General features: G+C 35.3%; 3 protein-coding genes and 1 long non-coding RNA gene across 8 annotated transcripts; 2 read left to right on the plus strand and 2 right to left on the minus strand.

The window, feature by feature from the left end:
• The first annotated feature begins 13,943 nt into the window (after window positions 1-13,943).
• On the plus strand, window positions 13,944-19,675 carry LOC122313374. Its single transcript, XM_043128348.1, has 4 exons — window positions 13,944-14,842; window positions 14,951-15,414; window positions 15,568-16,415; window positions 19,544-19,675. The coding sequence occupies exons 1-4, from the start codon at window positions 13,944-13,946 to the stop codon at window positions 19,673-19,675; spliced, it is 2,343 nt and encodes a 780-aa protein (XP_042984282.1).
• Window positions 19,676-37,580: 17,905 nt separating this feature from the next.
• On the minus strand, window positions 37,581-38,596 carry LOC122313434 (protein ACCELERATED CELL DEATH 6-like). Its single transcript, XM_043128470.1, has 3 exons — window positions 38,591-38,596; window positions 37,821-38,337; window positions 37,581-37,606 (listed from the first exon to the last, which is right to left on the minus strand). Exons 1-3 carry the CDS (start codon window positions 38,594-38,596, stop codon window positions 37,581-37,583), a joined length of 549 nt encoding a protein of 182 aa, XP_042984404.1.
• A 726-nt stretch (window positions 38,597-39,322) lies between these two features.
• On the plus strand, window positions 39,323-43,221 carry LOC122312414. The gene is made up of 6 exons (XR_006243182.1): window positions 39,323-39,647; window positions 39,832-39,889; window positions 40,822-40,979; window positions 42,242-42,375; window positions 42,465-42,674; window positions 42,801-43,221. It is a non-coding gene; the product is annotated as an uncharacterized LOC122312414 (long non-coding RNA).
• A 6,498-nt stretch (window positions 43,222-49,719) lies between these two features.
• On the minus strand, window positions 49,720-53,298 carry LOC122312386 (serine/threonine-protein phosphatase 6 regulatory ankyrin repeat subunit A-like). 5 transcript variants are annotated; one of them, XM_043126980.1, is made up of 4 exons: window positions 52,521-53,298; window positions 52,267-52,347; window positions 50,900-51,746; window positions 49,720-50,325 (listed from the first exon to the last, which is right to left on the minus strand). In XM_043126980.1, exons 3-4 carry the CDS (start codon window positions 51,696-51,698, stop codon window positions 49,787-49,789), a joined length of 1,338 nt encoding a protein of 445 aa, XP_042982914.1. In that variant the 5' UTR covers window positions 51,699-51,746; window positions 52,267-52,347; window positions 52,521-53,298; the 3' UTR covers window positions 49,720-49,786. The 5 variants fall into 5 exon arrangements, with proteins under 5 accessions (XP_042982914.1, XP_042982906.1, XP_042982921.1 ...); XM_043126972.1 differs by having other exon boundaries at window positions 50,900-51,768; window positions 51,803-52,347; XM_043126987.1 differs by having other exon boundaries at window positions 50,900-51,679; window positions 52,272-52,347; window positions 52,521-53,296.
• Window positions 53,299-72,089: the final 18,791 nt, after the last annotated feature.

A 72,089-nucleotide genomic window follows, 5' to 3' on the forward strand; every position in this document is an offset into this window, starting at 1 on the left:
GAATACTCATATTAACAATTGTGTAAGACATGACAAAAGGATAAAAAGTTGACAAAAAATAGAATGAACGAGTTTTCCCATTTATGTTTTATTTTTAAGTAAATAGCATTTTGCGAATAGAGAGATATTGTGTTCATATTAATATATGAAAAAAATCAAAAAGTTATAAAAATATTACAAATTTAATGGTAGAACATATTTAAAATGAATAAAGAAAAAATCAAGAATATTTAAATGATATATAGAAAGAATAGATAAACTGATGTATATATGGTGTACTGTAAAAGTCGTTAGCTAAAATGGAAAAAATGAGTTTTAATTAATTATTTCATATAAAAATTTAGATAAGCCATTGGGAATGCCCAAAGGGGGATAGAGCATTGTTTTTAAAATCGTACCGTACCGGCCGTATCTATTCCGTACCGGCCACCGGACCGGTATAGAAATTCTACATATTTCGTACCGGTTCAAATACCGGCCGTACTGGTCGTACCGGCCGGTATTTCGGTCCCAATTTTTTTTTTTTCATTTTTTCAAACTACAAATTCATTTTTTTATCCTAAATTTAAACTAAACTATTTATAATTTATATAGATATACGTATTTTTGTATAATTTATTTATATATAAATTATTATTTTGAAATATAATTAATATATATAATTTATTTATATATCGACTATCCCGAAACGGTACCGGTACCGAAATATTTCGTTCCAGTGCCTTAACCGGTATGGCATCCGGTACGGTATTCAAAACATTGGGATAGAGTACTACTTCATGCCATGTGGCAAAAATGTCTGTTAAGGAAGATCAATTAAGCTGCGAGTTACAAAAGTTTGAAATTGCAGGTTTAAAAGTTACGAGTTGAGTAACAGAAGTGGCAATTTGGAAACCGGCAAAAACCAAGTTACTAAATTTGCAATTAAACCCTATATATATACAATGATATTTATCTTTAAAAAAAGAGATCCATATTCAGAATATTTATCTTTGTTCAGCTTCCCAAATTGGGAATCCCAACCATCTCCATAGTTGTAATTATCATTGTATTCTGAAAGAAGATAACTTGTAATTATCATTCATTCTGAATCCCAACCATCTCCATAGTAGCTTCAACAACTCCACTTTCCAGATAATAGGATCCATTGTAGTGATGGCGCGTCCGTATACTGCAAGGTCTTGATTACTAGCTGTGGAAGCCTCAACGCAAAGCAACAGAGTGCTACAGAAAATCCTAAGTTAGACACAGGCATTATAATTGATGTTACATTCAAACATTTTTCAATTAACGCGCAAATCCTATCCATATTATGACAAAATGCCTTTTTGATCTGAAATTCTTGATAACGCTGCTGAGTTTTAATTTTCGTAAGGACTATACTGAAATAGATGCACCTGAGAGCTTGAGGACAAAGTTCAAGCATAAAACAGAGTAGTAGTCCAAATCATCCTATGTTTATGTTTCTAGTCTGATCTATGCAACGAATACTTTTATTTCTTCTCCCAATCACAGATTTGATCGAGATTGAAGTCATAAGCGAAAACAATCACACAACGAGTAAAAGTAAACTCTTCAAATTGGAATACTAAACTTGCAAGAGAGTTCCCAATATCACAATATATGAACACTTCTCTAATAATGTGGGCATAAGATCTTTTTAAGTTCTTATTCCGATTTGAGAGTTGTTTTTTTGTTTTTTTGATACAGCAATTTGGGAGTCTTATATGTGAGAGAGTAGAGAGATAGAAGTAAGAAGCAGGTGCTATAATATTTGCACAACTCAGGCTGCATTGTGCCACAGGATATGCTTCTTCAAGATTGTTATAAATAATGGATATCTAGGACATAACTCTCCAAGCATGCAAGTGCCAGTGCAATTGCATTACAAGGCAGATTCATCATTGTTAGAGATAAGATTAAAAAAAAAAAGAAAAAAAGAAAAAAAAAATAGATTTATATCAACATGAGGCTTCGTGGCCTTTTTTCTTAAAACTTATGTTTGGTTGGGAGACTCATAACCCATTCTTGGTTATGCTTTGTTGCTTCCTACTTCCATTCATAATTATGAGCATGTTGCATGACTAAGGGAAATCATTGAGCGGTTGTATAATCAATATTTAAGTAGGGGCCAATCAAGTGCTAGTGAGACCCAAAGCAACACCTTTTATGTTGATGAGGATGATCTCTTTAGTAGGTATCACCAATATTAAGCATCAAAAGGTATTGTAGAGTCTAAATCAGAATTTGATAATTATTTCATGTGAGGCCTTGAAGGGCTGACACCTGCCTTTAATATTTTAATGTGGTGGAAGGTAAATTCAAGCAAATATCCGATCTTTGCGAATGTAGCACAGGATGTGTTGGCTTTTCCCATCTCTATTGTTGCTTCTGTGTCGGCATTTAGTGTTGGGGGTCGTGTGTTAGACTCATTTAGAAGCTTCTTGGGCCCAAAACCAGTTGAAGCTCTTGTTTGCACTCAAACTTGGTTGAAAACTCCTTCCATTAATTATGACTCCCAAGACTTGATGGAAGATGCCAAAAGCTATAAGCTAGAAAACGGTAAGACCTATTTTGAAATATCATATATTTTCATATATTTTTTTTATTAATTATATTTTTAACATAATTTTTTTTCTTCATGTAGAGATGATTTTGAATAATGTTTTGAATATAGACAGTTGAAGAATATGAGGTATTTCCACATCCTTTGTTATATGTGTTATCTAGAAATATAACTTTAAGTACAAGTCCATTGCTAATATAGTATTTCCACCAAAAAACTGATCATGGTATGTAAAGTTTAACTTAGTTTCTAGGTTTTATACTTGTTGAAGTATATGGCTCATACAATGAAAGTAGGTAGATGTCGGAGCGAGTGGAGCGGAGTGACATGGCATAAATACGTCCAATATGTCTAGGGTTAGTATAAATACACATTATGTAACCCTACTTTACATATAGTGAATTTCGCGCCACTCGCTCCTGTAGATGTAGATATATAGCCGAACTACGTTAAATCTCTGTGTCGATTTCTATTGTTTTTCTCTTTTGATTATTCTGTATAATTCATCAGTAATTGCCGCATGTTTCACAACAATACTTATAAGAAAGCAAAAGTTAACATTTACTCCAAAAGCTTTAGATGGCCAAGTAGATTTGTATTGAATTAGATGCATGACTTCGTTGTATTGCTTCAGAATAATCGTTTTTTTTTTCCTTTTTTCTGATCTCCAGGGCTAGTGTTATAATAGTCTCTTTTTCCAATAGAAATAGTCTCTTATAATAGTCTGTTATAATTTTTTCACATTCTTGTGTTTTCCTTATGGTCTCAAAACATGTGGTAGTTCTATTGCATGGTGCTTTGTTCTTTAAATTGTTAATGATGCTTGCTTTATCTGATTGGCTATAGTTTGGTGGAGGTGGAGGGTGGAGTTCTAGAAGTAATGTAGAGAAATATTGGGGATGTTAGTGATTGGCATTTGCACATGTAACTATAGTTTGGTGGAGGTGTTAATGGTAATTTTAGCGAAGATAAGGAACTGCTAGTGCTCGAAGAGGCAGTGTTAATATTTTGCTATTAATACACTAACTCATAATGCTCTTTAGGTGTTGCAGTATGTGCTCTACTACGTGGGGTGGATGTTCTTCTATTATTTATGGATGTGGGGCGTTGTATTAATTGGTGGGATGAAACAATGATCATTGATTCATTATGGTTAATTAATGTCTTTTCTTTTTCGAGTAAAGTAATTTGGAAAATATTAGTGATATTCTACTAGCTGTCTCTTATAAAAGATCAAGGCATTTAGATGGTTTTTCATGGATAACGTTTGGGTCAAGGCATTTTTTTTTTTTTTTGTGTGAACAGGCAATTCTTTGTTTACAAGTGTCAACCCCTTCAGACCCATTATGGGGTGGTGGAGAAGATAGAGAAAAGGTTGGCTAGTTGGAAACGGGTTTATTTATCGAAAGGGGGTTGTCTTACTCTTATTAAGAGCACCCTCTCAAATCTTCTCACGTATTTTTTATCATTGTTTACATTGCCGGCAGGGGTGGGGAACAGGATTGAGAAAATATTTAGGGAATTCTTATGTTTTGCCCCCCCGGGGGGGCGTACGGGAGGAGAAGAAATTCTATCTAGTTAGATGGAAGATAGTTTGTGCTCCAATTATACAGGGGGGGTTGGGAGTGCGCGACTTGAGGACTTAATAAAGTTTTATTGGGGAAATGGTTATGAAGAATTCATTTGAAGGGGGGGTTATTGTGGAAAGAAATTATTGACGCAAGATATGGAGCTGCTTGGGGTGGTTGGTGCTCTAACAAAGTGAGAGGGGGGTATGGTTTGGGTTTATGGAAATTTATAAGGAGTGGGTGGTCTTGTTTTGAGAGACAAGTTCGTTTTGTAGTTGGAGATGGCAGTCATATCAGCTTCTGACTGTATGTGTGGTGAGGAGATCATGCATTGGAAAGAGTTTTTCCGACTCTTTATCGTATTGCTGCTAATAGGGAGGCTTTAGTGGCGGATGTGCGGTTATTCTTTCATAGTGTTCATAAGTAGAATGTTCTTTTTATCATGGACTTTCATGATTGAGAATTATCTATTGTATCAGATTTTCTGAGCCTATTATACTCCATGGGGATTCCTATGGCACAATGTGATCGCTTGAAGTAGAGGTCTAATAATCATAAGAAATTAACTATAAAGATGTACTATAAACTCTTATCATAACAAGAGCATTCTCTATTTCCTTGGACGAACATTTGGAAGTCTTATGTGCCTTCTAAAGTAGCATTTTTTTATATGGAACGCCACTCTTGCGAAGATCTTGACCACGGATAACCTGAAGAAGAGGGGGTGTATAGTGATGGATTGGAGTTGTATGTGTAAACAGAATGGAGAATCTGTAGATCACCTCCTACTACACCGTGAGGTTACAAGGGAGCTGTGGGATGAGATTTTTCAAAGGGTTGATGTTGCGTGGGTTATGCCCTTGAGGGTGGTGGATTTGTTAGGTTGTTGGAGGAAGATGAAAGGATGTCATCAAGTGGTAACAGTGTGGAAGATGATCTAGCTATGTATCATGCGGTGTATTTGGTTGGAAAGAAATGCGCGTTGCTTTGAAGACAATGAACGCTCTATGGCAGAGTTGAAGAACTTTTTCCTACAAACTTTACTGCTTTGGTTTTTCGCCATTATACTAAATGAGGACAATGTTTATGATTTTTTGTCTTTAATTCATCGCTCATAGAACGTACCTAGGTGTCTTATGTATACTTTCTGTGTACATGGACTATGCCTATTTTATTTTCTGACCAATAATATTTCTCTTATATATATATATATATATATAAAAAAAAGAAACATGGTTCTCATTCTCAGAATGCATTATTGTATAATTTGTATTATTTATGAGTACCAGTTTATTAAGCAAACCACATGTTGCTATAATGATCACTTATTCACTTGTAAAGGCATAGCAAAATGTCTATATATATATATATATATAATGGGTCGGAATACATGATTACACCCGAAATAGTTTCAGGTTTGATTAATCGGGGTAAGAGTGAAAATTCAAGAATTTTCATCCAGAATTGGTTGATTTCGGGTCGGGTCGGGTCGAGTGTACAATTCTACCTGCTTGGAACTTAGACAACTAATTCTAACATGCAAATATCAAACTCTTAAATTATTAAATTCATTTCAACTAAAATTCCTTTATATGCAGGACTTATAATTTTTTTTAACTTTTCATAAATGCGTCTAAACTCATCTTAGGTGAGCTTTACAAAACTTATTCTATAATCTCAACTCATCTCAACATCTAAATGAAGCCAAACTCTTTCCTAAAGTTAGGTTTCATGCGAGCGAGTAGCGATTTGTTTAGATTAATTTCAAAGTCAGTATTTTTAATTTTATCAACTTATTAAAATTCTTTAGGTTTTGAAATCTGAAGATTAGTTCTTTCAGTTAAGACTAACACGTGAACCATCTTATTAAAATAAATACTATAAATAATTTTAATTTTATATTTGTTACAAAATAGATAAACCTTTTTTTTTAAATTAGAAGAAAATAATGAAGCAAAAATATATATTTATATTCATAAAAAAACCTTAAAAAATCCGTGATATGGTGGAATGGGAGTGGAGATTTCCCCTTCACCAAATGCGCTTCTTTTAAAAAAAAATAAAAAAATTATTTATTCATATTTTTAAGATTTGGAACATTGATTTTTAAAAAATCTTCTAATTTGTTGGAATTTATTAATAAATAATTTTTATTTAAAAAATGTTTATGGTTTTAAAACTCTTAACTTTCTAAATACTTAATTAATGAATATTTTTTTTAAATAATTATATCTAATGATTAAAAAAATGACTATTATAAAAATTGTATATTTTTTTAATGTTTTTAATGACTGAAGATGATAAGAAAAAAAAATCTGCATACCTGACGTCTCTAACAAACTCCTGTGAAATGACTTACAAACCCTCAGGTATTAATACCAATAGGAAATTAACTACGTATGGACTAATAAAGTAAATAGAAATATATCTTCTAGATGCATGCTTCAGATCGTTTGCTTTTCTTCTTAATGCGTTGGCACCATCTACACCCTTCATGAGATCAACGGCATCTTTATTTCCACGTAAGTTTCTTCTGCGAATAACCCAACTCCAGACTTATCATTTTGACCTCTCAGCCTCCTCTACTACCCGACGTGTAACAGTTTATTTGTTTTTATATTTTTCTTTGTTTTCATATTTTTTCTTTTAAAAAGAATTCTGGATCCTTATTATAAATAGAGGCAGTTAATTACAAAGAATTATAATTACGCAATATTTCTTTCTGTTGAAATAAAAACAAAGGATTATAATTCTCAATATGTCCTCTCGTATAGTTAATAATATATTTAGAATTAATATATTCTTTTCCCAGATCCAATTGGGTTGGTTCTAAGCCATTCAAGAGATATAAATATAAATATGGCTTTGAAGTCTAGAGTCTCAATTTGATCGAATCAGGATTCGAATTAGAAGGCGCCGAGTCGGTTGATCTAGGTCGGGTTTGTGAAATCAGAACCCATTTTTCTAGCTTCTTAACAAAGCTTCACACCTTTAAACCTGAAGGCAACTTCTAGCTTTTTAACATGGGCTTTGCTAGATACAGTCGGTAAATGTAGTCGGCGTGCAGTCAGCTGTACGGAATGAATAAAAAAAAATTATAAAATTTTTTTTTATATTCAGGAGGACCTACATGAATAAAAAAAAGTTAAGAATAAAAAAAAGTTAAATTTTTAACTTTTTCTTATTCATGTAGGTCCAGTATTAATTCACTTTTTTACAGCCGATTGCACGCCGACTGCATCTACCGACTGCAAAAAGTATTTCTCTTTTAACACCGCTTCAAACAGAGGTCTACGATGCATGGAATATAACTTACGAGTTGCTGTCAGAATGCAATCTCAGTAACAATGGGACTAACATGCACAGATCCAACAAAATTAAAAAAACCATAAAATTAGAGTCTACAGTGTTTTGACAGGCTTGCGTATGAAGCACGAAAGACCCACATCCCATACAGATTCATATCTCCCCCATTAATCTAAATCAAAAATATACACACGCTACAGAAAACCCACACGGAGAAGAAGCACGAAGGGATTACCAAGTTTCTGTTTATAAACGACAATGCCGAAGGAAAAGAGATGGTGATCAATCCTTGCTCTTGAATTTTCGAGGTGGTACCAAACCCCCGTATCTGGCCTTTGGGTTCAATCCCTTGTGGTGCATGTTTCTTTCAACATTTTAATCCAGATGAAACCCAAAAAAGATTTAGGTCACTTTTGTACAAAACAAAAACCTACTCAGAATCAGCTGCATGAAGCAAAAGGTTCGGAATCAGCTGGATGAAGGAGACCCGAATCAGCAGCATGAAGGAGATGCCCCGAATCAACTGCATGAAGAAGACGCCCCGAATCAGCTGCAAATCCAAGCCGAAACCTGCTCAGACTTCCATTTTCGCTTGCCGAAGCTTGAAGCTTGTAGAACACGCCAACCAAAAATTTTGGTGATCAAAGTTTCCTGCATTTGAACTTTTCTGCGATTTTTTTTTTTTTAATATAACGTGCCACGTCAGCCGACTGCAAGCCGTTTGCAGCCCCCCGACTGGCTGTAGCAGAATTGCGAATGAGGATTCGAATTAGAAGGCGCCGAGTCGTATGATCTAGGTCGGGTTTGTGAAATCAGAACCCATTTTTCCTTTGTACAACGGGGAAAATGGCTTTGAAGTCTAGAGTCTCAATTTGAGAAGCTTCAAGAGGGTGTGGACAACAGATTAACTTCAGAGCTTCCTTAATGCGATTTTCAATCTGACTGCACCCCATAACGCAAATGGCAGCATCAACCATCAAGGAGAGATTTTAACTTTTTTATTCAATTATGAAAATTATTCCTGGCATTGATTGCAATCATCTCATGCATGACGAAAACCACCCATGACCCAACACTGCCGAGTCTCTCATGCACGACGGAAACCGCCAAGCCTGATCAGCCACCGTGCAACGACAACATACTCCACAAAGCTGCCCATGCCACCGTGCCAGCCACCGCAAAACTTTGGAAGGGTTGCTCTGTTTTACACCACCGAAAACAGAGGAGTTTTCTCCCCCCCGTGAGCCACATTGCCAGCCCCACTTCAACGTCGCCACTTGCATAAACAGTGCCACCGAGCAACCCATGCCACCCCCAAGCCGCTGTTTCTCTCTCTCTCTCTCTCTCTCTCTCTCTCTCTCTCTCTCTCCGCCATGAATGACAGTTTGCTCTCCCTCCTTTTCTCCCCATGCTGTGCCACCACTCCCAGCCATGCTGCCGTCGATAGTCACCCAGGCTGTCGCCGCACGTAACGATCTCTCGGTAAGGAACTCTCCTCTCTATGGCACGGGTTTAGGTCTGGAAGTGTGCTTGGGAGTGGTTTCTCTGCATGGGAGTGCTTGGTCACTTGTTTTTAACTATCTCGATGAACTTTGCAAATAAACTATATAGCACGATGACAATTTCACCGCTTGACCCTTTGTAAATATGATGAATCATTGCACCTCTCGACTCTTTGCAAATAAACGAAATTATGCCGAACTATAGTCCTAAAAATCAGATTCGTCTAAGCGGTGCTCTTATTTTTTTTACACCGATTGACGTTTGATTCTTCAATGTCTGGCGCCGTGGGGTGGCTTGGTTGTGGGGGAAAGGTTACTCTGTTTCGGTGATGCAAAACAGATTGCTTGGCCATTTGTTTTTAACTACCTCGATGAACTTTGCAAATAAACTATAGAGCACGTTGACAATTGCACCGCTTGACCTTTGTAAATATGCTGAATCATTGCACCTCTTGATTCTTTGCAAATAAACGGTTTGCAACTTTGCTAGTTCATTGCACTGCTTGAGCCTTTACAAATAAACGATTTGCTAGTTTGTAAGATGTGCCGATAATTTATGGATTGTTAAGCCGATTTTTGCGGGCTGAATGCCAATTCAGCAAGTTAAAACTTGGCTTTTATATAATTAAATAGTTAAAGAGATAACTGCAAAAAGTACCTTCAAACCCGAGGATTTAAATATTAAAATCAAACCTCGACAACTTTTTGCAGACGCGAGTACTCACAGACTGATTTTGTCTTTACCCGTAAAATAAACACAAACCTACTAGCCATGAGTTCATGACACGATTTTTTTTCCCCAACTGACTTGATTCTTATTTTCTGGCCATTTAAGATCGTGAAGGAATCAAATTCCTTTGGAAATAAACAAATGTGCAGCGCCCGAATCGAAAAACCTTGTCTACCTCGGTCCTCTATGTTTGCCTCCCTTGACGTGAGTGGATCAAACTGGGATTGGGAAAACTGCCTTCGTCCTTGTTGTGGCCCTATCTATTTTTATTGTCTTTTCCGCTACAATTCCAGTAGATGCTATTGTACAGTCATTTATGAATTGGCTTGCCTTATCACATTAAAAAATGCTACTGCTCTTGACTGGCTCTCTTCAGTATCCAACTTACTGCGTTTAGCGCACTCCACCTTCGTCTAGTAAGGAATCAACTTTGCCAAGTGTCTCTGCCACAATATAGACTCCCAACTCAGCAATGGTGGCGACATTCATTAAGTTAAAATAGTTTCTACCTTTTACTTCCTCTTCCATCTTCATGTTACCCTGCATTAATTCATATAGATTCTTGAGTACTTATTTTGTTAATCCTTGGTAAAGAAGCACACTATGCAGTATGAGGCTTGCAGATGTAGGGCACTCTACCTTGGTATTGGATTTTCAATTATGTCTTTTCTTTCCTTGGAGCTCCTCATCGGAAGCAATCATCCTAGCGAAGAGTAATGCTTGCGGCACTATCCACTTTCCTTATTCCATCAATGTTCTCACTACACTGCAAAGTTCGACCTTGACAATCCACTATGTCAATAAATTCACTAATTTGCATAAATGCCACCTGCTCTATATATAATCCATTAATGCAACCCATATTGAAACTTGCAACTTTCACTTGCTCTTCTGGAACTCAGAAAATCCTGATAATTGAATGAATTTTGCTGCACACTGCTACGTACACTAGCATATTGCCATGCAGCAAGTTCACAGATTCTCGGGTCCTTTTCCATTGTTGACCTTAAACCGTCTCTTGCTCTAGAACTTATAAGTGACTATTCCCAAAATGTTTCCAGCGTATAGAACCTTCTATTCTTCGAGGAGGTCAGAAACTGTTGAAGATAATATCATCCTGAGTTGATTTTCATAATTATCAAATCACTTTGATTTGATATTCTTAATTTTATTTTCATAATATTTAAGATATTTACCTTATTTTATCTCAAAGTAATTTTTCTATAAATAAGAATGTATGTCTTGTATTCAGAAACAATTCAGAAAGAGTCTTCTCTCTCTCGCTTTCTCTCTCGAGCAGGCGATTTTGGTGAAGTAGGTCAGTCACTTCCTATTCTTGGTTTCTTGAAGAGTAGAGAGGTGGTACGTCTGCCGCTACGGTGGTAAGGATGATGGAGGAATTAGAGGAAATTTGTGATCGATTGAACTTAAATGAGGATGAGATAAAACCGATTGAGACAAACTTATGCGATCTGGAAGAATTAAGGAGGAAGGGGGATAGAAGTTTGGTTGGGAAGATTTACTCGGATAGAACAATTGGAAAGGATATTGTACGTTCTATGATGGAAAGAATCTGGTGAGTTAGTAGGATGATGGAGTTTCAGGAGATCGGAGCAAACTGTTTTGTAATTACCTTTGCTAATCAAGGAGATCGGAAAAGAATTTTAGATGGATGCCCTTGGTTGTTCGATAACTATCTTTTTGCATTTAAGGTGTTCGATGGAAGTTCACAACCAAATATGCTTGACTTTTCAACGGAGAAATTTTGGATTCAGATGTATAACCTGCCACTGGGAGGGATGACCAGATGTATGGGAGAGTTGATTGGAAATTCAATTGGAAAAGTATGGGATGTGGATGTTCAGGAGGATAATATGGCTTGGGGACGTTGTCTTCGAGTGAAAGTCGAATGTGATCTAATGAAGAAAGTAGCAAGAGGGAGAACAATTATGTATGAGGGAAAGAGCATGTGGATCCCCTTCAAGTACGAGAAGCTTCCGAAGATTTGCTTTAAATGTGGATGTATGACACATGGAAAGCTTGGATGCCAAGGGGGAGACAATCAGGGAGAATCACAACAATTTGGCTCTTGGTTAAGAGCCCCTGCTGATAACCTCAAGAAGATTGGGAGGAAGAGCATGCATTATCAACAAGATAATGCTTCGGAACAAGCTTATGCATCAAAGGAGGGATCTGATGTGCAAGGGGCAGTGATTGTGGCTTCAAATGGACGTGGGGAGGAAATAGAGAATGTTACGAAGGCAGGGAGGGATGTGGAGGCTATGGAAAGAAGTAAGGAGTAGGGCAGTATGGGGGTGAGTAAAAATGATGGTGCTGAGCAAGTAAGTTCTCTGAAAAAATGGAACAATGATATTGTGGTTTCTTCACCAAGGAGTGGTGAGAGTCAGAAACTGGAGAATGACAGTGAAGATACATCAGGCAGTGCATAGAAGGTGGTGAATTCGAAGGTGAGTGGATGGAAGAGAAGGGCCCGTGGAAAAACAATACAAGGTGTGTCTCTTAACTTTACTTCTTCTGTTAAAAGAGGTATAGAAAGTGTTTTGGACATGGAGGGGTCGAGGAATGGGAAGGAAAAAAGGACTAGGAGGGAGGATGTTGGGGAAGGGGATAGTGTGAATGATATGGTGGCGGTGGCTGTAAAGCAGCCCCGCCAGTCGCAATGAAAATATTAAGTTGGAACTGCCGAGGGCTTGGGAACCCTCGGACAGTTCAGGACCTTAGCATTTTGGTTAAGGATAAGTCACCCAAAATTGTTTTCCTCATAGAAACAATGATAAAAAGTACAAGAATGGAGAGTCTGAAAAATAAAATAAGGATGGAGGGTTGTTTTGTAGTTGATTCTATAGGGAAGAGAGGTGGATTGGGGTTATTCTGGAAAGGGAAAGATGAGGTAGAAATAATCAACTACTCGCAATGGCATGTTAGTGCAAGAGTCTATGAAGACAATGAAGGAAGTTGGGTTTTCACGGGTTTTTATGGGCATCCAGATGCAACTAAAAGAAGGAATTCATGGGACCTGTTGGCAAGGCTAAAACCACATAATAATGAAGCCTGGTGTGTAGCTGGGGATTTTAATGAGATACTGTCTCAAGAAGAAAAAAGGGGAGGTAGCTTAAGAGCTGAGTCACAAATGGTCCAATTTAGGGAAGCTTTGGAGGTAAATGGATTATATGATGTGGGATATGTTGGAAATCCTTTCACGTGGAGTAATGGTCATTCAGATCTTACTTTCACTAAGGAGAGACTTGATAGATTTGTAGTTAATAATGGTTGGAAGTATAGATTTAAGGAGGTGAAGGTGGAAGGGTTGGTGGCAAGATGTTCAGACCATAAACCGATGCTATTAACTGTAGTAGAGGCTGGTGGTATGAGGAGAAGAAGAAGATACGTGTTTAGATTTGAGGCCAGCTGGATTAAAGAGGATGAATGTGGGAGGTTAGTTAAAGAGGCTTGGTCTCGGGGAAAATATGTTGCTGAGCCTATGAAAAAAGTGCAAAGACTGTTAGGGGTTTGTGAGGGGGTATTGGTGAGAGGTTTTAAAAAAAAAAAGAAAAAGAGAGAAACAAAAATATTGAATTGATTACTGGAAGGTTAAAAAAGATGCAAGAGGATGAAGGCCTAGATAATGTTGTAGAAATTCGAAGCTTGCAGCAAGAGGTGGGAAAGTTGTTGGAGCAGGAAGATGTGAAGTGGAGACAAAGGGCAAAGAGGAATTGGTACAGCCAAGGAGATAAGAATACTAAGTTCTTCCATGCTTGTGCCAGTCAAAGGAAGAGGAAGAACAAAATTTTTTCTGTGCTAGATTCCCAGTCAGTATTGAGAGAAGGAGTTGAAGAGGTAGCTGAAGCTTTTAGAAATCATTTTTCTGAAGTTTATAAATCTGAAGTACCTTTGAGAAATGTTATGGAGAAGTGTGTGGAGTCAATAGAGGAAAGAGTTACGGGCACAATGAGGGAAGAACTGGAAAAGTGTTTTACCAGGGAGGAATTGGATCTTGCTTTAAAACAAATGGGGCCATACAAATCCCCTGGACCAGATGGTTACAGTGCTTGTTTTTACCAATCCTTTTGGAGCATAGTAGGTGAGATGTTTGTGATGCAACTCTCAGTTTCTTAAATGGGGGAAAGCTGGAGAGAACTTTGAATTTTACCTATGTGGCTTTAATTCCAAAGATTTCAGAACCAAAGAAGGTGGGAGATTTTCGGCCAATAAGCTTATGCAATGTTTTGTACAAATTGATTGCAAAAGCAATGGCAAATAGATTGAAAAGAGTAATGCAGAATATTATTTCAAAAAATCAGAGTGCCTTTATTCCGGGTAGGCTGATTTCAGACAATACTATTGCAGCCTATGAAACTTTGCATTCAATGAAGACAAGGCTGAAAGGGAGAATAGGCAGTATGGCATTAAAATTGGATATCTCTAAAGCTTATGACAAAGTTGAATGGCCTTTCCTGAAGTGTATAATGGAGAAGCTTGGTTTTGGAGCTAGATGGGCTAATTTGATAATGGAGTGTGTATCATCAGTGTCATATGCTGTGTTAGTAAATGGAGAGCCAGGGCAAGTGATCCATCCTACGAGAGGCCTTAGACAAGGGGATCCACTATCCCCTTATTTGTTTCTACTATGTGCTGAGGGATTGAGTTCTTTAATAAATGGGGCTGAGGCAAGAGGGGAAATAAAGGGAGTAGCAGTGGCAAGGGGAGGAATGAAACTCACACACCTTCTTTTTGCAGATAATTGTATAATATTTGGAAGGGCATGTTGGGAAGAATGGCAGAAAATTAATGACATCTTGAAGTTGTATGAGGAGGCATCGGGTCAAAGCTTAAACAAGCAGAAAACTTCCATTATGTTTAGTTCAAATGGATGTAGAAAGGAGTGGGATAGAATTGTGAGAGATTTGGGAGCTAGGGTGCAGAATAATTGTGAAAAATACTTAGGTTTACCTATAATGGTAGGTAGATCAAAGTACAATACCTTTCGAGGTATAAAAGATAGAGTCTGGCTCAAGCTCAGTAATTGGAAGAACCAATTTCTTTCACCAGCAGGGAAGGAAATTCTGTTAAAAGCGGTAGTTCAAGCAATCCCAACCTATCATATGAGTGTGTTTCTGCTTCCTAAAAGATTGTGTAAGGAAATTGCTGGGTTAATGTCTAAGTTTTGGTGGGGACATAAAGAAGATGACAAGAAGATTAAGTGGATGAGTTGGGGGAAGATGGGGATGTCTAAATGTAGTGGTGGTTTGGGGTTCAGAGAGCTAGAGAGTTTTAACAAAGCTCTTCTAGCAAAACAAGTGTGGAGAGTCTTAACAAACCCAAGTTCAGTTGCTGCAAGGATTCTCAAAGACAAGTATTTCAAGAATACTAGTGTGCTGAATGCAAAATTAGGAGCCTATCCTTCTATGATATGGAGGAGCCTTAGGAGTTCTATTGAGCTCTTGAAGGGGGGGTTAGTTTGGCGAGTGGGAAATGGGAAATCAATAAAAATTTGGGGGGATAAGTGGATTCCTAGATTTTCTTCTTTCAAAGTTCAGTCTCCTTTGAAAATACTGGAACCAGAAGCAAAGGTGGAGAAGCTTATAGAAGAGGGGTGTGGGAGATGGAAGGCTGACTTGATTAAGGAAATTTTTACAGAGGAAGAGGCAGATTTAATTCTAAATACTCCCATCAGTCAAACTAATTTGGATGATAAACAAATCTGGGCTCCTTCAAAGAAAGGTTAGTACACGGTAAAATCGGCTTATCATTTTGAACTGTGCAGGAAAAGACTATTTGGTGGGGAATCCTCATACTATAATGTTGAAAATAAGGGGTGGAAGAGTATTTGGCAAATGAATACCCCGGGAGTTATTAAAATGTTTGTATGGAAAGCCATTAATAACTGTTTACCAACAAAGTGGAACCTGTATAAGAGAAGGGTTACAAAAGACCCTCTTTGCCCCATCTGTGTTAATAAAGAAGAAACAGTTTGCCATGTCTTATGGAACTGTCCAGCCGCGGTGGATGTATGGGCTGAGGTTAATAGTCCTGTTCAGAAATGGCCTACGGGTGAGACTGACTTGGGGCAGTTATGGAATAAAGTGGTAGAAAGATGTGGTGAGGATGAAGTGGTATTAATAGCTACTGTCATGCGAAATATATGGCTGAGGAGGAATTCTTTGGTTTTTGAAGATGATTTTTCCAGTCCAGGTGCTTTGTTCAATAAAGCAAAGAGCAGTATAGCAGCATACCAAGAAGCACAAGAAAAGCAAGGTATGGGAGCAGGCCATGTTCGAGTACATAGAGAGAGGGTGAGATGGAGGGCTCCTAGGGAGGGGGTGGTGAAGGTTAATTGGGATGCTGCCTATGAATTAAAAAATAAAAAGATGGGGTTAGGTGTGGTCATTCGTGATGGAGAAGGGGAAGTACTGGTCTCTCTATGTAAACCAAGCTCTTATTCAGTGTCTGCTGCTGTAGCTGAAGCTGAAGCTTTGTGGCGAGCTATGCTGCTCTGTATAGAATTGAATTTTGGGGAGGTTGTCTTTGAAGGAGATGCTTTGGGCATCATTCAAGTTGCATGCAGTACAGAGGAGATATGGGAATGGTATGGTCAGAGACTAGAGGACATCAGAGGATTATTAAAACGGAGACCCTTGTGGACAGTGATACATACATATAGAGAAGGTAACATTGTAGCTGATTTTTTAGCAAAATTTGCTCTTACTATAGATGAGGAGAAAGTATGGATAGAAGATGGTCCATGTGGATATGAAAGTTGTATTCTACAGGATAAGTCTTGTATGAAAAACATTTGATGAATATAATGGATACATGTTTTGTTTTCAAAAAAAAAAAAAAAAAAAAAGAAACAATTCAGAAAGTAATTTCCCTATAAATAGGGATGTAGCTCTCAAAGTCTCTTTTCCTCTTTCTCTTTTCTCCATCTTCTTTTATATCATATTTTATTTTTCTATCAAAAACTACTACGCCTTGGCCAAGATCGTTGTAAGTGTCAACGTCTAAACGGGTCGGTACTAAAGATTTAATAAAATATTCATTTTAGTAACAGAGTTTAAACTTTTATACATAAGAAAATAAAAAAAAAAATCAATAATCAACTAAGTCAATCTAATACCCTTAGAGAATAGGGTTGACAACAAATCAAATGGAAACTAAATATTTTATTAAAGTAAAGATAGATTAGTTATAATACTTGACTTTTCATCTTTTACATACGGAGGGTGTTTTACCCTGGAGTTTTTATTAAATGCTCAAGGGTTTCCTTCCATTTCTTGAATAATGCATATCTTTGAAGACTTGGGCCCACACATAACAAAAGTAATTAAGGACATTATGATGTTTGCGGCCAATTTCCGCGCGCGCGCAGAACACACCCATCTAAGATTATTTGTGTTAAGATGTCTTTCGTAACCACCAACTTTGAACAACACCCTAAAACTGTAAAAGGAATAAAATGGGGTGGAGGAATAAAATGGGGTGGGGGTGTGTCGGATAGCTCCAATGTCAAAGTCAGAAGACGATTTATGCGAGAGAACCGGAGAGAGAAAAGCAGCAAGTATAAACTTTTAAAACGCTAACACGAGAGACCACTGGCTCCAGAACAAAGTAACTACCCCCACCTTGTTTCCAGCATATATCACCTTTTGTTCTTGGATGTAGTTAAAAACTGTAATGCCTTGACAAAGATTGTTAGAGACAATATTATTAGAGATAGAATCTTTGATCTAATTTTATCTCAGAAGCAAACGCCAATTGTGTTGATCAATAGGTGAATTTTTTAGACTGTAGAAAATGTTGTGAAATCCCGAAAGATTTCACAAGTCGATCTAGTCTGTCAGAATAGTTGGATCCCGATCTACAATGTTAACAAAGTTGACTTCTTATTTAACTAAGTCAAAATGAATTATACCATTAGACTCAGATGAATAATTAGGGTTTTACGGTACAATAATACATTTTTCATTTTCTGGATGGCCATAGTAGTCGATAGTGCCGTTTTATTTAACTAAGACACTTAGGAGTATACTTTTGCGAAAACAAATTGCATCACTAAACAGCTCATATGATTATTTAAAATTTTATGGTGCAATAAAAAATTTCACAATTTTTTAGGTGAATTGTAACACCCAAGATAGTGCCATGTGGCAACTAGTTCAAAAAATTCTCAAATCACCATGTATAATGTCCAAATCTACTTAGAATTACTAGGATTACTTTTTGGTTGGACATATAGCACAATCCTAGACACTCATTGGAGTAGCAATAAGACGCATGTCATGAAGAGGATGAAGTGTGATGAAATGAAGGGTAAATCAAGTCATGTGATTATGTCACCTATGCAAAATACTATTTCGACCAACAAAAGCACTATTTGAAACCCTAAAGCATTGTGATCCAACACCATGCTATTAACCACTAAATTATATACTCATACACCCTTAACCACTCTTTTACATATTGGTAATGACTTTGGATCAAACAAAGTTTGATTTGGGCATGATCTAACTAAAACCCTAAATGAAAACCCATCTATACTTCAAATTGAAACCCACTTGATTAGGCCCATCTTCAGCCCATTGAAAACCACCACCTAACCAAGGCTTCTTGAGGAAATTTCTTCCTCCTCTCAAGGCCAAGGCTATGGCTGACATGCCATGCAAAGGTCACGGTGGTGACAATTTTAATGTTGGTGTGAAACTTTGAAAGTTTTGTGAATTGTTGATGCATTCTTAGGTAGATCTTGCTTTGGTGAAGTGTTAACATATTTAGACGCAAGTTAGGTAAGTTAGACTTGGATTCATAGCATGTTAATATTTTTATAAAAGTGTTTTGCATGATTTTGAAGTGTTAGAACTTGGATGACTTAAAATAGTTTCTGTTTTGGTAAAGTTGTGATTTCGGGGACATCACTCAGTTTTATGTGCTCCTAAGTGACTAGAAGAGCTCTACTGAGATAATGTTACATCTAAACTTGGGGTCACGATACACACCCATCCATAAAATCGTTTAACACAAAAACCCAAGAGTTTTACAAATCTCAATTTACATACAAAACTCGAGTCCAAGTACAAGAATATCAATGATAGCTATTAAATATAACGCAGCCAAAGAATGCAGCAGTCAATATGTGAGGAGTGAATATACAAGTTTCTTTCCTTATTCTCCTATGCACTTACGGCTTTGGGGTGGTGGTGGAAGAGGATCTTGATAAACTTTACGAGCGGCTGTCACTTACTGAGCAAGAGCAAGAAGAGATTCACATGGAAGCTAGTTTGTTGGAAGATGCAATTTCTAAATGTAGTAAGTTTTTTTATCATGAAGTTGTTTACGGATAAATACTATCATAAAGAGGTGTTTAAACAGACTATAAAGAAAGTATGGAGACCAATAAAAGGAGTGAGGTTTAGAGATTTGGATCCAATCCTCATTCTGGTGGGGTTTGAAGACACGAGGGATAAGCATCGTGTGTTGCTAGAGGCCCGTGGTCTTTTGATAAACAACTCGTGTTGATGCAAGAATTTGATGGCATGCAACAAGCTCATTGTATTCATTTCACACAAGCCGTGTTTTGGGTTAGGATCTAGGACCTTCCTCTTATGGCAAGGAACCAATATGTGGGCAATCTGGTTGGGAAGTCTTTGGGTGAGGTGGTGGAAGTTGATCTTGAGAAAGGTGAATTGGCATGGGCTAAGTTCATGCGAATATGAGTCACTATAGATGTGTCTAAACCTTTGTTACAAAGGTAGAAAATTATGATAGGCTCAGATCATTCATGTTTGGTTTGTTTTACTTATGAAAGGTTGCTTGACTTCTGTTACTGTTGCGGTTGTTTGGGACATGGACATAGGGAGTGCGGGAAGTGACTGGCTCCAAGGATGAATATACAGTTACAGGTTTCCCTTATGGTCAATGGCTACATTCTAGTTTTGCAAGAGGTTATGATATTGCTAATCGTGCTTCAAAGCAGACGTCGGAATAAACATCTTCAGCATCCCTTCATAGCCGATGAATCAAAAAAGGAAAGAATTGAATGAGACGGAATGGAAGGAAGTAACGGAAATTATGGTCAAAACTATTTTGGCAATTGATGTTAGTTTTAGAGAGAATCGCAAAGATCAATTCGAAATTTCCGCTAAAAATAATGGTGCAATGTCTATGTGAAGCGTCAATATTAGGATGGCAAATGTGGACGTCATTACTGAAGATGGGGCACCACAAAAGGAAATATGAATTGATGCTTTGATTGGTGAAGGATCTCATATACTGAGTGTGGGCCAGGAACAATTTGTTGTAAAGCAAGGTATGGGTCCAATGAATGAAAGTCCATTAGCTCAAACAAGTCCAATTGTAGATAGATGTTAGAGACATACTAAAAGGGAGTTGGAACAAAATGTGATTGGAGGAAACAATTTGGAAGGTAAACATAATAGTAGGAAAATAGCAATGCTAGAGGAGGATGAAGAGCACAACAGAAGACAAAAGAGGTGCAATAAACAATCTTGGGATAATTCAAAGAAGGAACAAGATGAGATATTGGTGGTGGCTAGTTCCTAGCTCCGCCAGACACCATGAAAACACTAAGTTGGAATTCTTGTGGGCATGGGAACCCAAGTGGAATTCATGCTCTTTGGAATCTAATTTCAAAAGAAGGTCCCGATGTTTTGTTTCTTCAAGAGACAAAACTTATGGCTAAAGCTATGGAAGCAAGAAAATATCGACTGGGTTTCTCTAATTGTCTAGTAGTAGACTATGAGGGTAGAAGTGGTGGTATTGCTTTAATGTGGAAGGATGACATCAAATTATCTGTTATTAGCTATTCAACGCACCATATTGATGCATTAATTGTTTCTAGTGACCCTAGTCCTACTAAGTGGCACATCACGGGTGTTGATGGCCATCCTGATGCTGTTTAAAGGATGGCAACTTGGAATTTGATAAGAACTTTGAGGAGAAGGTATGGTTTAGCATGGTTAGTGTTTGGAGACTTTAATGAGATTCTGGATATTACGAAAAAATGTGGGGGAAGGGATAGAAATGAAAGACAAATGAGGGAGTTCAGGAATGTGTTAAATAATTGTGATCTAAGGGACTTGGGGTACAATGGGATCCCTTATACTTGGTGCAATAAAAGAGAATTGTGAGAACCAAGAGTTGTTAGTTAGAGTAGTGCAAAATGAGCCTCATCATCAAGGTTTTCAACTTGGTGAGTAATATTCCTCTACATATTTTCTTAATAGATGTTAGATGGTTGTGTTATTATTCTAATAAAAGTATTTTCTAGAAGAAAGAAGTCAATTTGTGGTGTTTATGATTGCTCTAAGTTTCGGTTGGCATTAATGTGTTAAGCAATATTTTGAATACCGTTTAGGTGGCCGTTTCAGTTAAGACACTGAAATGAAATATTTTGGTACCTGTACCGTTTCAGGATAGTCTATATATAATAAATTAATTATATATGTATAAATTATATTTCAAAATAATATCAATGCAAATCTTAAAAAATTAAAACACATATTTATAAAACAAAATAATACTTCTAAGTTAAGAAAATAGTCTTCAAATGTGAGAATTGGAGTGAAAATTATGAAAAAATCAGAATTTTTACATTAATTATAAAAATTCTCTATTTTTGGCTAGTATTGGTACAGTTGGTACACTGAAAATCGACCGGAATTGACCAAAATGCACTGGTACTGTTGGTATTTGACCCGGTACAAAACAAATGTATTTTCTGTTCCGGTCGCTATTCTGGTATGAGAAATACAGGCCATACCAGCCGATACAACACGAAATTCAAAACATTGGTGTTAATTGTTGTTAGTTTGAGCTTAAGCTTGACAAAAGTTAGATGTTCATGACTTCAATAGTATATTCAAATCTTTGTATAAGCTTGGAAATTGAGTTGTTGTTTGGATGAAAGGTTCTTGCATTAGATTGAAGGTACTAGGGTTTATAATGCCACCTAGAGTCAATACATGTCACAATTAGTATCTTGGTGATTGAATATTATTGATTTGAGGTTGATCTCATAAATTTTGAATTTTTATGGATAATATGATGCTTAAAAAATCAGACTAGGCTTGTAAATTATTTGCTTGGTCCAGACCTATGAGGAATTAAAATATAGACATGTTATATGTTCAAAAGCATCAAGTGCATGTCTCGGGTTAGCCTTAGAGTGTATGGTTTTCTCTCTAAAGGTAATTCGGCTTATTTGTACTTGATACCCTTATGAAGTGATCTTGATAAAACAATCTAATTTTTCTAAACATAATCATCATCAAAGTACAAAGGAAGCAAGGCATATTAGATCAAGTCCCGATTTCAAGGTTTGAGGTTCAAACATGTGTTGAATGATGTTCTCTCTTAAATTTGGTCATAAGTTGCGTGAATCAAAAGGACGAACACATTTTTGAAGTTTTCTTCAAGATTTAGAGTTCAAGTACTTAATTTCGGATAAGGTGATTTCAAGTGTGACATTAGGCCCAAGTACTTTTAGTGAATGATTGAGATCAAAGGTTTTTGATGTGGCATTTTCTTTGGTTTAATGTGTGAGGAAACATATTTTGAGGTTGGGCATGGGTCTAGAATGGAGACTACACAAAGTCTATTAAGCTTGGAGAAATTTAGGGTCAGATTGCAATATTGAGAGTTTAGGACTTATGGTACAATTTCCGACATTTAAGGGGTTAAAGTGTAACTTGCTCTAGATTTTAGAAGCTTAAAACTTTGTAATCCCTTTTGTTTCGATTGAGGACTTCTCTAAGATCAGTATACTCTTATTTTAGCCCATAAAGATTATAATTTTTGTTAGCAAAGAAAAGCCTCTAACTTATTCTTGGATAATATATTTCTGTTTTTGTGTAAACTTTGCATCTATATTGTTGATATTTTTTGATGAATTGGTTACTCTAAAAATGTCACATGATATGATTGGTTTCCACCATGGTATAATTAATTCTTCATGATATGTGTGAACGACGCTTGCTAGAATTTTTGTTTAAATGACATGCTCGGAGCTTGTAAGTATTGTTATATGCCATATTAAATCATCATATGTTATGTCCATGTATATGTATTTGGATGTTCTAATTATTTCATGCCATTCACATGTTGCATTAATTGCATACTAAGTAGAAGTACATGCCATGATTGCATGAAAAGTTTACATGATTTCATAAAAAGGTTACATGTCACATGCTTTTGGGTTGTTCATTACAAGAAAAGGTTTTGTCACAATTCCAATGCTAGGATGGGGGAATATCCTAGTGGAATACAACTATCTACTTTGGAGTGATTAAATTATAGTGGTAACCCATAGGTTGATGAAACACAGTCAACAAACTTTGAATGGGTCTTTTTAAATGATTCTACAGCAGTGCCTAGCACCAGTGAGTGCTACACATTGTAAATATGGTGAAGGTGTTACGATCTGTCATATTATATTGTATGCTTTTTGTGACGGCAACTCGATCTGCCAAAAGTTATATAAAAAAAAAAACTCATGGTGAAGGTATTACGATTTGTCCTGCTTATTGTAAGCTCGTGGTGAATGCATTTTGATCTGCTTGAGCATCTCTATATATGATGTACTCACGCCTAGTCAAAGGGCAGGTAATGTGATGAGGTAACTAGCAACGAGCCCATGATTCATAGGGGTATTCGTGATGTGTCCATTTATTGTTATGCGGAATAAGTGTATAAGTGATTGAAAAAGAAAAGGTACATTGTTACCTTGTTCCAAGTTTAGTGTTTTTGGAAAGAGTATTGTTACATCCATAAAAGAATCACACAAAAATAATTTTACAAACTGATGTGGCTGCATCATCTATTAGATTTGTTTTACAATAAAAGTAACTTTACAATCTAATGAATCACATTAAGCTACGTCAGTTTATGGGATTACTTTTGTGTAATCTCGTTGTGATTAGAGATTTCCCTTTTGGAAAAGGAGTTTGGATGGAAGAAAAAATGTGTTTTGACAAAATTGCATATTCATCCTCATGCATTCATGTTCATGTTTACCTTATATATTCTTATGTTATTTCTGTGTATGTTTGTGGCATAACTTACTGATATTTCAAGGAATCTCAATGCGGTAGTGCCTACTACAACTCCCCTCTCCCCCCTCCCTGTAATGGTGGAACTTTCAACGGGGCTGGAAGTACCTAGTGAGGATAATGATCAAGGCTAAGGATGACCCCAACCTAGAGAAGAGAATAAAGCTAGTCATGATTTACTTGGAGATTATAAATATTCAGTATCAGAATTTTGAAAGAAGCTTAAATGATTTCCATTTTAGTTCAAGGCTTTTGAAGACAACAATTGTTATGTTGAGGTGTATCAAGGTGTTCAATACTCCATTATTATGATCTACAATTCAGTTTATGCCTTACTTGATAAATTTTGAATAAGGTGTAATTTAAAGTTATGAATGAAGTTGAGTTATTAATTTATTCTTGTACAACATTATATGAAATGATTTATTCTGTTGCGATTATCTCATATTACTAGAATGCATGTTAGTTGCATTGCGTATTAATCACCATGTACGGGGTATGTAACCCAGTGTTGCATGTCTCGATACTTCAATCACCACTAAATCCCAAGTGGGAGGACTGGGGATCTCACAGGTGGTTGGGCAATGGAGTGAAGCCCTAAGAGAGAGAAACACAGAGCAAGACAAAGAAGAGAGAAAGAGAGTGCGTGAGAAGGAGAAATCAGAGGGAGGGACCATAAGATTGCTCGTAATGTCATGTTCATGAGCACTAGAGAGGCACCAATAGAAGTTGCAATGAGTGAGATGCTAGATATTTTTATAACAACTCAAGAAGCTATAAGGATTTTACGTTTTTTTAACTATTATTCTTTCATTGTAAGGGAAGTTGTGAATTGGTTCATTTTGACGAGCAGTGGGAAAAGTATGTAGTGATTTCACTTCTAGTTTGTTAGTGCATTTTTCGATGAATGCATGATAGTACCAATTTACTAGCAGTATATAGATGCATACATGATAATAAAATGAAACGAATGCATCGTGACATGAATATGAATGTGCGTGACATGACTTGACAAATAGTATGACATGAATTGAACATGAACTTAGTATTTTGTTCAACATATATGTGGTCAATTCAACTGACATGAATTGAACACTAACAGGAACTGAACATGAATTTGGAATCTTGTTCAATATATATGTGGTTAATTCAACATGAACATTTGGATGCAACATAGGTCCCCTTGAGTCGTGTGCTCCTACCAGTATTGCATCACATCACAGGCATCTACGCAAACTGTAAGTACGTCATGATAACTGAACTGATTAAAAATTAATAAATATGAGGTTTTCACCACTGTCATTGGTTTCACTCTAACAACCAATTACTTAGGTCCCATTTGGAGTCTACTGATGCTACTTTGTCAACCTAAAGAATTTCACACTAATTTAAACACTCTAGCGTAGACAATGGAGTTCTAATAGGATGATATATCAAGATAAAAATAAGACTCGACTTACATGGTAATGTTTTTTGTGACATACTCTATGCATGAGACATGTCATGATGTGTAACAATGGACGTGTAACAGATGACATGGCATAACATGCTCTATACTTCAAATAATTGACATTGTATGACATAATAGAACATTTATAATAGTCATAAGTGACAAGAATGACATTTATGGACTTACCACTGTACATACAAAACTACATTAGGAGTAAGTTAGAGACTAACATATAACGATTGTTGCATAACATATGTAAACAGACGTGAACTAAAATGAGATATTCTTCTAAAACTATAATATCTCACTAAAGGTCATAAAAAAATAAAGACAAACTAACTTGGGGCTAAATTGTAAGGTTACTCCACTATATATGAGAAATTATAATTTTGCCTCTGAAATAAGGATTTTGCATTCTAACTTCTAGTCCTACCAAAATTTATATTCTTCATGTAAATTTTATCTTGAATCCAAATATGCAATCAAAATAATTTGAATGAAAAAACAACTATACAGACCATGCCTGGACCAAACCATATATAAGGCAAAAGCAAGGTTTTTGTTGCATCCAGACCTAATCAATCTCCATCTAACATGCTTAGACCAATTTTTGTAACATACAAAAATCACATCCTAGTTTTTAAAAGCATGCTAGGACATCAACATATACAAACTATAACAATCCATCTCATTATAGAAACACAATACCAAAAAATCAAGTTCCAAGTCAAATAGAACTATCTCTTGAGGTTCTAGGTCTAACATCTTCCAAACAATTCAAAAACTCCAAAAGTCCATAAATAAATCTCCTAACAAGTTTAACATTAAAAACTTAATCATAAAACATTACATAGCACAATCAATTTATACTAAAACATCAAAATCGAGTATCACAAGCTTTTGATTTTGGAATAAAATATTAGATCCTTGATTTTTATGCAGTAAAACTACAAGAAATATGATCATATACTTAACATTTAAGTTATAGCTTGTTTATAGCTTCAAACCTAGCATCACATGGCAAGAATCTTATCAAAACACAATCATCAACTCAAAAGCTTCGAGCTTGAGTTCCAATCAAACGTTTGCATGTAAAACATGTTTCCAACAAAGATTTCAACCAAGTTTCTTCAAAAACAAACTCTTAACACATAAATGAAAGCCTTAAGAAAAGCATATATGAATTTCATAGACATTGGACTAGGTTTCTAGAACCAAAAAATAGCACAACCACAAAGCAGAAACTGTTTTGTGTGTTGTAGTTTCAACTTCGAAGAAACATGTATAACTCTTTAATAAAAATGCTAACATGCTTTGTATCAACGCATAACATGTATAAAAATGTGTTACATTTTATCATATCATTATCTACCCCTAACTTTAATAAAAATTTGATCTAAACACTAGGGGTGAAAAAACAACCGGTAAGCTAGGCTGGATCGGTGGAATTGATACAGGATCGAGTTTGGTTCGGTTCGATATCGGATTCATTTTTCTCAAAACCAGTCAAAATCGGTCCCGTTCCGATTTTTCCTTTTTTAACACCGTACCGAATCGGTTCATATATATATTTTAATTTTTTATATTGTATAAAATATTTTTATATGATTTGTTATATTATATATAATTGTTATATATAATATATAATTATATATAAAATAATAATTTTGTATTATATGATAAATTACTAATTGATATAACATTAAATTTTAAGATCTTATATCACTATAGTCTATAATACAATTATAATATATATTATAATATGCTACAAGATATTATCACTATATTATTATATACTATAATATACTATATTATATATACTATATAAAATACCAAAAAAATCAGATTGAAACCAATAAAACTGGATGTATTAGTTTAGAGGTGTAAATAATGCAATTCGGTTATTCGAAACTCAAAACCGGTATATACCAGTTCGGTTTTAAAATATATCCAAAACTAGACCAAACCAAGTAAACACTATAATTTCACACCATCATCCAAATTGTTACCCAACATGACCTTTGAATGTTCAAACTCAATTTTCACAAATCAATACTCCACAAATAATTACTCAAAATATAGCAGTGAAGACTAGACTTAAATAGGAAAATCATATGAAGGAAATTTCATGAGAATATACTTAAAAAGAGTTGGAAAATGCAATGAAAAAACTACCAAGAAAATTGTCACCCGAGTTCTCTCCAAAAAAGTGAATGAAAAATGACCAAAGGGTGAAGGAAATGCATGAGGCATCCTTTATAGAGAGAAAGGGCTGACATGAGGGGCTAAATGACATCTTGATGGGGGGTTTTATAGCCTAAAGCAGTGAGCAAAACCAAGGGCTACTCAGCCCATGGTATTGGACTGCTATAGCCGAGAGGGGTGGGCAGATTTGGGTAGATTTGGGCTAACAAGTTAGCAATAGGATTTTCGAATGGGCCTCAACTTAGGGCATATATGGAGTTTGGTTTAGGGTTTCAGTTGGATTAGGCCTAAATCCGATTTTTCTAGGCCCTATGAAATTACCAAGGTATAAAGGAATTAAATTAATCACTTAAACAAAACTCTGTCATTTAGGATTTGGGACACTATTTAGAATTTTGGTTTCCTCCATGGATTTTGGGGTTTCACTAGGGTTGAAACCTTCTTTTGGTTAGCCACAAAGTGTTTGGTTGGATAGAATAGTGTTTGGCTTAGGTGGCATGATCACATGGCTTGATTTGCCTTCTATTCCCTCACATTTACATCTTATGGTTTCTCCTTGTGCCAATTGCCCTACACTAATCTCCAACTGTGGCTAGGATCTTGCCAAGTATCCAACAAATACTTGTCAAGGCTGTTTTAGACAATCCATATAGCGATTTGACAATCATCTGAATCGGGTGCCACAATGCACTATCCTGGGTGTTACTATTCACCCAAAAATTCATTTAATTAATATTGCACCATAAGATTCTAAATAATCATACAAGATTAGTGGTGCATGTAGTTTTATAAAATTTGAGTCCTAAGTGTCTTGATTAAATCAAAAGACGTTCCTGAGTATTATTCACTAGGGAAACGTGAAATGTAACGTTGCACCTTAAAATCCTAAATAATCATTTGAGACTAATGGTGCCACTTGTTTATCAAACTCATACTTCGAAGGCCTCAAATAAATAAGAAAGCACCTTTGTTACCATAGTGGGTAGGAACAAACCATACCGACAGACTAAAACTTAAGTAGTTGCTTGATTCGTGAAATCTTTCTGGGGTTTCACAAAATTCCTAAGGTCTAAAGAAATTTGTGATGACACCAGCCTCTGTTTGGGATTGAATGGTAACTGAAGTATCGGGACATATAACATAAGGTTACATACCCCTCGTACATAACAAATAAGATAAAATGCACCTATTGATCTAGTAGTATACAATATGTCGCAGCGGAAAAATTATTTTACTACATAGGTCGGGTGGTAAAGAGCACTATCATGGTACCAAAGCACAATTATCCCAAATGATTAGATTTCATAGAATCTTCCAAAAACATAATTGTTTTCAAAACAAACACCTAAAAATATGGAACCATCATTAAAAGTCATCAAAACATATCCTTTCATCTATTGTCTCCATGGTCCCTTGTCAAAATACTAACTGACTAGGCCATTCCTAATTGGCCTTATCTTTGTTCAAGATCCTCCTTAGCTCTTCGAAGAGCTGCAACAGTTCGGTGTTAAACTAGTTATCGGCTTCCAACCTATCCAAAATGGATGGCTCCAATGAGCTCTCATGGCTCTTCAGGATCTCCCTAGGTATTTGGAGAGCTGGCCTTTTGTGTTTCCCCATGATCTCGTTCTTGAGTTCTTGTTACAACTTTTATCATTCTGGGTGGGAAATGATAGTGGAAATTACCACAGTGAGATTTTAGGAAATCTTAGTAAGTAAACAAGTAATATACAATAGATATCATAAGCATACAAGAGAAAACCATAATGAATACATGGACATGCATTTTACTTATGCAACTTTCACTTTTCAAAAGATAACATATAACAGAGACCTTTTTGACCTTTTTCAAAAAAAACATCTTTTCATTTTTTTCATTTCTTGGTTCTTAAACATACATATGAGCTCGAATTCTTAATCATATAACATAGCTTATCTTGGACCTCAAGGCCTTATTCTTAATTTTAAACATATGATTAGATACCTCATGGCTCCCTTACACACCGTGTGTTCCCCGCTAATTACCGCATTAACTAACTGCCCACTTTGATCGAGGTGATTACGTCTTATTCTTAAACATACATAGTACGACAGTTTGCATTTTTGCCTTCACCGTATGGCACCCACTAGTTTTAGATGCAACCCAGCTCCGGTATCATTTCCCTTTTAGGACCCATTTGAGGTCCGTCGACTGTACTTTGTCAACTTAGGAGCTACCACTCTATTTTAATCACTCTCGAGTGGATAAAGAAGTTCCACTAGGGAATTTTCTCGTCCTAGCACTTGGGGTCGTGAAAAAACTTTTAATGACTCTTTTCCTTTTTTAAAACAATTTTACAAATCCAATGCATGTGATATGGACTATGATACCTTACACTTTGCATGAAACATGTACCCATGTATGCCAAGACTTAATGCAAATCATATATCATGTGATCAAGTGCAACCATATACATTCTGCGTTATGGATTGAAAATATTAGAACATGAGACCATGTACCTATTCAGTTAAACAAAGACATTTAACCAACAAACAAGGAACAAAGCAACTACACTCCCACATATACTGCGCATGGCAGAAACATGTAAACCCTAATATGCATGAATATTCATTTATTTTATGCACTTAGAGCTTCAAGCATACATTGATAATGCATAACTCATAGACATAACCAAAACATATCAACAATTGTAATGCACAAATATTCAATTTTTTCATGAACTTGTAATTTTCTAATGCACTTGGTTAAGCATCACTAATAAACATACAAATGACTGGTGATGCACCTAGTGATGCCAATTCTCAAGGCTAGATTCTTATCCACTAGCTATGGAAGAACATGACTGCAAGAATCGCTAACATGACTGCAGATTATGTACATATGTTTTCATTTATGAATTTAATAGAATAAGATTTGAGAAAAATTCTAACAAGAGCTTCCACGAGCTCTATTATATATCGTTTTTCATACAATGCGTTTTATCTTATAAAAGCGGATATTTTATACTTGATGCTTTTCACTAAGAAGAAAATTCTTTTAAAGTCGAGTTTCATTCTGGTCTGTCTGTTATCTAAAATAACTTATTCTTAAACTTAGGGCATCTCAATGACTTCTCTATTTTGCAAATTTATGTAAAATAACTAACAATATGTCAAAATAAGGCTTCCATTGAATTCTGTAATATCAATGTAAATACATAAGAGCTAGAGTGCTTCCGTACATTTAACATACTCATCTATGTATCATTCTTTATTATTATTATTATTATTTTATTTTTCCTAATTTTTTTTATATATAAACTTCTCAAATTTACACTTTTATTTATGAAAACATGCAAACGTTACAATATTATTAGAATATTTTATCTTAATAAAAAGAAAAATTATCATTAACAATTGTGCAAGACATGATAAAAGGGTAAAAATATCACAAAAAAATAGAATGAACGAGTTTTTTCCATTTATTTGCTTTTAAATTTTTATTGATCAATTGATATCATTTTGTCAACAATGAGATATTGAGTTCATATTATTATATGAAAAATATTGAAAAGATCGGAAAATATTACTGCAACACCCGAGTTCAGTGCCAAACGGTTTTAAAGAATTATTTTAATTTATATGTGTGAAAAATCCATTTGAGTTTTCAAATATTTTCTTTTATGGGAAACTATAGGCTTAAAATCTCTATTTTTGTGGATTATGATTTTATTTTATTTTTTTCTTTGAGTTTGATATTTAAGTTAAAAGTCTTTTATTGGCCAAGATAATTTATTTTATTTTATTTTATTTTGAACAGGTTGGTTTGTTATTTTTTTGAGAGGTCGAGTCGAGACTCAAAACTCAGGAAAAAGGCCAATTTATTAATTTCTTAAGCTACCCTAATTGTAAGCCCAAATTTTTAAGAGGAGCCCTACCCGATGACCCAAAAGCCCAAGCCCGTGAGATCAAGTAGACTCCCTGTCGTGCAATTCCCTTTGCATGCACGGCTTCACCATGTCCGTGTCCTTCGCATGCACGTTCCTTCTTTTTTTTTTTTCTCCTCTAGGGTTTCAGCCTTTTGACCTCTATTTATAGATGCACATACACTCCCTTATGATGATAGTGATACTGCTGCCAAACCTCTCCCATTGCTATCCCTGCACCCAGCACCATCACAGAACCATCCTTGCTCTTTCATGGTACCCTACACGTCGCAAACACTACACAGCAGCAACCCACGCTTTGCATGCTCTTCCCGTGTCCAAGAGCCACTGCATCTCCACCCTCCCCATGAAGAAACCTCTAGCTAGCCCAGTTTTCCTCCTTGCGTCAACCCCACCTACATGCCTTGTTTCAATAACCCAAAATAGAGCAAGTGCCCCCCCCCCCCCCCAAAAAAAAAACCCACCATGCACTATCTCTCATAATCGAACCACGAATGCAAGCCACCCACATTACAACTCCACCCTCTGACCATAGCCCAGCCACTACCTTGCACCACCACACATCAATTCCAATCACAAACAACCCAGAACAACAACTCCAATCCGTCGTGCAGCCACAACCCGAACTGAAAACTCACATGCCGAGATCTCCTCCGTACAACGGAAGCCACTAGCCACTGCCCAACCAACTTGTGACCCAGTCAAACCACCCAACTTAACCCGTGTGTCCCCTATTTTTGATTCTTGAAACAGAGAACCCACCCCACCTTCTACCAATCATTGCAACCACCTCAATCACGGGCCAACCACGCTGGAAACCACCCAAATAGCCAAAGAAACTGCCAACAATTTCCACCCCTAGTTTGTTGTTCACACGGTAACCCTTCCTCATACAACCCTGGTCATGTGACAGTGTAATGTCCCTGCAAACAAAAGAAAACATGGGTTAATATATTTTCATAGCCTTACATAGAGATGGTAGGAAGAGTTGTTTTTTTTTTTTTTTTTTTTTTTTTTTTTTGTAAAAAATTTACAATTTTGTCATCAAGTTTTTAAACCAAAGCTTGAGTATTTTTAAAGTTATATTTCAGTGGGTTGGTTTTTACATTGGGCCTAAGTCTTTTTGGTAGAAAATTATTGGATTTATTTCAGAGGGCTTGTTTCTACTTGGTTTCTTTTTATATTTTTTCAGTATGTTATGTTAAGTTATTTTAAACTTTTGGCATAACATTCTGATTTTGGGATGTTGGTTGTAGATGGTGATTTGTTTGACCTATCATGGGTGCTAATAGTGGCTTCTGTTTGAGTTGGTACTAACTGATTTGTTTCTAGTGCACCCACTTTGGAAACAAAGTGGTTTTCTAGTGGTCTTTCTTGTGTACATACTTGGGGCTTTGAGAATCATAAGGGGAAGATTCACATTCTGTTTCTGCTCGGCTAGCTACTGGAGTTTGCACAACCCTACCACAGGAGTTAAATATGGCCTCTGATGTGATATGATGTTTTGGTATGATGGTAGTCAGTTATGCTTTGCGAAGAGAATTTTGAATAAGAATATTTTTGAACTTTTGCTTTGACATTTTTTTTTCGATAACATGCTTCTGCTTCCACACTCTGAAATGAAAAGTAAAAATATTTTGTTCTACATTCTAAACTTTGTAAATACTCATGTATGCACACTAGTATATATTCTTTGCTTACTAAGTTGTTGATAACTCACCCCCTTATCTCCATAACATTTTTTAGATTATTTTGGAATAGTTTAGCTGAGGATCAGGATCAGGATTATGAAGCATGGGTAAGATGATTATTTAAGCATAGTGGATTACTCATAGAAGATTTCTGAGGATTGACCTTTTTGTTAAGAGAGTTTGTAGTATTCTGACGATTTTATATTTTGGAGTCTGTAAATATCTTGATGAAATGTGAGGTTTAAGTTACAGGAAGTAACTCTCTGACCCTTGCAGGACCAGGGCATTACATTTGGTATCAGAGATAGGTTAGAGATTCTGCAGACTTTATGGATTGAGGTTTTGGAAAAATTGAGGTTTTAGATTTGATTGTTTTATACTATAGGCTATATAGGACATGAGTTGGATATGATTTAAGGTTTAGATTTTGAAGTGACTATAAGTTTGATTGAAGGTTTGAGGTTCTGCAGACTATAATATTTGAGGTTTGGATATGTGTGGACTTCAAGAAATAATTTTCAAATTTGAGATGTTGACATTTGTGGACTGTAAGAGATGTTCATATTTTTATTTAAGGTTCTAGAATCTAGTAGGCTTTGGGAATATGTTCTAGGAAATGTGAGGTTTTATATTTTGTGGATTTTAAGAATTGATCTCATGACATTTGAGGTTTTGTAGACTCTAATATATGAGGTGTTGGATATCTGTGGGTTTAGGAGGTGACATTCGATTTGAGATTTAGAAACTTGAGGACTAAGAAATGATTATGTGAAAATTTAAGGTTTAGATTTTGGGTTGAATTCATGAAATGAATTTTGGTTAGGAACTGGAGGTTTAGACTTGTAACATTGATGTTTGGAAGCTTCAAACTTGTTGTGGATTTTGTGAATTTAAATCTGGTGAAATAAAGATGTTTGGACTCGTTAAATTTGGAGATTAGTTCTTTTAAGATGTATTTGATTGTTATACAATGAGTTTAGGAATACAAGTTGATAAGTAGAATGAGTGCGTAGCGGAAACGTGATTTAGGTGACATGGTAGTTTGAGATTTTATTTCACTATTTGTATGAGGTTCATGGATTATGTGGAGAGTTTAGAATTATTATTAGGTTTTTAATTGTATTGTTGAGGTTTATACTTTAGACTTGATTTGGATCTTCGAAGTATGATGTAATGTGTGCCAATATGTATGAAGGTTTAACTATTCGAGTATTGATTTTAGGTGCAACAAATTTAGAGGATGAAATTTTAAGGGGAGAGAATGTAACACTCGAGTCCAGTGCCAAACTGTTTTAAAGAATTTTTTTAATTTATATGTGTGAAAAATCCATTTGAGTTTACAAATATTTTCTTTTATGGAAAACTACGGCTTAAAATCTCTATTTTTGTGGATTGTGATTTTATTTTATTTTTTTCTTTGAGTTTGATATTTAAGTTAAAAGTCTTTTATGGGTTGAGATAATTTTATTTTTATTTTTTATTTTTTGAACAAATTGGTTTGTTATTTTTTTTTTGGAGGTTGAGTCAGGAAAAATGCTGATTTATTATTTTCTTAAGCTACCCTAATTGTAAGCCCAAATTTTTAAAAGAAGCCCTACCCGATGACCCAAAAGCCCAAGCCCGTGAGATCAAGTAGACTCCCCGTTGTTGTGCAGCTCCTTTACATGCACGGCTTCACCGTGTCCATGTTCTTTGCATGCACGTTCCCTCTTTTTTTTTTTTTTCCTCCTCTAGGGTTTCAGCCTTTTGACCTCTATTTATAGATTCATATACACGTCCCTTATGATACTAGTGATACTGCCGCCAAACCTCTCCCGTCGCTATCCCTGCACCTAGCACCATCACAGAAACATCCTTGCTCTTTCACGGCACCCTACACGTCACAAACACCACATGGCAGCAACCCACGCGTTGCATGCTCTTCCCGAGTCCAAGAGCCACTGCATCTCCACCCCTCCCACAAAGAAACCTCCAGCTAGCCCTCACAGCCCAGTTTTCCTCCCTGCGTCAACCCCACCTGCATGCCCTGTTTCAATAACCCAAAATAGAGCAAGTGCCCCCCCACCGTGCACTACCTCTCACAATCGAACCACGAATGCAAGCCACCCACGTCGCAGCTCCACCCTCTGACCATAGCCCAGCCACTGCCTTGCACCACCACGCATCAATTCCATTCCTTCGCGCAGTAATAGCCCGAACGGAAAACTCACGTGCTGAGATCTCCTCCATACAACGGAAGCCACTAGCCACTGCCCAGCCACCGTGTGACCCAGTCAAACCACCCAACTCAGCCCGTGTGTCCCCTATTTTTGATTCCCAAAACAGAGCACCCACCCCACTTTCTACCAATCACTGCAACCATCTCAACCGTGGGCCAACCACGTCGGAAACCACCTAAATAGCCACAAAAAGCGCCGACAGCTTCCACCCCTGGTCCCTCATTCACACGGTAAGCCTCCCTCACACTACCCTGGTCATGTGACTGTGTAATATCCCTGCAAACAAAACAAAACATGGGTTAATATATTTTCGTAGCCTTACATAAAGATGGTAGGAAGAGTTGTTTTTTTTGTTAAAATTACAATTGTGTCCTCTGATTTTTAAACCAAAGCTTGAGTATTTTTAGGGTTATATTTCATTGGGTTGGTTTTTGCATTGGGCCTAAGTCTTTTTGGTAGAAAATTATTGGATTTATTTTAGAGGGATTGTTTCTACTTGATTTCTTTTTATATTTTTTCAGTATGTTATGTTAAGTTATTTTAAAGTAAAATGTTTTTGGGTTGGATTCTAGTTCTAAAATTATTTTGCATCGGGTAATATTTTCTTTTTATTTCAAAGACTTTTAATTTTTTTAACAGGTTGGGTTTTGATTTCTTAAATGGACTAATGTTTGAGTTGGAATTAGGTTAAGTATATTAAGTGTATAAGTGATCGTTTTGGAAAAAGGATGGTATTTTAGGAATTTTGAGAATTTAGGTTCTTGAGGAATTAAAATAGGTTATTTTAGCATCTTATGCTTTAATATTGAAATACGTGATCAATTGTAAATTTACGAGAATTACATGACTATTTTATAGGTGACGATTAATTTTTGCTCGGCAGTGTTAAGGAAATTTTTGAAAAGTTAAGAAGTCCAGGTAAGCGGGATTCCTATACTAGACTTTGCATTAAAGGAAAATGAAGCAAGATTAACTTTTAAAATATGCAGCTTTTGGTTTTTGAAAAGAAATATGAAAAACAACATCAATTATTTGTTTTAGCATTACTCATGAACTCTATATAAAAGGAAAAGTATTTTTGTCATGATTGGTGTAGACATAAGCTTATTTTTTGGCATTTTGTTTCTAAATTGAACAAAAGAGAGCGAATATGAAATTTTGTGCATAAATTACATTTTTGTGATCTAATTCTATTCTGTTCTGAAGATGTTCTGAACGCTAATATAATATGATGTGATTTTTGAAAGCTTTTGACATGACATTCTAATTTTGAGATGTGGGTTATGGATGGTGATCTGTTTGACCTACCACGGGTGCTAATAGTGGCTTCTGTTTGAGTTGGTACAAACTATTCTGTTTCTGGTACACCCACTTTGGAAACAAAGTGGTTTTCTGGTGGTCTTTCTTGTGTGCACAATCGGGGTTCTGAGAATAATAAGGAGAAGATTCACATTTTATTTATGCTCGGCTAGCTACTGAGGTTTGCACAACTCTATCATGGGGGTTAAACATGGCCTCTGATGTGATATGATATTCTAGTATGATGGTGATCAGTTATGCTATGTCAAGAGAATTTTGAATAAGAATATTTTTGAACTTTCGCTCTGACATTTCACTCTGAAATGAAAAGTAAAAATATTTTATTCTGCATTCTGAACTATGTAAATGCTCATGTTTGCATACTAGTATATGTTCTCTGCTTGCTGAGTTGTTGATAACTCACCCTTTATCTCCATAACATTTTTCATATTATTTTGAAATAGTTCAGCTGAGGATCAGGATTTTGAAGCATGGGTGATATGATTATTTAAGTATAGTGGATTATTCATAGAAGATTTTTGAAGATTGACCATTTTTATTAAGAGATTTTGTAGTATTATGACGATTTTATATTTTGAAGTCTGTAAATATCTTGATGAAATGTGAGGTTTAAGTTACAGGTAGTAACTCTTTTGACCCCTACGTTTTGATCCCTACGGGACCAAGGCGTTACAATTACAAATTTAACGGTAGATATAAAAAATATTTAAAATGAATAAAGAAAAAAAATCAAGAATATTTAAATGATACATAGAAAGAATAATTAAACTGATGTTTGGTGTATTGTAAAAGTGGTTAACTAAAACAGAAAAAATGAATTTTAGTTAGTTAATTCATATGAAAATTTAGATAAACCATTGGGAAAGCTCAGGGAGGATAGAGTGTTACATGCCATGTGGCAAAAACTTCGTCAAGGGAAATCAACGGAAGTTGCGAGTTGTATAAGTTTGAAATTGCAGGTATAAATGTTACTAGTTGAGTAACCGACGTGGCATTTTGGAAACTGGCAAAAACTAAGTTACTAAATTTGCAATTAACCCTATATACAATGATATTTATCTTTAAAACAAAGTCCCATACTCCTAATATTTTTATTGATTAAATCATAAACCTCTTTACATGGCAGCTAAACCATATATTAAAAATTGAATTTAATATTTTTCGAAATATATATACAATGATGGGTAAAAAGGATAAGCCAATAATACAAGTGGGAATGGCAATATATGAATGCGCTAATACAGCATATGTACCTGTGACAAATGCCAAAACCATTGGTGCCATGGAGGAAAGAAGGAACAAAAAGGCTATTTGAAGAAAACTTGAGCGCCTTTCCAAGACGTCTTCAGAAGGGAAAATCGGAATAAAGAGGTGGATAAAAATAGAAGAGCTAGATAGCATCAATGATAGGGCATTTGTAATGATGAATACTTGGAAAGCAGCACTTTTTCTCAAAACTGCAGAGCCTGGATGTCGATGATCATCTCCACCAATGAAGCCCCCGGGCATGGTAATGCCTGCAGCAAAGGTCACAGTTGTAATGAGTGCAGCAACTACCAAATGAGCTTGAGCCGCTTTATCCTCCACCTCCATCTTCTTCTTTCTGCTAATCTCGTCGTGCTCCTGCCACACCCCCCGGATCACCTCCTGCTCCTGCTCCAGCTTTTGCACCGGCTTCTTCTCAATTTCATCATACCCGACTTCTACTACTCGTCCATAACGATGGAATCTAAAATTTTCCAAGCCTCCAGAAGCACGTAAAAACCTTTTCTGTAAAATATTTATTGGGTTGAATCTTAAGTATTCCGTATTTTTCTATAGATTGAAAGCAAACGAGAAAATAAAACAAATCCAAAGAATATTTGTTTCAGAAAGCAAGGCAGCTAGGTATAAAATAAGGCCTAAAATCAGAATATATAAAGACAGTTAACTTCATATTTAAATGTATCTTATAAAAAAAAACATTTATTACTTATAAAATGAATAGAAAAATATTATCGATCCCAAGATACATATTACTCACTTCCATTCTTTATGATATATCAAATCAAATATGTTTTGAAACAGGTTATATATGCTTAGAATTATAGGAACACGTTCTTGAAAGTTGTTAGCTAGTTTATAATTATTGTTTGTGTCATAACGATATAGTACTAGTTCGCATGATATTGATAAAACGGTACAGTTTACAACAAAGAAAAGGTTGTGGTTTCTTCGTCACATCATCTTCAAATTGAAGTCATAAGCTAAAAGGACTCGGCCTGGATGGAATTGGACCGGGTCCGGTTTCTATTGGAATTGGACCCACACCCTAAAACCCGAAACAAGTAACACACAATACGAAAGCAAAATTGAATACTACAAAAACCCTTAATGTCTACCTTGGTTGCAATTAACATGACCTTGTGCTCGAAGTGGGGAAAAAAAAAAGTTGTGGCTTAAAAATAATATATAAATTAATATATAACCCTTAATGTCATAATTAATATATAACAAATCATTTAAGAGATATGGAAGCTAATAAAAGCTTGCTACGAAGAATTAAATAGCTATTGAAATTCTTGACGTATGGCTTAAAAATTTTGATAAAAGAGAGAGAGTATATATTTTATATATGGGAGAAACTGTAAAAAAAAACTTATTTTCAGTGGGTTGGAAAGCGAAGCTAAGATGGCTAAGTTTCAGTGGCAAATTAACACAAAATGAATATACTATCTCAAGAGTCAAGAGACTCGACATCAGACCAAAACGATCTATTAAACCACTATAAGAAAAAGCCGTTTTACCGGCCAAAATTACTTGCGGTGAGCAGCAATTGGACGGCAGAAATATTAAATTTACTGTGCCGTGTTTTTCTTCTGGAGAGCCAGGGAAGCCCCGCTAAAAAGACTATTTGCGGCGAAGATGTGTCGCCGCAAAATGTCATCATAAAAATCTCTTTATTTCGCCCCGTTTCTTTTCCTCCGTTTCTTTTCCTTCTCTCCCTTTTCTCTTTTCCCCCAGCTCGAGACTCCCTCTATATTCTCTCTGAGTTTGCTGCTGCCCTTCCCAAGCCGTGTCGTCGCCATCTCGCCGAGGAGGTGAGTCTCAATCCTCCGTCTGTTTCTTTCTCTATCTTCGTCTCTGTGTGCGCGCCTCTATCTCTATCTCTCTCCCTCTCCTTTATCTCTCTTCGTCCGTTTCTCCCGCTCTGTATTTCGCCCTAATTTTCTCTCTCTCAATGGGGTTGGTTCTAACTTTTTCTTTATATTATTTTGGGATCAGGATCTGCAGAAAGAGAAGATTTGATCAACGTATGGAAGCGGTGACGGAAGAGAACTAGGTATTTGTTTTCCAGAACAAGTTATTTTATTTATTTATTTATATTTCATTTTCTATATTTTTCTTTGTTCTTCATTTTTCCTATTCTGTCTATTGCAGTTTCTCTGTTAATTTTTCTATTTTGCATTCCTTTTTTCCATGTTAGTCGTGTTGAAAATGACTGAGCGTAAATGTATTCGAGATTTGCAAGTTTTGTTTCTTCACGAAGGGCATTTTCATTTTTTCTTTAGACTTCTCTGTTTGTTTTATTTGTGTTGTTAATTTATTTGGTTTCTAAACTACTGGGTTTCGTTAGTCCCTGAAATGTCAAGCATTAGAATCAGTCAATTAAAGGGTGACGATTGATAGAAATGTAAAATGTATTGAGATGCAAGATTCTACTTTCCTATTTGTTGGCTGACAATTTTTTGTGATGGTTTTTTGGGGTTTGATGCAAGTATTACAAAAGGAGATGCAAGATTCATTTTGCTTCTTGGTTTTGCAAACTTGTTTCCACGCCATGCATTTTGCTCTTGTGATTCTCTTCATCTGGGTGTTGGTTAGTTGTTATGTATTTGATTTACTAGAGCATGTTGAGCAACCACTTTGATTTATAAACATTTATGTAAACTGTAGAGTTTGTGTTGTTGGTTTAGGTTCTTAATTTGTTCAGTTTGTGACACGGAGGAGTCTGTATGTGTTTCTAAGTAATGTTGTGTAAAGCTTTCAGATTCTTCATTAGAAATATCTTAATTGGTTTCAACTACCTGATTGGGGAAAATAAGAAATTTATTTATTTTATTTATATCCAAAACAATTAGATTAGATTGGGCTGATAGAGAGTTTTGGGAGTATATAGTGCTAATATTTGTATTTGTTATTATGCTTCAACAAGAAAAGCTTGTTTGCCTTGTATTAATTTACAGAGTATATGTTTGCCTTGTGATTGTGCAGGGTTGGATGCTCTGATTTTGGTTCTGAAATCGATCTTGATCCTCTCTATATATGTTTGCCTTGTGATCCTCTCTGATTTTGGTTCTTGGTGACCTGAATGATAGATATATATCTTGGTGGTAGTAGAAGCTCAACATTTTGAAGATGCCATCAGTGATGTTAGTATAAACTTTCTTCACTTGTCCTTCTTGATGGTGAAGAAGCTTAAGTGAGGTGTACAACCACTTGGGTGTTGGGTTTTTTGTGATGCTTCACATATCATTATTGATTAAGCCTCTGTTATATTACCTATGTGACATTAGAATCATGTATGCCATGTAAATTAAGCCTGTTTTGTCTCCTATACTTCAATCAATGCTCTTTCTACTTTTATGTTGGCTTCTATATTTAAGGGCTAGAGCCTTTTTTTTTTTTTTTTGCATCTTTAACTTTTATATGATCTTTACCTTCTAGAGGATATTTATTTCCTGCACGTTTTTTTGGTTAATTTCTCTTTTGCTTGGATTTTTATTGATTTTCCTTGAAATATACGGTTTTTATTGATCTCAGATTTGTTGGCTTGGATTTTTACTAATTGGGTTTATGCTTTTATTTTTTTTGCATAGCCGAACATCATTTATTGCAATTTAGGATTCTGTGTATTTTTTTTTTTTAAATGCTGAACATTATTTGCGGCGACACTTTCTCCCCGCAAATAATAATTTCCTGAGAACCAGCCTCACGGCAACAGAGTCTGCAGCTCATGTGAAACCTTCATTTGCGACGAAATGGCTTCGCGGCAAAAGATATTACAACCGACCAATACAGAGGTCACCGAAATTGGTCAATCCAGATGTATTACTCCCGACCAATTTACTACGAACCAACATCCGTCGGGTGCCTTTTTTTGTGGCGAGAAGTAGACTTTTTGTGGTGAACTTACATGGCCGCAAAAGACCTTAATTTTTGTAGTGAACAAAGTATTATAGATTTGAGTGTTTTAAAATATTTTTTTATTAGATTTGTTATTATCTCCTTCCTTTTAGAAATGATTTGATTATATTTCTATCTATAATAATAAGCGCCTATCACGCTTCTACAGGAATGAGTAGTAAATTGTTGCGTTCTGTTTTTTTCCTTCCGTTTTTATTGCATAGTTACTTTTTTAACTTTTTGTTTTCTTCCTTTGTGTCCGTTTATATAAGGATGTTTTGGTCTTTAGTGAGATTGTGTCATTCAAAAGAATTTCAGACCACACAAATCTTTCATTCTCTGTCTCCGCTCTCCATCTCTCTCTCTCTCTCTCTCTCTCTCTCTCTCTCTCTCTCTCTCTCTCTCTCTCTCTCTCTCTCTCTCTCTCTCTCTCTCTCTCTCTCTCTCCATTTTTGAATTTATGTATTATTTGTTTATGGATTTGATGATCTGTGATTTTTATTTGCAGAAGAAGGAAAATATTACTCCGATTGGCTTGAAGATCGTGGTAATTTATGTATTATTTTGTTTATGGATTTGATGATCTGTGATTTTTATTTGCAGAAGAAGGAAAATATTACTCCGATTGGCTTGAAGATCGTGGTAATTTTAACTCCATGTCTTTTTGCTTTTCAACTCTTCACCCATTGATGTTAAGCTAACCTGATCTTCGTTGGGTTTCCATCTTACAGTTTTACGGATTCTTGCCATTTTAACGGTTCAGATTAATTCTATCAGTTCCTCTTCTTCACCGTATATAGCCTCCACAAAGCTTAGAGAGAGATTTCAGAGGAAAAGCCATAGGCAGGTCAATCTTATCTCTCCGATCCCCAAACCAAAGGCTGAGGAAGAGAAGAAGCCTCAGGAAAAAGAGACTCAAGCCTGAAGAGAAGAAAAAAGAGGTTTTTTCTTTAATTTTTTCCGAGGAAACAAAATTTTCTATAGATTTTTGAAATCTTCATCCTTTTTTTTATTTGCTGATTCATTTGAGGCCTCTAATTGTTTGATACAACCTCATATCGTCTCAGTGTCTTGTTCCTTCCTGAAACCTCCAAGACTCGACCTTTCTTCTCAAACCGTCTATTGTAACAGAGAGCCATGCCTTGAGGGAGAAGAGAGAGGTTACCGAGAGAAAATCGTGGCTCGGATTCCCTCAGCGTCGTCCCCGGAGAGGGGTGTTGTTGTTGGTGTTGGTGTTGCAGTGGTGGTGGGGTCGGGGGTGGCGTGGGCTAGAGTCCATCGATGCCTTCTAAGATGCTTCAAAAACACACGGAGAGAGAGAGCGAGAGCTCTGAAGAAGAAGGAGAAGAAGAGAGAATATGGGGCAAAGAGATGAGATGAGACTGTTACTTTTTAATAATTCAATAATTCAATAGCTCTTCCTTTTTAATATATCTATATATACACACGCGCATATGTGTGCGTGTACGTGCGTTAATTATTCTATCATCTTCTTTTCACACAATAGATTTGGATCATTTATTGTCAAAGGCAGATGCTTTTCACAAAGAAAACAACCGTGACTCCATTTTCATTCTTTTCACTTTCTTAATGATGATGATAAGATACCTCCAGCAGATCGAATCACTGTTTCAAAACTTATTTAAAAATCGAGTAATCCTGCGTGCATTCGTGAAATTCTCGTGTAATCGTTTTGAAAAAGATTATGATCTATTATTAAAAAATTAATTTTTTTTATATAGATCTCATATTTATTCACTTTTTTAAAATAATTGTATGGCATTTACACACTCAAAACTGCAACTATCATTTATCTTAAAAACTATGAATACTTTAGCCGCAACAAATCTCACAAATGTAAATTCAACATACTTTTATGAGGCGGATTAGATTATAAAATTATTTTTATTATAAAATAGATCTAACGTATTATATAAAATTATATCAATTTGTGAATTTAGATCTTTTTATAAATAAATACTTTTTTTAAAAAAAATAGAAGAGATAATAGAACGTCAACATGCATTATTTTAAAAAACTGGAAAATAATGCACCTCTTTAACTTCTTCTAAAGACAAGGTTAGCGGCAGGATTAGTTTCATGCTTTATATTTTGTCGGGAGATCTTTTGATAACTTTATTTAATGTAGAGATTATCTTTGGTGGATCACAAAGATAATGCATGGTTATTGATCGAAATGAATAACTTATAAAAAAGAGGGTCCAACTTTGTTTGATTTTTCATCTTACAAAAAGCAAGTCTTGAAAATGACTCTAAAGAAAGAGTTGGTGAGATGTAGAAAAAAGGTGCTTGTGCTCAATAATTCAACCCTTCACTTCTCCACTAAGAATTAATCTCTTTCTCTAGATCTCTCTCTCGCTTTGTATCTGAGAGATGCCAATAACAAGTATACTTCCCCAAAACCTTTTGGCTATAGGATACATGATGAATAATATCAATTTAGAAGGAATTAATCATAACCACATGCCAGAAAATAATTGTATTTTTAACTATTTCTGGTAATGTGACATTTGTCATGTCATGCACGTATATATAATTTATTTAATTCAATCAATCAAAAACAACAACGACCAATTAAGGAAAAAGTAGACCTGATTAAAAATAAAAAATTTAAAAAAAATTGCCTAATCACTATAATGAGTTGATGCCTTGGTTGTTGTTAACCTTGATTCCATTACTATTACTACATGACAAACAGTATTACTTCATTCATATCAGCTATAGCTAGCTGTCAAACACTATTGTCATGGTTATCATCTCTATTTGCAACGTCTAGCTCGTCATCATCATTACTTACAGATTGGTCTTAAATCTTGATTTAATTGGACATATAGGAAAATAGGATTAAATACCATAATATTTAAACATTAACACTAATCTCGAGGTTTCCCAATCAAAAGGTTTTTAGGATATAATAATTTCATTTGTAAGGATCGTTCACATATATAAAAGAACTATTTAATTTTCAATTTTCAATTTTTTACCTATTTATTACTTAATCATTATAATTTTTTTAAACTTTCAAACAAAACAAAAAAAAATATAAATTTTTCAAATTTTAAAAGAAAAATTATATTAAAAAATTATATGCTTAAAATATTTTTTACAAATTAACAGTAATATATAAATCATCTTTCGACCGTCTTTAGCCATCAATTAATCTAAAGAAAGAGTTGGTGAGATGTAGAAAAAAGGTGCTTGTGCTCAATAATTCAACCCTTCACTTCTCCACTAAGAATTAATCTCTTTCTCTAGATCTCTCTCTCGCTCTGTATCTGAGAGATGCCAATAACAAGTATACTTCCCCAAAATCTTTTGGCTATAGGATACATGATGAATAATATCAATTTAGAAGGAATTAATCATGATCACATGCCAGAAAATAATTGTATTTTTAACTATTTCTGATCATGTGACATTTGTCATGTCATGCACGTATATATAATTTATTTAATTCAATCAATCAAAAACAACAAAGACCAATTAAGGAAAAAGTAGACCTGATTAAAAATAAAAAATTTTAAAAAAATTGCCTAATCACTATAATGAGTTGATGCCTTGGTTGTTGTTAACCTTGATTCCATTACTATTACTACATGACAAGCAGTATTACTTCATTCATATCAGCTATAGCTAGCTGTCAAACACTATTGTCATGGTTATCATCTCTATTTGTACTCATATATATATATATAGGTGTCATTTACTTATATAGAAAGAAGTTTTACATTAAATAATAACACTTTCTCTCATAATGTTATTTCTCTTTTAGTTTTGTAACAATGTATGATTAATAGCTGTGTGTTTTTTTCTTTTCGCATGTGTCTTTATTCATTCGTCACCATATGAAAACCTCCATCAAAGTCGTTGCTATAAGACGGTGATACATGAATTATCTGTACAAGCACATGGGCCCCGTTATTTGGGGCCTCCATAAATTAAAAACATCTTCTATTGATTAAATTATATTTTTAAATCCATATTAAATAGATAAGATATAACTCATTCAATCATTTAAATTTATTACTATTCTTGATAATACATATATAAATCTAGATTGTTGTTTACGATTTTTTCTTTTTTTTTTTTTTTTGGATATGATGGAGTACAGAAATTTTGAGTACGTAATAGCAACTTCTATTGATAAAATAATGTTCTACCCTCGGTTTGAATGTCAAGTTATAATGTAGGGACAGCAATAGTTACATATTTAATCCTCACATGCAAAATGTGGCAATAAAATAAAAAATACATAATGACTCATTAAAAAAATCACAAATCCTTTTCCATATGACTTTATTTTATTAGTCCAACAATGAGACAATTTTTAAAGTAGATATTAATTGCATTAAACTAAGGGTGGCCATATATTTTGAAATAAGTATTTTACAAACGGTTATGGATTTTGTCGATTTGTAAGACATGAAATAAAGGGATTTGCACTTTATATATTTTTGCTTGATTTAGAGATCAAAGTAGAAGAAGAATCACATGCTCTTATGTCATGCTTTCGTAAACAAATTAATCTTATATATATATATATATATGGTCTTTCGCTCACTAAGAAATTAAACCCATCCGATCCTCCATCGACCATGTACGTACGTGGTGGTTTGCAATTAGCTAGCTGCTTCCATGATCATCATCACATTTTGGTGCTAAAAGTCAATTGGAGTGGACCTAAGATTTATTTTTCTTTAGTTGTTAGCTCTTTGTTTTGGACCAATTAATCATGCACCACACATATTATATGTATATATATATATAAGAAAAATATTTTAGATATAAATAAATTATACAAAAGTAAACTTACAAGCTGATATAATTTGATATGATATATGAGATTGTAAAATTAATTTTATTATAAAATAGATTTAAAAAATTATATTAATTTAGAAATTTATTTTTATGAAACTTTTAGACGCGACACTTCTCAATATATAATTCACCAACGGCGCCGACAAGCTCTTAATTTCGTGTACGTTAAATAATATCTTTCTCTGCGAGTATTGCAGGAAGATTAACCCTTGATTAAGAAAATCAGCCTCTAATATGCCGGTCCCACAACACAGCATGTTGATTAGTTTTTTAATGGTGCTGAGTTGTGTTTGGGATTTTGACCCTTCAATAATTATATGTCTATGAAAAACCAACGTCCAATCATCATTAACTGGTATGATGTGGTATATATCCCTCTCAATATATCTTCTTAGTATATATCTTTTTATATTAACTCACCCACCCACCCACTAACCCACCCATCCCACTGGGCTCTACTTTCACTATAACATTTTCTCACTAAATCATCTTCTATGTTTCAAAAGTTCCTAACAAAGATCTTTGTACAAGGTCTTTATTGGAGCATTAAATTTCTCTCTCCTGGCTGCTATATAGATAGCTTGATACATAGATTAATGCTTACGGTGCGCAATTATTGAGCAAAAAGTTGTATCAGAAAAGATTGAATATGATTTTATATATAAAAATATTAATGATTTTTAGAGCTAATTAATATAAAAATATATATTTTTCTTGCATAACATGAATAATAATTAATAATGAATTGAGTTGATCATGATCAGTTTATTTCAATCTCCAACCAGCACATTTCCTAATCGAATGGGGTCCACTCAATTATTCGAACCCATCTTATAAAAAGTATCAGTAACTATTCACGTGTCGGGAAAGAATCCAAAATTTATTGACGTGTTGAATTAAAGATTGCAAAAAATTAATAAAAACCGTTCAGTTATTTTTCTGTCGACTTCTCTCTTATTTTCTTTCTTTAACTTAGAAGTTTAAGCACAATTTTTATTTTTTGCAATCTTTAATCAATCATAATTAATGTTTTTATATATTTTTTTTGTTAAGACTAAATACCAATACTGTAATTGAATGATTGATTAATAATGAACGAGTAGCGTAATGTATTAAATATGATGTTATATCATGTTGATGGTGTTGCGAGTAGAGTAGTTAATCTAGGAATCTAACGGGTCGAAGACATACTTAGTCGAGCATCCAAACAAGTCGTGATTCACCAAAAAGCAAAACCGAAAACCGCTTTAAGGACACCTGGTTTTCATTTGGTGGGAGGAAATCCACTTCTTAGCACAAATACATTGCATGTGGGTTTCCCTTGTGTGTATTATCACGTACACAAACCTCCCACATTCCTCTCACGAAATAAAACTGTTTTCCATTGACCCACCCCGACTCCTATCATTTCGCTACTCACCTTCTCTTTCCTCTCACTTATTTTCTCTACTTTGTTTTTGCCCTATCTCATAGAATTTGCATGTGGGTTTCCGTTTTTGTTGATAAAGCTCTGTATGAAGAGATTTTGGCCGTTGTCTTCTTTGGTTTTCTCTTTTTTGCTCTGTTTGGAGGGTTTTCTGATGGAAAACGGTGCGGATTCGACCTCCCGGGATTGTTTCAGCTGTACCCATGTCTAACATCTTCGGTTTCAGTGGTAAACTCTCGATTGCCTTAGAAAAACATAAATGATATACTTTAAGTGTTCTTCTAAATAATATACTTAGTAAAGAATTCATCAAAATTAAGCAGTTAACTCTCTCTCTCTCTCTCTCTCTCTCTCTCTCTCTCTCTCTCTCTCTCTCTCTCTCTCTCTCTCTCTCTCTCTCTCTCTTAACAAGAGCGGTGGTCCTCTGTTTTAGACCAGACAACTCTGATCCGTAGGATTTTAGGATTTTTACAAGTCTTCTGTAGCTGTCAGGCGCCACATAGCTATGACACTACATTGCTCTTCTGTAGCTGTCAGGCGCCGCAGCTATGATATTACATCACTCTTGTCTCTTGTAGAGAAATACTTCACGAGAGATGATTCATCATAATTTTCTCTATAAAAGAATTATTCAGTTCATCTTCTTTCGCATCTCATCTTCTTCACTTTTCTGAAATTAGTCTGCATTCTTACTCTGCAATCTCTTTCTGCTTTCTCACTTTGCAATGGCTCAGCAATCTTCTCATTACCAATATATGAGGTATTCTGCACCTCGTTCACCAGTTGTTTCTGCTTCTTCCGTAGGTGTTATAATGCAATCCAATAATGATCTGACTAATAAGTCAGATAATGAAATTATCTACAAGCTTGTGAGTCTCGGAACCCGATACTCATCAACCATTGTCGCATATTCTCAGCGACTACAATCTAGGACTGGTGGGGTTGACAAACTCCACGAGAATATTTCTATCCTTCAGCGGCTTCTTATGGATTCCAACATGAAGATAGAAGCACTAAAACGAGAGAACAGAGATTTAAAATCTTTGCTTAACTCTTCTTTTCGAGTGGCTACTCCTTTAGATAGGAAAGGCATGCAGATTTTTGAAGAGCAAGAGCATTTAAAGATTGAGGCAAAGAGCCTCAAATTTCTGTAATTTTGCTTTGTGATAATAAAATAATATTTCACAAATATTCATATTTGTGTTTCTATCTTCTATTAGATCTTCTATGTGTTCTATTTTATTTCTCCTTTAATAATGCACAATTTCTTACAAAACCGTAATATGAATCTGAAATACTAATTGTATTTAAGAGATGGTATTTTAGATTTAATAATTTCACTCATCTCCTCCATGAATGTTCTCTAAATCCCAACTGAAGCTTCTCATTTTACAAATCTTTGCTTGTTATTTGGAAAAATTCCACGGGATCAAGATATCAACAATCGTGACAGCGCTGCTGCTCTCCTTCTAAACAGGTTGATTCACATGAATAACCTCAGTTGCTTCAGTATACTGAATGAGATGTACTTATTTCTTCTGTTCTTTATTTTAGGGCATTTCACCCCTCTTACCTGCTGTTGAGCGGTGCATAGCGGTGTTGCTGATTGCTGAACGTGTTGCTGATTACTATTATTTGCTTTCATGGGAAAGTTTTACATTTATAATCTACCTCCACTAGGCAAACGTCCCTTGGGGTTCGGTACTATTTCTTAGCATATCTGATTGAAAAGAACTAAATATTCAAATATTAAGTATATAATTTTATTTTTTGAAGAAAGATAAAAGATTACGTTACCACAAAATCCTCGACCGGTAAGTTTCTACTTTCTAAGATTTGAGAAGCATTATGGTTCTCTTTGTTGAAGACCATTTTGTCAACCCTCGGAGAATTCAGGACATGCTTGATAGAAACAAAACTGGAATTGCAATAGTAATGGAGAGGTGTATTCCCGTCGTTGTCCTTCTGATTCAAAAGATTCCGGAGAGACGAATTGTTTTGGATGATTAGCGCTGCACGTGGCAAGTTGTTGTGTACGGCGAGATGGAGTGCATTGCGGCCTTCATTGTCAACCACTTCGCAACAATCCGGACACATTGATATAATCGCTTTTGTTACCTCGTCCTTGTCGCAACAGGCTGCAATGTGAAGAGCTGCCCTACCCTCTGCGTCTTGAATATATGCTACCTCTCTATCATATTTCAGCAATAGTTTAGCAACGGCTGTCCTACCCACGTATGCAGCCATGTGAAGCGGAGTCGAACCATTTCGGTCTGCTTGTTTACATAGATTGCGTCCGTATCTTTCCAAAATGTTTTTGGTCATTCCTAAAAGAATTTAAATGTGCTAAATTAATGTAATAATTTTCTAAAGAACAAAATGGAAAATGTTAGGAAATAGAAAAAAGACTATTCAAGTGATCATTTATATCAATTTACAAGAAGTGTTTCATCTTATCTCATTTCATTATTATAAATTTTTTAAATTTTCATACAAAATATAATATAAATAATTCAACTTTTTCAAACCTCAAAATAATAATAATATTAAAAAATAATATTCAAATAATATTTTATTCAACTTTCAACTTTTATCTCAACTTATTTTACCTCAACTCATTATTCAAATGGCACCTTAACGTGGAAGCCATGTTTAGCAATCAGTCCTTTATCATAAAATAAAATTTGTATATACAAAAGCCAAATGCAGGACAAGGCAGACATCAGTCTTTATTTACCAATATGGTAAAAAACTAAATTATTTGCAAGCTTGTTAAGCACGAAATTAATCTAAATTATATTTCATGAATTCGATGTAGTTGATCATATTTGATACCACCACATAAATATTTTTTTAAACAAATCATATTCTAGAATGCAGAAAAGATAAAATAGGCAATACCTTCATCATCCCAAAATGCTGCAGCATGCAAAGCCGTTCTATCCAAGGGGCCATCATAAGCTGGTGACTTCAATTTTTTTAAAATTTCTGACACCAATTCTGGAAAACATCTCTCGGCAGCCAAGTAAAGTGGGGTCTCACCAGCAACATTAGCACCAAACGGAAATTCTGGATCTACCTCCATTAGTAACTGTTTTACCACTTCAATGTGATTGTGACGTACAGCCTCATGTAAAGCCGTGTCTCTCTCTTTGTTCGGCTTCCCAATCATCTCCGTAGTAGCTTCAACAACTCCACTTTCGATCTCCGTAGTAGTTTCAACAACTCCACTTTCGAGATCTCCACTTTCGATCTCCGTAGTAGCTTCAACAACTCCACTTTCGAGATCTTGGTGTTGGGATTTTTGATGTTCAATCAGGACTTTGACGATGGAAGCATGTCCATACCTTGCGGCCACATGTAACGGAGTATCGCATTCCGCACTGGCTTTCAATAACAGTCGCGGACACCTGTCCAATAAAACTTTCACAAAATTTGCCGCTGAGGCTGGGTCGGTTCCTCCAACAGCGTGAGAGTCTTCTTCAACGAGGATACTTGAAATGCAAATATGTATGATTGTATTTTTATTAACGGTTAAAAACCCATCTAGTGGATCGGATATACATTGTTCTAAGGCCTCCAGGTTGCCTTTTGCCGCTGCTTCATAGATAATAGGATCCATTCCAGCCATTACTAACTGTGGAGCCCTCAATGCAAAGCAACAGAGTACTCCAGAAAATCCTATTTCAGCAACAATCATTCATGTAGTTGATCTCACATTGAACATTTCTCTATTAATGTGCAAATCCTATATATATATATATATATAGAGGAGAGAGAGAGAGAGAGAGAGAGAGAGAGAGAGAGAGAGAGAGAGAGAGAGAGTATATAGATTCGTCTTGAAACACGACTAAATGATCAACGTTCTAAACAAAACAGAAGTTTTCTTATTGAAAGAGTCCGAAAACGTTCTAAAATACATTGAAACGCCACAAGAAAATACTCTCAAATTAAATTACTTGGTTTTCACAAACTTCTAGTAACAACTATACAATGACGAAAACATACTTCTAGTAACAACTATACAATGACGAAAACTGTTCATGATCAATTCGGATATGACCCGATTAATATCCTACTATATTCGATTTGACCCGAGTTAATCCAATCTAGAAGAAATCAAATAGATAAAATTTTCAAAGCAACCACTGTTCAAATAATAAAGCATACCCATATAATTAAGACAAATTCATCATCACCACAACTACGAACGAGACATTTCACCATTCATGAACTACTTTTAGATCAGAGCACAAATGAAAACGAAACTTACTTCCAAGTAGTTAGTAAGTAATGGAACCAGCTCCTTTAATTTCGCTGAAATAACCTTACTTCTCGATCGACCTGACCTGAATCCCAATGAAGCACAATTTAATCAGAAAACTCTACAATAATGACGTAAAGGGAGAGAGAAAGAAAAGGAGGGTCTTGGGTTTGTCCTCGTCGAAATAGTTCTGGGGAAAAGAAAAGGGGGCGGTGTTAAAGGGTAGGTGGTGGAGCTACAAGCTTGGAGATGGCATACCATGTGGAGGAAGAAGACCTAATGCTTGAAAATGGAGGGTGGAGATGTGATATAATTTACAGAGTTGCTATATACAGTCGAATTTGCAAAGTCGGTTCGTAAGCGGCTGACATGGTAGGTCCCACGTAGACAGAAAGAAAAAAAAAAATATTCAATTCCCGCTTCTATCTCTTCCTTATTTTTGCACTCTGCTGTCCAGGGCTCCTCCTCTCTTGCTCAAAATGCGTCGCAGCTCCCCTTTCTCTCGCTTCTCAGATCCTATCTCCCCCAGCTACACTTGATTAATTTTTTTATAGTACTCCTTGATCTCTAAAAAAATAAAAAACAAGGTAGTTGTAAATGTGGTGAAAAGCAAGTACAACAGACACCTTCTCTCTCTCTCTCTTCAACAACAAGGGTTAACGCCATCTTTGCTCCAGTTTTATCCTTCTAATGATCTTGGAAAGTTGAACAGGAAAACTTAGTTCTTAGATTTGAATTTTTTTTCTTGTAGGCGTAAAATTCTTTTTCTTTCTTTTTTTTTTTTCTTTTATTTTTGTAGATTTACATGGCTTTCATTGTTGCTAACTTGTCTCCACCATTGTCGGTACATGAAATAGAAATCTGTAAAAACTCCCAGTTTCTTTCATTAGAGGTGAGTGTCTTGGCTTCTGCAGGGGACTCCTCTGATCTGTAATTTGCAAAATAGTGAAACGCGGCCGTTTAAATAAAACACGTGGATATTCCACGTCACCGACTCTGCGCCGGTTGCATTCTGCTGCTTGTAAATAGAGTTTCTCTATAATTTATATGCAAGGCTTGTAGACCTTTTCCTTGAAATTGGAGGGATTGAGGTGAGATATTTATGCAGAGGAAATGATCATTAGTCGTCATTGTAAACGTAATCATTAGACGTCATGGTGGTAAAAGATGAAGAAAATATGGCATTTTTTAATAAAAAAATCTAGTTATAAATATAATTATACATTAATATGTGTATCAATTTAATGTGATTGGTTAAAAAATAGATTTTATTAAAAGTAATATAACTTTAAATTTTTAAATATGAAAAAATTAATATTAATATACAAATTAATATGTGACTTTATTTGTATATAACAAAATTCTTTTCGAATTCTGAAATAGAAATAGAGGTCATGTTTATCGATATGTATATCATCAGTTCGTCAAGAAAACAGAAACCACTTTGTTCTCAGAATAGAGGCATTTTTCACCATGCGATATGTGTCTATTCTACTTTCTTCAAAATGTTTGCTTAACCATACGTTGGACTAGTATAATTAGACACTAATTATAATATTTGACGTAAGTTAATGCTACTTATACCAGTATAAGTAGACACTAATTATATTATTTTAATTTTATTATTCAAGTTTATTAATCTCATTAATAAGTTAGTATTATGAAATTAAAAGAGAAATGATATTGTAAGAGAAAGATGATATTACAAGAGAAATAATTGTTATTCAAATGCAAAACTTGATCATATACAAGTAAATAATATCATATATATAGGAGTACAAAAGAGTAGGTAAAGTTGAAGTCTTAATTGATGGTTAAAGATAGGTCTTAATTGATGACTCTATGCTCTTAATTAGTAGCTAAAGATTAGTCTTAATTGATGGCTAAATGGTCTCAATTGATAACTAAAGATGGTCATACAAATAAGTTTATAACAGTTAGAGATTACTTATATTATATTAATATAATTGAACATTAATGAATTAATAATTGTTAATAACAAATACTAAACTCTAACAATTAGGTCTAGTATTGAAAACAGTATAATACTTAATTTATATAGTAAACGGTAAATTGAAAAATTGAATTAGACCAAAAATGATAAAATCAAAAATTCTAATTTCAATAATGAATCGGTATGTATCTATTTTTAGATTTCTAAAATCAATATATATATATATTTCGCTTCTTAAATTTGTCCAAAATCAAACACAATTGAACAGATTATATTCTGTTACATATAATTATTTTTATATATTTTATTAATATGATTAGCTATAATAATTATTTTATATTAAAAAAATAATATAACAAATTATATTGCTAAAGTACACAAAAAGTATTCAAAAAGTAATTACAATCAGAATTTTTACTCTTATAAAGCACGTGCTAAGGTGCACCTTGGTTTTATAAAACACATGCTAAGGTGCACCTTATCTTATATCCAAACAAGAGTTTACACCTCTATTTCTCTCATGGTGAAATCTCTTCATCATTGCTTTCGACTGTTTAATTAAAACTTTAAAGTGTGTTTAATTATATAATTGAGATGGGATGAAATATTTTTTTAAAAAATTAAATAAAATATTATTATAATATAATTTTTTAATATAAATTTATTTTAAAAATTAAAAAAATTAAATTATTTATTATATTTTATATAAAATTTTATTAAAATTATAATAACAAAATTTATTAAAAAATTGAACTGTTTTGGATAACCTCGTGTTGAAGTCGATCTAGTAACTTGCTTTACGTCGCATCTTGCGTGAGCTGTATCCATTCCCTACCTTTAATCATGCAAGATATTAGTTCCCTCTTTCTCGGACACATTTCTTTTCATCTCTATTTTTTGTATTCCTTGTGTCCTTCCATCCTGATAGGTGGGCCTTTAATACAAGGGTGGTTCTACGGGAATTGAAAGGTTGCATCGATAATGTGAACGCATTTTGTTTTTAATTTTTAATACTTATTAAATACACTCGATAAAAGAGTTTTATTATTCATAAGTTTTTATATTATATATTATATAATTTTTTTTTTAAATTTTATTCAATTTTATTCTTCTTAAAATAATTAAATTTTTCTACTAATCATCTATATACTACATAGTTAGTAAGAGAAAAAAATTAAAAAAATAATAAAAATAATGATACGTGGAATATGAGACTTATTAATAGAATTTTTCATGATAAAATGCATGTTATGGCACATTATTGGTGCAACTTTTTGATATTAAATAAAATATTATTTTTAATATTATTATTATTTTAAAATTTAAAAAAATTAAATTATTTATTATATTATATAAGAGAATTTAAGATGAGATATTATTATAATATTATTAAAATATTATAATGATGTAATAAGATAAGATGGATTGAGAGATTTTTTTCAATCCAAACATCCTTTAAAATGTCCTGCATATTTTGTATCCAGCACTACCTACTTTCCAAAGATATGTATATTAGATGCAAAAGAAAACATACCGATAATTAACATTGCAAATAAGTTTGATATTTCTTTTAATTTTTATTCGAATACGACTCAAGCACAAACTTATCATCATGTTTCATGTTCTGTTTATGAGCAGCTCGATATTCAGACAAGTACGTTCGAATTTGTTCACGGACTGCACATGGATTTTGACAAAATAAACCAGTCATAATGTATTTTACAACTTTTTTTATATACAAAATGAGGTTTAGACAAGGATTTTTTATGGAATTAATGGGCAAATATTTTTGGAAGACCGATTGATATTTATTAGATAATTTTAAATAGGCTAAAGACTCAAAATTTATATAATAGGTTAATGATTTTTATTGAGCAAATGGACCCATATTTAATCGATATTAGTCCCAATGAACTATTTTAAAAGCTCAAAATATTTATTGGATTCATTTTGAAATTTAAGATAGGCCGATCAGACTTGTCAATTGACTTGGCCCATAAAATTATAGGGAAACCTCTTAATATTGTGACCATAGAGAGAAAACATAAACCAAATTGAGTAAGCCTATTTCAAATCATAATAAAAATTGTATATGACATAAAATTTCAAAATACTTTTAAAGACTTTTAGAAATCAAATTAGAGAAAAAGAAAAGTGAATGAGAACTAATTAAAATATATAGAATTTGTTAAAAAAATAATTGTAATAATAATAATAACTTTGCAAAGTTGTAAAGCCACCAAACATTAAATAAACAATGAGTAAACAAAATGATTTTTATTGAGTAAATGGGCTCATATTTAATTGATAATATTTATTGGACGAGTTTGATTCATTTTAAAATTTAAAATCAGTCTATTAAACTTGTTAAGTGACATCGTCCATGAAATTATAGGCAATGACGACCAAGAGAAAATAGAAACAAAATGAGTAAGCCTATTTCAAATCATAATAAAAATTGCTTAGGACCAGAACTTGTCCTTTCAGAAAACTTTTGAAGGTTTTAAGAAATTAAACTAGACAAAGAGAAAAGTGATGAGATTTAATTAGAATATCTAGGATTTATAAAGACAATAATAATAATAATAATAATAATAATAATAATAATAATAATAATAATAATAATAATAAGTGACCAACAAAGACAACCAACACTAATCAACAGATAGACAGAGTGAGTCCTTCAAACTCTGCTCTAAAGAGTAGAACTGTAAGGTTTGAGTTTCTTTACACTTTGATGCAAAGAACTTCGTCTCTCAGTGTCAGTTGAGAGTGTTATCGTTGTACGTTCTTGGCTCAATCCTGATCTAAGGGGATTGACATATTAGCACCAAAAGGGAGACTTCGTTGGTGTAGTAGAATCCCCGAGGTTTCAAGGCTCCACACAACACACTGATAGCAGGTCTCGAGTGTTTGTTAACTTAACATGGCGAGAGAGGACCTGTCCAAGCTTTGGGAAGGTCTCAACTTGACTAAGGAAGAAGAAGATCTAGTCAAGGTCTCAGATCAGGAAATCCAGGCAGTGGTTCACAGAGGCACCAACTGCTTACTGGCAAAAGTCATCACGGATAGAAATTTCAGCAAGAATGCTTTTTGCTCAACCATGCAACAGGTATGGAGAGTGGAGGGAGAGATGACGTTCACGGAGTTAGGAAATAGCAGCTTCATCTTGGAGTTTGGTAATGTCACAGACAAGAAGAAAATCCTTCAAGGAAGGCCCTGGATCTTCGATAGGAACCTTTTTAGTATACAAAATATCAATAGCAGTCCCCCCCCCCCCCCCCCCCCCCCCCCCCCCCCCCCCCCCCCCCCCCCCCCCCCCCCCCCCCCCAGTGCAATAACCTTCTCTCATGAACCATTTTGGGTTCAACTCCATAACATACCTTTCATAGGAATGACAAGCAAATTGCCTCAGCCATAGGAAAGGTTCTCAAGGTGGAGGTGGACAAAGAGGGTCAAGGATGGGGGCAATGTCTGCAAGTGTTAGTGGAGGTTAATCTTACAAAACCTCTGGTCAGAGGAAGGTGGATACAAGTAGGGGAAAAGAAAGTTTGGGTTGCCTTCAAGTATGAGCGATTGCAGAACTTTTGTTTCAGTTGTGGTGTCATTATGCATCAAGGTAGGAGTTGCAGCTACCAAAGGAACCAAGGAGAGCAAATGTCCCAATATGGACCTTGGCTTCGAGCTAGCACAGCCAGGAATTCATCAGTGTCTGCCAAAACCTATGGAGGAAGCTCACCTCCAAGAATCCACCACCCAAAGGGGCACAAACTAGATATGGCGGGGAAGGGTGGCGACACCATGCCAGGCAGAACCGTACTTGAGGGAAGACGCCAGAGGCAATGTCAGACAGCCCAGAGGGAGAGATGCATGATGGTGCAAGTCTCAATGGAGGATGTCCCTGCAAAGCTACTACCCCAGAGTAAAAGTCAATAAAGTACGCATACAGGTGATCATCCTCTCTCCCCTATAGTAGCTAAAAGACACTTTTCAACTTTAGATGGAACCTGTAAACCTGACTCTCCCACATTGCCAATATCAAAACCTCCTCTGTATGGAACAACTATAGATGTTGACATGGACCAAAATCCCATAGGAGCATAAATAAGTTCTGAGCCTACCCTACTCAATCCCTCCATCAAAGGTCCTAGAAGGCAGGATAGAGGTACCCTTTCTCACCAACCCTCTGTAGAGTACCCTATAAAAACCAGAAAGGTCACCTGGAAAAGGAAAGCTCGAGCCTCCTCCCCATCAAACCTAGACAAACCTGATGTCCCACTAGAAATCATTAAAAAAAGAACCAGTAGCAAAATATTGGAAGACATCTCCAATGTCCATGGACTAAAAAGAATCAAACTTCAATCCCTGTGTGTTGAGCTCCACCAAGAAAACAAGAATGTTGCCCAAATGTTAAAGGCAATGGCTGCAAGACAGCCCTACCAGAACCAACGAACCTTATCAATTGGAACTGTCGAGGGCTTGGAAACCCTCAGACAATCAACTTCCTTAACCTCCTAGTTTAGGATAAGAGCCCATCTATGATCTTTCTCAGGGAAACAAAATGTGCTAGAAAAAGAGTGGAAAAATTTAGTAAAATTTTGAAGTTTGATGCATACCTAGCTGTTGAGAGTAGAGGCTCTAGTGGGAGTCTTGCACTAATGTGGAAAAATCAAGAAAATGTGGTCATCTATAACTACTCTAGGTGGCACATTAATGCTCATGTCTCAAGCAACCCAAATACACAAACCTGGCTCTTCATAGGATTTTATGGGCACCCTGAGACCCCTAAGAGGAGTAGCAACTGGGAATTCCTAAAATCTCTCAAACCTGTTAACTCATCCCCATGGCTTTGTTGTGGTGACTTCAACGAAATAACATGACAGGATGAGAAGATGGGTGGTCCCCCTAGGCCTTATAAGCAAATGGAGATCTTTAGAAATGCACTTGACTGGTGTTCTCTGAACCAAATGATGATAGTTGGGCCTAAATACACTTAGGCTAATAATAGACTTGGTCAAAACTTCATAAAGGAACTACTAGATCGAGGTCTAGCCAATCCACATTGGCTACAGTTATTCAAGGAAGCCTCCTGCATAGTCACCCTTGCTGTGAAATCAGACCACTTACCTTTGCACATCATTTAAGGAGACCAGAGGTACCAAAATAGAATCCATTCCAAACCCTTCAAATTTGAGGCAGCCTGGACCCTGAAGGGGGGTTGTTCTACTATCATAAAGGAGGCATGGGGGAAAGCTGTCCCAGGTGTGAATAATACCTTAGTGGTAACTAAAAAGTTAAGTAATTGCAGCATAGCCCTTAGAAAGTGGAACAAAACTGAAAACAGAACATCACCTGTTGGGATCAAAGAGAAAATGAAGAAGCTCAGTGAGTTACAAGAAATGGACAGAGGAGACCAAGTGACACATACTCGACAAAACTAGACTCGACTCGGCTAAGACTCGTTTAGGCTCGCTCGTTTATACTCGAATCGACTCGTTAGCTCGACTCGATTAAAACTCATTCATATATTGATAAATATATGCATACACCTATGTATATATACATATACATATATATATATATATATATGTATTAGCTAATAATATAATCATACCACTTTTATAGTTAAATATATAATATGTAATCTAATTATTTATGTCTATATAGTGAATATACTTCATAGGTATATTTTATAATTTGTATAATAATTATTCGATAAAATTTAATAATTTCACATACTAGTTTGTGGGAATCATATATGAAATAGATATATGCTATTATATTAAGTGTATGTATTAATAATATATGTAGGCATATAATATATTGTTATTTTGGCTAAATATCAACTAGTTAGATATTAATTATTTATAAAATTTTATAATTCATTAGAAGTTCTACTTGTTAATTGTATAAATTTAATATTAGTTCTTTTATTTTAGTTATTTATTTATTTTACTAATTATTAAATTTTATTTAAAAAAAACAATTCAAACTCGAGCTCGACTCGACTCGACTCGACTCAAACTAGTTTGTGGGATGAGCTTGAGTTGAGAGCTTAGCTTATCAAGTCGAGCTCGAACAAAAAAAAAAAAAAAAATCTCGAGCTCGAGTATTTTGAGTCGAGCTGAGCTCGGCAAGCCAAAGACCGGCTCGACTCGGCTCGGCTCGATTACAACCCTACTTGCAATATGTGTTTATCACTCTATCCCACTTTCTTCAAAATGTTTGCTTACCCATATATTGTACTTGTATAATTAGACACTAATTATAATATTTGATGTAAGTTAGATGCTACTTATATTAGTATAATTAGACACTAATTATATTATTTTAATCTTATTATTTAAGTTTATTAATCTCATGAATAAGTTAGACATTATTTATATTATATTAGTATAATTAAACATTAAGGAATTAATAATCATTAATAACAAATACTAAATTCTAACAATTAGGTTTAGTATTGAAAAAATTATAATACTTAATTTATATAACATGTGCAAAAGGTAAATTGAAAAATCGAATCAGACCAAAACTAGTAAGAGCAAAAATTCTGATTTCAATGAATCAATATGTATCTATTCTTAAATTTCTAAAATTAATATATATATTTCGCTTCTTAAATTTGTCTAAAGTCAAACACAACATAATGGATTATATTCTGTTATATATAGTTATTTTTATGTATTTTATTAATGTGAATGATTATAATAATTATTTTATATTAAAAAAATATACAATTAATCATATTTTTAAAATATATAAAAAATATACAAAAATAAGAATTTTTACTAGTAAAAAGCAAGTGCTAAAGTGCGGCTTGGTTTTATAAAACACACGTTAAGGTGCGCCTACTTCCTTTATTTTTCTCAAAGTGAAATCTCTTCATCATTGCTTTCTACTGTTTAAAACTGTACATCTCGTGATGAAGTCCAGCAACTTGCTTTACGTCGCATCTTGCTGCCTATTCCCTTTATTTTTCTCAAAGTGAAATCCCTTCATCGTTGCTTTTTACTGTTTAAAACTGTACATCTCGTGATGAAGTCCAGGAACTTGCTTTACGTCGCATCTTAAAGACTTTAAAGATTTTAAGAAATCAAATTAGACAAAAAGAAAAGTGAATAAGAAACCTTTTTTTTTTTTTTTAAATAGACTTCAACTCAATTCATAAATAAAAGAAGTGACAGCTATGATCAATAAATTTAGGTACAAGCTTCGATTATAAGTCAACTACTCATTGCTTATATGCTCCCCGCACACAACTTTTATTGTACCGGACACTGTCTAAAAACTTCAAAAAACTCTCTAATGACACAGCCCTTCTGAGATGCGAGACTCTGTAAAAACAGAGATGTTCATCTCGACTTGTCTACGAGAAAAACAACTCATTTCACCCCCACCCACCTAAGAAGGAGGAGAATTTTTCACCCTCATCCTCCTAAGAAGGATAGGGACTAAACTACCATTTTCCTCCAAAAGAGGAAAGGGAATTGCCTATTTCAAATTATTCTCTTTTAAACCTAACAGACAAAAAACAAAAAGTAAAACAATTGATACACCCTAACAGGAAAAAATACTATGCTCTCCATAGTCACTGAATGCCCACGTCGTATGCCCATCCATTGTCTGCACCACTTTGTCCCCCATTATCCCTGCTACCCGTAACTATCCCAACCCGCCGTATGTCCTGCCACGTCCTGCAACCAGCAAGTAAGCAATGGACAACTCCAGGGTGCAACAGACGAGCCATCCGTAGAGTGCAAACGGAAAAGCAAGCAAGCAATGAACACCTTCACCGTAAACCCTTATTACAGACTAAACACCTTCACCGACCAAAATAAGCACCAAGAAAACAGAATAATAGAGACTAAACAAACCCAACGGAAGGCCTCACTGCCTCCATAACCCTTATTATAAACTAGAAGAAAATCAAAAGAAAAGATTGTAAACCGAACAAGACAAGGAGAAACAGAGAATAAAATAGACTGTAAACTAAGTTGGAACCACTGTTGCCGATCCCCTTCTCCAACCACCATCCATGAAGAAAACTGCCATGAGCTACGGCCGGGTTCTACCCAAGAAAAGGCGCCTTATCCCCCTATGCACATTGGCATGCAAATTGAAAACCTCCTCTATTTTCCATGGATGAAACAGAGTCCCTTAACCCGCGTGCAAATCTTCACCTCCGAGAGCAAGCCACGTTGACCCCGCTCTTGTCGTAAATCCTCCAAAATCGTCCCCTCATTAGACCATTCTTTCGGCAACTAACCCCAGACCATCAGCTCATCCCTACATGCACCTCTCAAGCATGCATGTCTTCATTTTATACGTCTGAGAGCTAATGCCTCTTAGCCAAAACGGTCAGGGACACTGGACTAGGTCATGGGTTATCAAACCACCTAAAACCATGGCCATACGAAATCGAGATCCTCCACCGTCGTCCTGTAAATTCTCCCCGCCCAAACTGCGTGATTAATAGTGGTTAAGGACTCGGGAACCAGGCCTAGTAATGACCATTCGTCCCATCAGAGTCACGACCAACAGCTTTTATTACCAATTTGAAAAACAAAACAACCCTAAAAAAACCACCCTAGAATTAACTGGAAAAGAGAGAGGGGAGGGAGGGAGGAGCTGAGGCTCCCACCTCCCTCTAACGGTTTCCTTGAGCTTGTTTCCTAGTGAGAAGGGAGAGCTTCTCTCACTAGGTAGAGCTTGGCTTGGAATTTTTGAGAACTAATTAAAATATCTAGAATTTATTAAAACAAATAATTGTAATAATAATAATAATAACAACAATAACAACAACAACAACAACTTTGCAAAGTTTTAAAGCCGCCAAACATTAAATAAACAATGAGTAAACAATGATTTTTAAAAGTCTAAAAATATTTATTGGACGAGTTTGATTCATTTTAAAATTTAAAATCAGTCTATTTAACTTGTTGAGTGACATCGTCCATGAAATTATAGGCAATGACGACCAAGAGAAAATAGAAACAAAATGAGTAAGCCTATTTCAAATCATAATAAAAATTGCTTAGGACGAGAACTTGTCCTTTCGGAAAACTTTTGAAGGTTTTAAGAAATTAAACTAGACAAAAAGAAAAGTGATCAGATTTTATTAGAATATCTAGGATATATAAAGACAATAATAATAATAATAATAATATAATAAGTGACCAACAAAGACAACCAACCAAAGAGTACGCACTTACGAATGTTCTAGTCGAGAATATGAAGTTATTAACTTTTATAAAATTTTCATCTCATCTCATTTTAATCATTATAATTTTTTTAAATTTTCATATAAAATAAAATAAATAATTTAATTTTTTCAAATCTCAATATAATTTTTTCAAATAATGTAACTCTAAGTTGAAGATAAACATGGTCATTATGTGTGCCAGCTGTCATAATGTTTGTAAATAAATCAAGGGAACCCGAGTCACTCATGAAATCCAAGTGTCAGCTCGAAGGTTAAGCACACCTGCCTTTCTATTTTCTAGAAAAATGATGGATAAAGTATTTTTAGAGTAATGTTAATCATAGATTTAGAATATGTAAATACCATATACTTTTTAAAAAAAAAAAAAACGATATTTCTTATTAAAAATAATTTTTTATATGGATTTTAAATTTACATACCTTTTTCTTTCAAACAAAAAAAAAAAAAAAAATCGTATAAGTTACCCACTCTAAAACTACAGGTATCATTTCTCATTTCAACCCTTTACTACAAAATGTTTTGCTCTTTCCTCTATCCGAAGTGAGCTGAATGTAGAGAAATAAATAAACACAACAGCCCGGGAATAGAAATTATTAAAGATAAGGGCTGAGATTTATATTGAACATGTCTGTGGCACATAGAATCGGTAGGATTGTCCGAGATAAAGGCAATCCTTGCCTATCCGCAAGTCTCATTAACTATGGGCATATCTAGTATCTATTATAACCCAAACAACAATTGTACATAAATTATACATAATAAGGTCTCCCATCCTTAGAGCTTGTATGCTAAGAATTATGTTGAGAAATAGATGAACTTGGGAAACGGGTAACAACTACTGTGACTTGAATCCAAGGAGAATTTTATTGAAATTAGAAGAGTAGTAATTCTACTAGGTTAGGTAATAAAACTTGGAGATAGAAGCTAAAGAAAATAGAGAAACATCAAGGTAGAGTCTCGGGCTCGAATAATCTTTGCACATACTTGATTATACTGTGTAGATAAATTTAACTCGAGGCGAGAATGTAATCAAAAAGAATATTAAGGGTTAGATTGGAATCCTTATAACGACAACAAAGAAATCAATAACACAAAAATCAAGAATTTAAAAAGCTAAGCACGCACATGTAAATAGAAATATGTAAATCAAACTTGTAGGTTATGTTTCTAGAATTGAATTGCTTTGAGAATTTATTGTTTTATTCTGGAATAAGTAAAAATGGGATGGTATCTCTTGGGTTGATGACAAACAATCGACAACCTCGGGGGTGATGAGTGAACTCAGCCAAGGACTTACCCTTCTGGATGGAGAAGGGCCATGGTTTGTTCTCAAATGGGGAGAGAGTACCACAATCGAGAACCAGGCTAAATAATGAGTTATAGTTCTTGGACAATAGAGATGCCAGAACACTAATACAGTATGAGGGGTCATGGCTTATGTATGATGTAAAGTGTAAAAGAAAAAGAAAATGAATAAAAGTATTTATTGTTTATGAAATGAATGTTCAATGATAAAGTTTATGACGAACAATCAATAGCCTCGAGTGTGATGAGCAAACCTCGGGCCAACAACATAGCCCGAGGTACCACGATCAAGAATCAGGTTAAATAATGAGTTATTGTACTTGGAGAACACTGGGGTAGTATGAGGGGTCGTGGCTTGTGTATAAAGTAAAGTATAGAAGAAAAAAAATGAATTAAAGTATCTATTGTTTATGAAATGAATGTTCATTGATAAAGTTTATGAAATTAATGTTTTATTGACAAGTTATATAATAAAGTATAGAGTTGGAGTTAATTGTGAATGAATGATCGGTTATGCTATTGCTTTTATGATTAATTATCAAATGAATTGTGCTTCTTAATATAATGTTTATATATTCATTTTTTTATATATATTTATGCATTAAAATGAATTGGGAAGTACAAAAATCCATAGCAATCACAAGTCTAATTTATGGATCTCAAACATTGAGATGTAAATCTCACCGTAGTGGTACACCTATGGTTTCGACATTTACCATAACGAAACAACAAATTTTATGGAAGGAACACTTAGGACCCATTTCATAACCATTACAAAAAATTTTAGTTTTAGGGATGAAATTTTTTAGGGACGAACTTAAGTAATTATTGGAAACGTCACAAAACATGCGATGACTTTGTATACCCATCCGAATGGCTAAATATTTGTTCAAACTGGATCTTTTGTGACGAATTAGATCATCAAAAATTCAAAATTGCTTGAACGGGAAAAAAAAATGCTTGAACAGGGAATTATGTTTGTTCGAATGGTATATAATCTATTAGAATAATAATCTTGGCTGAGAAGTAATTTATTTTATCGAGGATAGTTCAAAACCATTCGAACTGCAATTTGTTTGTTTGAACGGGAGAGATTTGGTGGGAAAATCTAGTAGGAAGGTTGTAAGACCGTTCGGGCGACACATATTTCATTTGAAAACATTTGAACACCACATTTATGCATTCAAACAGATAGTTTGGGAAATTGGTCCTCTCCGTAAGGTAGAGGTTTCCTGCTTTGTCTCTTGACAAAGCTTATGTCTCTTGAACGAAAGTTCATAGAGTTGATTTATTGTTATTTGTCTATAATGGCTGACGAGTTAGCTACAAAATGGAACTCTATGAAATTGACGAAAATGACCAACAAGAATTGGTTCTACCAGAGGAAGCTGTTCAATCCACAAAACATAGAGGCAGCCACTGTATTTTTGCTCTCAACCTGAATGAAAGAAATGTAAACCGAGAAGCTTTCAAGTCCACCATGGCAAAGGTGTGAAATCTGGAAGGATGGATCACGTTTAAAGAGATAGGCTTTAACAAATTCCTTATAGAATTCCAACTCCTTTCAGACAAAAGAAAGGTGCTCTAGGGAAGACCATGGTCTTTCAACCGCCATCTTACTTGCATCAAGAATTTCGAAGGTGACTTATCTCCTAACGAGATACATTTCATGACAGAACCCTTTTGGGTGCAATTCCATAACGTACCTTTAGCCAGCATGAACATAGAACAAGGTGAAAAAATAGGCCCAGTTATCGGGAAGGTACACAAAGTGGAAACAGATGACCCAAGGTTGCGGGTTGGGAAGTCATCTTAGAATCAGGGTGGATGTATCCATCAACAAACCCCTCCCTAGAGGGAAGATAATCAACATGAGGGGCAAACAATGATGGATTTATTTTAAGTATGAACGCCTCCCTAACTTCTATTTCAAATGTGGCCTTATGAAACACACGGATGGGAAATGCTCAAGCTTTAACCCATCCATGCAATCCAAGGACCAGTATGGTCAGTGGATGCGATCATCACATGCTCCTTTCCAGTTCTCCTCAATGAAGAGGTATGGTGGCTCATCGGAACAGGCATCACAAGACACATCATCTCTGGTGCAACTAGAGGCAGCAAAGGCCCAGAAGGAGAACTCAAGACGGTCCAACATAGCAATTGAGGAAGAAGCTACAAGTCAGAACACAACAGTTGGATGCCAGAAGCAAGATAGAGGCCATACCTCGACATGTCAGAACAACCAAACACGGAACAAGTTAGATGGTAAAGTCTGCTGTCCCACCAGTTCACATGAGGGACCCCCACAACATGAAACAACTGAATTTCAAAGGAGAAGGTTCCCACCTTACTCCTTAGATCCACTGACATAGGTATGCACTACCGGCCCAGCATTACCTTTCTCCTTACAAGATAGTGATATGTGTGTTGACCTTAGTTCACCAATAGACCCCAATCCTGCTTTCAAGTCAAACAACTCAGACTCCCCACATTAGAATAGTGAATCCTGAGTGAAACCTATTGACACTAGAGTAGGCACCAAGTGGAAAAGGAAAGCTAGGGAACAAGCTCCCACTCTAGCATCTGGAATAGAAACCAGGTCTAGTAACAGGAGCCTCAAGAAGCAAAAAACCATGATAGATCCTGCAATTAGTCCAACAAAAGAACCAAAGGTGGTGGTTGTTCAACAGCCCCACCTAGCCTAATGAATTGCATAAGCTGGAATTGCTGGGGGTTTGGGAACCTTCAGACAATTCATGAGCTTCTCCAACTGGTGAAGACAAAGTCCCCACACTTGGTTTTTCTAATTGAAACCAAGTGCTCAAGTGAGACGATGGAAACAACCCAAGTGAAACTGGGTTTTGATAACTGTTTTACAGTGAAGAGTATAGCAAAAAGTGGTGGACTATCCCTCTTATGGAATTCAAATATAGAGGTGAAAGTGGATACCTATACTAATTGGCACATTTCAGTTTATGTTAAACTGCCAAACATTGATAAATCATGCCTTTTAACGGGTTTCTATGGGCACCCTAATACTGCAAAGAGAAATGAAACATGGCAAATCCTAAAAGCTCTAAAACTAGCACCACAAGTCCCATGGATATGCTTTGGAGATTTCAATGAGATAACAAGCATAGATGAAAAATATGGTGCAGCCATAAGACCCTACAAACAAATCATGGATTTTAGGCAAACATTAGAACACTGTGGTCTGACCTTGGATTTGAGGGGGACAAATATACTTGGGAAAACAATAGAGAGGGCAGTCTATTTACCAAGGAAAGACTTGACAGAGTGCTTGGGAATTCATTTTGGATTGACCTGTTCGAAGACCATTCTGTTCATCATCTAGCAACTTACTCATCAGACCACAAGCCATTCTTCATAATCATGCATAACAAGACAAGCAGGCTAAGGAAAAAAAGAATTTTTAGATACGAAGCCAAATGGAGTAAAAAAGAAGGATGTGAGGCTCTAATAAAAAATCTTGGGAAAATCTCAAAGAAACTCCAGATACCATTGGTAATACCCTGCAAAGCTTAAGGAACTGTAAGTCAGGCCTGCAACAATGGAGCAAAGAACTGCATAAGATAGACTAGGAACTTCTGAAGTCTAAGGTGAACATGCTCAATCACCTCAAAGTACAGAATGAAGGTCAACACTATGCTGAAATTAGAGAACTTCAGAAGGCAGTGAACCAGTTACTAGATGAGGAAAACACAAAATGGAAGCAAAGAGCCAAACAAAATTGGCTCAGGGAAGGGGACAGAAATACCTCATTTTTTCATAAATATGCCAAACAGAGGAAAAAGCATAATTCTATCACCAAGATCCTCAATGAGACAGGCCAAGAGATTACTAACAAGGAAGGAATTAGCTTCGAGATCCAACACCATTTCCAAAACATGTTTACCTCATCCAACCCCAATAGAATATCAGAATGCCTGAAAACACTACCATGCAAACTCACAGCAGAAATGGCAGGAATTCTAGGACAGGCCTTTACAAAAATGTAGATTAGAGATGCCATGTTTAATATGAATCCATTGGGATCCCCTGGACCAGATGGTTTTCCAGCAGCCTTTTTCCAAGACCATTGGTCGATAGTGGGGCCAAGAATCACACAAGCAACTCTCTCTGCCCTGAATGGTGTCAAATGGACCAATGGGGTTAATCAGACCTCATTGCACTTATTCCCAAGCAATCAAACCCCTCGCAGGTGACAGATTTCAGGACAATCAGCCTATGCAATATTTTTTACAAAATCATTGCAAAGACTATAGCTAACAGACTCAAACTTGTATTACTTGCACTTATTTCCCCTACACAGACAGCCTTTGTCCCTGATAGACAGATAACAGACAACATCATAGTGTCATTTGAGGTCCACACAATGAAGTCCAGACTAAAAGGAAAAGATGGTTATATGACACTTAAACTCGACATGAGCAAGGCCTATGATAGGATTGAATGGCCTTTCCTGAGAGCTATTTTGAAAAAACTTGGCTTTGAGCATCATTGGGTCAATCTGTTAATGAAATGTGTAGAGACAGTCTTATATTCCATTCTCATCAATGGGGAAGCACAAGAAAAATTTTTCCCAACAATAGGCCTCAGACAAAGGGACCCTCTATCACCCTACCTATTCATAATGTGTGCTGAAGCTTTGAGTTGCATGCTGAATCAAGCTGAGAAATCCAAGATTATTATAGGTTTGCCAATCCAGACAAAAAGCTCTCCATTAACCATTTATTTTTTGCAGACGACAGTCTCCTCTTGTGCAAAGCCAATTCAATAGAATGGAGTAACTTATATCACTTGCTGGAAACTTATGAAGCTGCATCTGGCCAAAGACTAAACAGGGAGAAAACCTCCATATTTTTCAGCTCAAATGCCAGAGAGGACACCAAAGATATCATCACCAGCATTGCAGGGATAAGGGGCACAAATGCATATGAAAAGTATCTAGGACTCCTTGCCTTAATTGGAAGATCCAGGAACCACTCCTTCAAGGGTGTAATCGATAAAGTGCAGGCAAAAATTTCCAACTGGAAGAATAAATTCCTCTCCCAAGCTGGCAAAGAGGTTCTAATTAAAGCCATCATTCAGGCCATTCCAGCTTATAGTATGGGTATTTTCAAACTCCCCAAACAGTTAGTTCAAGAACTAAACAAATTGGTAAGGAACTTCTAGTGGGGGCAGCAGAACCAGGAATAAAAAATCCACTGGGTGGGCTGGAACTAGATGAAGAAAGGTAAGTGTAATGGGGGTCTTGGCCTTAGAGACTTCTCAAACTTCAACCTAGCCCTTCTAGCCAAGCAAGGATGGAAGCTAATCTCTAATCCTAACTCTCTAGCGGCCCAAGTGCTCAAGGAAAAATACTACCCCAATAATAAGTTCCTCACAGCAAAAATGGGACAAAACACCTTTTTTGTGTGGCAAAGCTTTCTTGCAGCTAGGCCTTTATTATTGGAATGGATGTTATGGAGAATTGGAGATAGAGAAACAACCGAGATATGGAAGGACAAATGGCTCCCTAAACCAACCACTTACAAGCCTCAGGACTCAATTAGATTCATACATGAGAATACCAAAGTATCCTTTCTCATAGATGAGTACACATCTCAATGGAAGAGGGACTTGGTTACCTCCATGTTTACCAAGGAAGAGGCTGAGTTAATTCTGAAAATCCCAATTAGTCCCCTATCCAAGCCCGACAGGCTCTTTTGGAGATGCACCTCATCAGGCCAGTTCACTGTCAAGTCAACCTACCATCTCTTGAATGAATTGGAAGACCAAGCTAGAGGTCAATCCTCAAACCTCAGAACACATCAAGCTCGATGGACCAGATTATGGAACTTAAATCTCCCCAATGCCACTAAAACATTCCTTTGGAGAGCTTGTCTAAATGCCCTACCCACTCGAGCTAATCTAAAGAATAGAATGGTGACAGAAGACTCAGCTTGCCCCATTTGTCTACACCCAACAAAGACCATTGAACACACACTGTGGGATTGCCCTTCAGCAAGGGATGTTTGGGCACTGAGTAATAGGAAATTTCAAAAGGCTAGCACACCTTCTCCTCCATTTGCAGAGAAGTTAGAAAGTTTAGAGGTCACAAAGGAGACAGAAGAGTTACTCTTTTTTGCCATTACTGCATGGAACCTTTGGAAAAGAAGACATGAAGCAGTATTCAAAGGTCACCTTACTCACCCCTCCTCTGTAGTCAATCAATCTCAACAATTGGTAGAAGACCTGCAACAGCTTCCTGTGAGTAAAAAGACCAAGGCACCGAGTCAACATAACAAGTCAAAATGGGAGGCTCCTCCGCAAGGCAAATTCAAAGTTAATTGGGATGCTTCAGTGGACAAAGTCTCATGCAAGGTTGGGGTGGGAGTCATTCTACGTGATGGAAGAGTAAAGTGCTAACAACCCTTCGTATGAAACAAGACTTGTTCCCTGATCCTCATATGGCAGAAGCATTTGTAGCCCTCCAAGTATTTAACTTTTGCAAGTCACTAGGTTATCAAGACATAATCTTGGAAGGTGACTCCTTATTGGTGGTAGAAGACCTAAAATCAAAGTCAGATGATCTCAACTATACAGGCTTGATCACAGCAGACACCAAAGACATTCTCAACACCTTTAACTCATGGTCAACAAGGCATATTGTTAGAGCAATCAATGTAGTGGCTCATGCCTTAAGTAAGGATGCTCTTAGCATCAGTGGTCGTACCACTACTTTTGTAAACATTCCATCTTGTATTCAAACTATGGTTTCATAGATATTAATACAAGCCTACTTAAAAAAAAAAAAAAACAGATAGTTTGGTGGGAAATTAAATTAAAATTGGCGGGGATTTTTTTTAAACCTATTCGAATGGAACATAAATGTTTGAACGGTGAGTACCTTGTTCGAATGCATAAACAAGCATTCGAACATGCTTGTTTAATTATAATAATATATTGTTAAAGAAGACCAAAATATTAAAGTAATAGATATTTTTTCCATTAATTTGTTGTCATTTGCAAAATAAAAAAATGTGTATATATTATATGTTATGATTTACGGAAAACTAAAATATTTACGAATTCATCAATTAATTTTATGTAATTAATTTAAAAATATTTTAGTGATTTCTTTTATGTTAAATAAGATTTTTAGTTAAAAAAATATTACTTGAAAGATAGTGTCATTTTTTTTAATTACCGTGAACAGTAAGTAAAATGATAAAAAAAACTTAATTAACAATAAACAAGTTAGCAAACACTAAAAACAAAAACCATACATTAATTACATCCCAAAAATATAATGTTCGATACAACATAAAAAAGT

Source organism: Carya illinoinensis, chromosome 1, assembly GCF_018687715.1.
Source record: "Carya illinoinensis cultivar Pawnee chromosome 1, C.illinoinensisPawnee_v1, whole genome shotgun sequence".
NCBI classification, from domain to species: domain Eukaryota; kingdom Viridiplantae; phylum Streptophyta; class Magnoliopsida; order Fagales; family Juglandaceae; genus Carya; species Carya illinoinensis.

Excerpts from the sequence above, each read along its gene's own strand:
- LOC122313434 (XM_043128470.1), bottom strand. Across the intron at positions 37,607-37,820 it reads GGTTTTGGCATTTGTCACAG|GGTTAATTGCAAATTTAGTA; the intron begins GTACATATGCTG and ends CATTGTATATAG.
- LOC122312386 (XM_043126980.1), bottom strand. The coding sequence starts at position 51,698 with ATGATTGTTGCTGAAATAGGATTTTCTGGAGTACTCTGTTGCTTTGCA. Across the intron at positions 50,326-50,899 it reads AGCATTTTGGGATGATGAAG|GAATGACCAAAAACATTTTG; the intron begins GTATTGCCTATT and ends AAATTCTTTTAG.
- LOC122313374 (XM_043128348.1), top strand. The coding sequence starts at position 13,944 with ATGGCAAATAGATTGAAAAGAGTAATGCAGAATATTATTTCAAAAAAT. Across the intron at positions 15,415-15,567 it reads CTGGGCTCCTTCAAAGAAAG|CCATTAATAACTGTTTACCA; the intron begins GTTAGTACACGG and ends TTGTATGGAAAG. Across the intron at positions 16,416-19,543 it reads TTACTATAGATGAGGAGAAA|GGAGTGCGGGAAGTGACTGG; the intron begins GTATGGATAGAA and ends ACATGGACATAG.